Here is a 59,278-nt window from a genome sequence, read left to right as displayed (position 1 = left end):
CTTTGGGTGCAGCCAGCAGTGTGATGAAGGGACTGTCCCCAGCACACAGCATCAGTCCCCACAGCCCCTCTCACTGGGTGCTGCATCCACCCAACCCTGCCCAGCTGACCCCCAGACTGATGACTTTGCAGGAGCTCACACCAACAGTGCCACCTCCACCTCTCGGCTGGTCTGATGCCCCATTCCCTCGCAGGCAGATAATTACCATCTCTCGGATGTGGCACTGTTAATGAGGCCAGGTGCTCATTTCCCATCTAAGCAATTTGCTCAGCAGATCCTTCAGCAGAAGAGAAGTCCCAGCAAAGGGCCTCAGAGAGCTCCTGAGCCTGTGATGGATGCATGGGACATCTGAGCAGGATTATCTCCTCCAGGGAGGAAGTGGAACAACAGATAAGGGGAAGGCTGGAGAGAACAGGGATGGGGGAAGGAAGAGACAAAAGGAAGAATGGAAAAAATGCAGGCCAGATAACGAAGGAAAGAGAGCATCTAATGGATGCTGTTCCATGGCTTCCCTGTGACCAAGCCCTCTAGCACCATAGCTAACACAGACCCAAATAACACATTGCAAATACAGGCCTCGGGACTGCAGGGATACCAGCAGAGAGCCCCAAACAGAACAAAAACACAAACACAGGAACCCAAAGGAAAACAAAAACATCCTGCTTGGCATTGGAGCCACGAGGAGGGGTGAGGGAAATGGAGAGCTGAATGAAGGCAGCACCAGGACCCAGCCTGATGCTTCACTCCTTGCAGCCATGTGCTGGAGCAGCCTCCAAGGAGGAAAGCAGCATTTTGGCCAAGCAAGCAGCCCCACACACAGCTCCCAACTCTTCCCAAGGCTGCTCTGGACCTGCACTGCTTGACAGTTCAGGAACCCTATTCTGATACCAGCCTGCACGCATGCACAGCTACTTGACAACCATTTGATCTAGAGCTGGCATCATCACGTAACGTAAATAGTTTATCTCCCTCCCTGGCAATCACTCCTCTAAATTTGTTTCTTAGGAGTCATTAAACCCTCTCCCAACCTCCATGTGGCCAGGCTGAGCAAACTGCTCCCTGTCCATTTGCAGGGCAAATAAGGTCCACCATCTCCCCCCACCCTCCTGTCTGGGTACCAGGACCAACGCTCACAGCTGACATCACCACAGCCCCAGCACCACCCTCACCCTGGAGCAGATCCTGCTGGGAGCTCCCAGCCAGCTCTGCCTGCACAGGGCTTGGGATCAGCAGCTGTGCCCACAGGCACCCACCTCCAGCAGCACAGCCTGAGCAGGGCCGGGTCAGCAGCCGCTCTGAGCATCGCTCTGCCCTACTTCTTCTCTTCACACTTCCCTGATTTGCAACTGGGCAACTGAGCCAAATGCAAATGTACCCACAGCAGCCAGTTCTGCTCCCCCAGCTCCACGGAACAGGCGTTTTCTCCGTGACCACGCAGCAGAATTGGGGTCTGTGCTAGCAGAGCAGCGGTGGTAGCTGGGGACACCCAGGCAGAGATGGAGAGCTATTAGAAAAGAACAAATGATCTAAACGTTAAGGGAGGAAAAACTTAATATATTAAATGTAAATCTATTTTTGTTACATCTGTTCAGATCCTTTAAGGAGCTTTAGGACAGATGTTTCTATAGCCCATTTAATCTTGATGTTATTGTAATGAGCTGAGCCGCGGGGTCTCCGCTGCTTCTCTCCCCAGGCACACTGCTGCTCAGTGCTGAAGCCCCACCCCGGCCCTGGGAGCCACAGCAGCACCCAACACCACGGTTTTGGCCACCCCCAGCCACCCCCACTGCCCTCTGGGTTCAGCCTCCAGCTGCTCCCCCACGTCTCCCCTTCCCCCCCCCCACCCCCCCAGAAATGGCCACATCCCCCCTTGGCCATCCCCTGTTCACTGGCAGAGTTATTACTCCAGCATTAGAGGCTTTGTTTTTAATTTCCTAAATTACAGCATAATTTAGGCTAATTATTGCTTTGTCCCTCTGATCTTATTAAACCTTTAATCCCCCGGTGATTCCCCACCCAAAGCACAGAGCTTTTCTCACATCCATTCCTGCACAGGGCCGGCTCTCACCCCTCGCCCCAGGCAGCCTCACCTCCCCAGCATTACAGATGCCCTCACACCCTCCCTCCCTGCATCCCCTCCTCCTCAGTGCTGCAGGAAGGAGTGTGGGATGCCGCACAAACACGCAGGAGCCACGAGAAGGGCTCCCAGGGCACCTCACTGCCCCACCACACACACCGCCTGCATCAGCTTTCAGAAGCAGCACCCACAGAACAGTGCAGGAGAGCCTGGGAGTGCTCACACCACAGCAATTAACCAGGCTCCCTGCCTTTCACCCTGCGCTGTTTTCCCTGCCCACCTCCTGCTCCTCGGTCCTCCGGCTGCCATTCAGTTGCATGGAAGGCTCAGCACATCCCCAGCTCTGCCACCCATACCCAGCAGCATCCCACCACGATGGGCACCTCTCAGCATCCTGCAAAGGCAGGAGCCTGGAGATGAGGATGTTGGCTGCTTTTAACCCCCCTCTTTGTACCCCCAGCACTTGGCAGCAGCAGCAGAGCTCTGCCCAGCACAGCTGAGGGCACTGCGCCCATCCAAGCCCAGCAGAGCCCAGGTGCTGGGCACCGAGTGCTCCAGTTCATTTGCTAAGGCAAAACAGGTGACAGCAATGCACTCTACAGCAACAAAGTCGAAGGGTTTTCTGACCACAGGCTGCAAAAATCCTTTTAATGAAGCCCCACAGCTCTCTGGGGCTTTAGGAAGAGCTCTGGCCCCTGGCCCCCCTCCTCCACTTGAAGCATTGTTTCTGCCTTCAGTCTCCTGCCAAGAATCTCTTCAGCTCTGCAGCTGGATTAGATACAGGGTGGGGAGAGAAGTTTAATCACCGCAATAAAGAGAGTGGCAGAGGAGCTGTTCTGGGGGAGTCTTTCAAGGAGTGGGGTTTAAAACGTCCCCAAGAGCAGAGGGGGCTCCCAGATGTAATGCACAAAGCTGGAATAGAGGGAAGAAAGAAAAAGAAAGGAAAAAAAAACAAACAGAAATGCCAAACAAAACCTCTCCTGGGCCCTTTCTGTCTCTAATTTATCCCAGTCCCCGGATTAGAAGTAGGTCATTAAAGTGGCTGCAGGGAAGGGGCATGGGCAGCACTGCGAGCGCCAACGAGGCAGCAGTAAATCACAGCCCTGCGCTGGCTGTGGAGGGGACGCTGAGGGAGCCGGGGCTGCGCTGAGCTCCATGGGGAGAGCTGTGTCCCACGGGCACCTGTGGAGGAGAACAGCCAGGCCTGAAGCAATGGAGGTGGTTCCAGGACTCTGGGACCTCTGCACACCCCGCCAGCCCTACGGCTGCTTCCAATTTCCATCTCCGGAGCGGGGCACACCTGCAATTACCAGGCACAGCGCCGCCGAGCACGGGGACAGCAGAGCTCCCGGCCCTGCACAAAGGAACCCTTACATCAGCTCAGCAGCCGACGTGCGCTGGAGAGGGGAACAATTATATTTTTATTCTCTCATTTCGGCACTTATTAACATTCCTTCACACGGCAGCCGAGGGCCGGGCCAGAACAGCTGGGAGCCGTGGTGAGGACGGGCACGGAGGCAGATGGCCCCAAGGCACACTGAGTCCCAGCATCTGCTGCACCACCGTCCTCTCCGAGAGAGTGCCAGCAGCCCCTGGCAGCGTCGGGCAGAGCCGGGGGGAGCTGGGGACCGGCCACGGCTCAGTGCTATAAATAATAATAGCAAACCTGTTTGTCTCAGCCTGACGAGGAAGTACAAGTCAGAAACCATCGGCTGCGGATCGTGGAGCCCAGACACGCTTTGCAGAGCAGTGGGGAGAGGAGAAGGGGCTGAAATCCCCAATAATAGTAATTATACCAATCATGGAACGGCGTGGAGCTGGGAGCTGTTGCCGTCTGCCGTGGCCTCCCCTGGGACCCACCCTGCTTGCTGCCCCAGGTTCCTGTTGAGCATGAACATTTGCTGGGAAAGGGCCAAGATGGGCAGCTCAGCTGGGGGTCAGAATGCTGGCAGGAGGCCTGACAGCCCCACAGCACAGCTGGGGCTGCACTGTGAGCTGTGTGCCCAGAGGGATTCACTCAGCGCCCAGCACAAGGGATGTGGGCGGGAGGAGGGGCTCAGTCCTATGGCAAAGGTGGGGTGTTTGTGTGCTGGAGCACCCAACCTTGGCAGCAAACCTCCTTGGGGCACGGGCAGGAGCAAGCAGAGCAGCCTGCTCCAAGGCAGGTGGCCCCAGCAGCTCCTTGCCATGAGCTGTGAGCTGCCAGGCAAGGGGATGCTGAGAGCTGCAGGTTTTTCTGCTCCACCCAGAAGGAAGACAATGTCACAGCAGCTGTGAGCATTTGGAGGTTGGGGCAGAGGAAAACAAGGAGGGGACCCACGCACACCACCCCAGAGCCATCCTACACATCCCCCTGCCATCCCCATCCTTCAGCACCTGAGGATGTCCCGCAAGCATTGGCACGGAGATGCACTGCTGTCCCCAGTCAGCATCCAGCTGCCCACAGTTAAGCAGGCACCTGAGAGACATTCAACTGCCCAGCAGCGTCTTGCCCACTGCGCCAACCCTGTGCTCCTCTCTCAGCTCCTCCCTGCAGCGCACAGGGGGAGATTGCCTGAGGACAGCGGGCACAGACAGGGCTGGGACTGCTCTCCTGCACCTGGAATGGCTCAGGAGCACCCTCACCCCGCCACCGCAGCCCGAGGGGCTGCTCCCTGCCTCCCACACCCACCTCTGGGCCCCTCGGAACCCTCCTAGCCGCTGCCTGGGGTCGGGGGCCCGGCCGCCGGGGCTGACAATAGCGAGGAAGCGCTGGCTGGTGCCGGCGCCGCGAATCCTGGGCAGCCGGGCTCACCACCCACGGCACAAAAGCAATTAAAAGTTGCACACAGAGGCCACTGTGAAGAATGAGGGCACGTCGCCATGTCGCCGCTGCGGCTTTCACGCCTGTCACACCCGCAGAGCCGGTCCTGGGGTGCACAGCCAGGCTGGGGACGCTGCTGGGGAGAGCCTCAAAGCTGCTGCAACGGGGAGCGGGGCACGGCCACCAGCAAGGATCCTTCCAGAGCAGCCCCCTCCTACCGCAACAGCAAATAGAACACCTCCGGCTGCCGCATCCAACCTCTCCCAGGGGCCGCTGGAGCCGTGTCCCGTGCCCGTGTTGCTTGCAGAGCTCTGAGAGGTGCCCCTATGGCCATGGAGCACGGGCAGAGCTGCCACCTCCACCTCTGCACTCACCCAGCAGCACTCTCAGGGAAACCTCTGTGATACAGCCCGGCTCCGCTCTGCCTCCGTCCCACTCTGCTGCAGCATCGGCCCAGGCGTGACCCGTCCACACGGGGGGGCTTCCTCTCCCCACACCCCCCTGCCCATTGTATAACATGGCCGGGCCGTCAGGACGCATCTCATCATCCCGCACGGCCGCGGGGAAGCGGCGGCAGCAGCTGCCAATGCGCATTAGGGAGCGGTGCCTGTGTGCGCCGAGGTGGGGGCACCCAGCGTGGGGAGCTGCGGGGAGATGGGGAGGGTTGGAGCTCCAAAACGCAGCAAACTGGCCCGAAAGGAGCAGCTTGGGGGAAGCAACAACCCAAAGCGGTCCTCTGGTGAGAACCGTGGCAGGAAGGTGGGAGAAAAGCTGATGGCTGTGATAACCGTGAAAATAACTGATTTTCCATCCAAGAACCAAATAATAATAGTAATATAGGAAAGGAATCAATCTGAGTAGGCCCGGAGCAAAGGAGGAACGTTGCAGAAGGGAATGTCTTTGTCTCCAGAAGGATAAACAAACAAACACACGCGCCGTGCAGCCAAGGAAAAGTTTATTTAGGGAAGAGAGTTATCTTTAAGAAAACGTTCTGCGCAGCTTAACCTGATCTCCGCGCTTTGTCTCCAAAGGCAAAGCCAAAATATTGTATTTAAAAAATGTCAAAGCGAGACATTTCTGTAGTTTAGAAAATCCGCTCTCTTGGCCACGAATCCAGAATGTATGAATAGTTCAGCCCGGTCCAAAGCTGCATACTTCTACCGAGCGAAGCATCCATCAGAAATGCTCCCCCGGCTCTTTGGGGAACAGGAAGGCGCCCCATCAGCTGCTCAGCCACCTCCCAGCCCTCGGGGTGCTGCAGGGCATCCTGCTGGTCACACTGTCTGCCATTCACAGACCTCCATCTCCCAGCTTTTGCACCCCCTGTGCTAACGCGACGCCCCGTGCATGCAGCTATGGTGCAGAGGCACAGCAGCCTCCTCCCTGCTCTCTGCCGAGGAGCAGCGTGCATGGCTGCACTCCCTGAAAGGCCCTTTCTCTCCCATTCACACCGACCACGCTGGGATTTGCTGTGCACACAGCCGGCATTGCACGCATGCCCCCAGGTTGCTGGGGCAGGGCCGGAGCACCCCAGCAAGGCAGGGAAGGGCTCCGGGCCAGGGAGCCTGGGCTCTGCTCCCGGGGAGCCGTTCCATTGCACTGAGGTGCAGGAAGGTCCCCAGCCCTCGGCCGCATCGTGGCTCCGTGGTCCCTCCGCACCGCTCAGCATCTCTGCCAAGGGCTCCCTTTTATTAAGAGCTAATTACCCCTCTATTAGTTTGGGGAAGGATAGCGCCGATGTTTGTAAAATCAGCATTCATTAACCCTTTCACCCCGGGCTGGGATTAATTTCCTGCTGACCCCGCTGGGCGATGCGCGCCCGACGGGAGCGCGGCCGCAGCGCAGACAGAGGAGCTTTGTTCGGCGCTGCTGCCTTGTTGACGCAGGATCACCTTACGCCGAGAGCTCCAGCCCCGCGGCCGCTTCCAAGAGCAGCACAGCACAGCCCAGCAGGCAGCGGGGGCTGCTGGGGGCCGGGCAGGGCGAGGGGCGGCGGTGGGAGGCACCCGGTGCCGTGCGCGGCCGTATCCGACCGGGACAGACGTGCCGCTCCATTTACAGCACGGCTCTGCTGTCCCTCGATCGAGGGTTCCTCCCCGGGCTTGCTTGTTAAGCACATAATTAATGGCCGACACTCGGTTGCGTGGAGCGGCAGGAAGCTGAAGCTCGCCACGCGGCGCCCTGCCGGGCTGCTTTCGCACTTAGAGGCGAAACTTGGATGCTGCTGACCTGCGCGTCGCGCTGGGTGCCGCCGCCTGGAGCGAGCTGAGCGGGCACTGCCTCCGTCACATCCCTCAAATCGGGGCGCGCAGGGAACGGCACCGCTGTCCTGCAGGGACCCGCGTCGCCCCAGCCGTCCTCGCTCCCATCTCGCCACAGGCTGCGGCCGTGAGGCACCTGCCCGCAGCGCGGGGCCTCCCGGCTCCTTCCTCTCATTAATGCAAAGGAAAATAAACCCCGCAGCCAGCTGCCTTTGTGCCGCTGGCTGCGGCCGACGTGCCGCTCGCCTGTTCTTCTGGCAGACTTTTCCTGCCGTCCCGCAGCTCCCGCGTGGGGCCGATTCCCCGCGCCCTGCCCCAGCCTTCTGCCATCCTCCCGGCTGCTGTTTCCAGCATCCCCCGGCACGGGGCTTTGCCCTGCCCGGCTCCCGTTGGCTGTGGCACAGCAGAGAGCAGAGCCGTCCCGAGCCGCTTCCTCTGCAGCCGCCGTCTCTCTTTTCCTTCTGGCTCAGCCGCTTTTCAATGACCCCTGAGCCACAACCAGAGCCAATTTCCAGCCAGAACCTGGCGCTGGGCTCGCTCGGGGGGGATTACACCAGGCTGCAGGAATTGGGAGGGGGAGAGCCCGGCTGAAACCAAAGCCCCAGCCCTTCCCAACCCAAACAGACCGAGGTGACCCTGGGGACAGCGGCAGTGGCTCACAGCATCCTCACGGGGCTGGATGAAGCGCTGGGAGCGCAGTCCCTGTCACAACCCGCAGGGCACTTCCACCCCGCAGCGCTCTGTGCCCCGGGGACGTGTCCTGGTGCTCAACAAGTGGCTGCACCACACAGAGCACACCGGCAGGATCCCCCCCTGCTCACAACGCTGACATCTCCGTTTACCTCTCATTCTGAGTCAGGACCAGAAAAAGGAAAAGCTCTCAGTTTCCTTCAGGCTCTGCTCCAGCAGCCAGGAGACCCCCTCAAAGTGTTTTGTTTCAGTAACATTAAAACCTTGCACATAATTAATTTACATTTGCTGCAGAATAATACTCGCACTCGTTCCTTTCTTTGCACCAATGACGAACTACTGGATTTGCCCTCAGACGCTGCTTTGCTGGGCCTCACCCCGCTGGAAGGAATCTCTCCCCCTCCTCCACTTCCCAGCTCCTTTTCTGGGCTCTCACCCTTGTTCCAGCCTGACAGTTTCCCCTTTCCGCTGCTCTCTCCTGCACCACAGCTGGCACCTGAGCTCCTCACCCACGTGCACCACGCGCCCAGTTCCACAGCAGGACACACAGACGCAGCAGGGAGGACGGATTTGGGGACAGCAGCAGCCCTGCCATGGCACAAGCACTCCTCCTGCCTCGTGAGGAGCTTTGTGCAGAGCTCAGTGCAGAACAGTCCAACAGCAGCGCCCAGCCCTGAGACACAGACTGAGCCCAGCCCTGTGGGAACCACCCTACTGCTGTCCTGGGGGCTCTGCAGTGGGTCTGTGCCAAGCAGCCCACGGGGCCCTGCAGTTACTGCTCCCATTTCAGAGCCCGTGGGACCTGCTGCATATCACGGCCCTAATGGATCTTCCAGGACCCTCCTGGTGTGAGCATAGAAGCCAGGTGCAGGCGGGCTGGTGTGCGGCACGAGGCTGCAGTGTGGGAAAAGCCATAGCCCCTACCAGAGGAACCTGTTAGTTATTTCAGATATACTACAGGGAAAACAAGGATAAACCTCCCCGTCCTTGCTGTGGCAGCTGGCCTGGCCAAGGTTTATTAAGAGGGATTGCAGCTCCGCAGCGCTGTACAGGAGGGGTCTGCAGAGGAGATGCTCCCTGAACACACTGCTGTGCCACCCAGAACCCGGCTCACACCACAGCAGGAAGTGCTGCATGCAGCTGGCATTGCAGATGTGCCCACACTGCCCGGCCCCTGCCCACGGCTCAGGGTGTGCAGGCGCTGCTGGCTGCACAGAGCTGGCGGCCAATCGGGTGGGATCTGGCCAAGGGTGAGTTAATAAACTTGACAGAAAGCTCCTTTACGTTTTATAATTAAAATAACTTCTCCAGGCCTGATGGATGTCCAAAAGCATCAGCGGCTGTAATGGGCTCTCCAGATCTGCAGGCTCACGGCGAGATGCTGCCAATCCCTCGGCACCGGCTGGCCCTGGGGAGCACAGCCTGCACTGTGCTGCAGCTGGGAGCAGGGATGCTCTGAGCAAAGCCCTTCCCATCGCCACCGCTTGCGTTGGTCGGGGCTGTGAGCAGATGGAAGCACAGCCCTGTGCAATAGGGGATGATGCACCGTTGGGTCCGTCCTTGCTCTGTGCCCATGGCCACGCGGGGTGGGACTGCAGGGGCTGGCAGCTCTGTGCCGCTCTCTGGGTGCTGTCGGTGCGCCCCGGTCCTGCAGCAATGCCCCCCTGCTGGGTGCAGGGCTATAGGCAGGTCCCAGCAGGCTGGGTGCTCGTGGTTTTCCCCTTTGGCCATAAGGGCCCCGTGAAGCTGTTTAAAATTAAAAGCATTATTTAATTCACACCGGGATCAAAGCATGCGGAGGAGAGGGATTTCAGAGCAACAAACCACGTATGAGCCCACATGTCACACCCCAGGGCCCGCTTTCCCCCTGACCCCAGGCTCAGGCAGCCCCTGCCCACTGCTGGCACAGTGCTGCAGACCCACCTGCCGCTTTGATCTCCCCGTCCCACCTCATCCAACACCCTCTGCACATCTGCCAACGGGAAGTTCCTCCTCCATTCTCTAAAACCCTTTTTCCCCCAAGACCCCACAAACCCAACTCAATCCCTCGGCCATCACAGCAGCACCACACGGAGCAGCTCAGCACCCGCAGCCCACACGAGGTCTGCAATAGGCACAGCCTCAGCTCTGCTGTATGCTTTCAGAGCAGCCATTGGGCAAACAGGGGAGCACCAGCCCTGCTCCTGCCCTGGGCTCCCTGGGTTTGCCATGCAGGCGGCTCATGGACACCAGCACACACCTTGCCTCTTCCATACTGCATCCCCACCCGACATCCCATATCCCACAGCCACAGCAGCCACCCCTCACACGCTGCTCCACGGCACCCCAAGTTCCACCTTACAGCAGCTTGTAAAGAGCTGGAGCTACGGCCATGGTGGAGCCCGTTTTGGAGCCGGTTAAAGTACCGCCTGTTAAGGATTTACTGGCGTCCCATTTCCTGAAAGAACTTTTTAGTAACTTATTAAATGAAGCCAGGAGGGATGAGCCTCCTCAGGGAGCAGACCCTAACCCCCTCCCCATCCCTGGGTGCAGAGCTGCTCCACGGGAACGGCACACACAGCACCAAAATGGCACCAAAATGGCACCAAAACAGCACCAAAATCCCTGCTTTAGCACTCACCACGCACACAAACAGCACCTGGCTAATGCCATGCTGCACTGTCCCAGCCCTTTGGAGCCAGGCTGAGTGATAAGAGCACAACCTTGGGGCAGCAAAAAAGCACACGGGAGACAGCCAAGGTTTCCATAGGAAAAAAACCTTTTATTTAACAATATATCAGGTTCCATCACGGCTCCATGGCGCTCAGCTGCCACAGAGCGGGTTACCGATGGCGATGATATGCTAGGGAGGGCCGGGAGAGGGAGAGAAAGGAGGGACATGGCGAGAAGAAACAAAAGCCCGCATCGTGGGGGGGGGGGGGGGCACACGGGGCAGCGGCATCAGCCCCCATCCCTGCGTGCGCCTGCAGGGACCCCACGAGGGATGCTATGCAGGGGGCGCGAGGGCACAGCTCTGAAATGCAGGGGCGGCGCGGGGTGCTGCTGTGCAGGGGGCAGGGTTGGGGCTGCCTGCTGGTTTCCCTGTGTGGCTTTAAATCTTGGGCTCCCGGGGCAGCCGGGACTCGGGGTTGCCCAGGGCCGTCACCTGCGCTGGGGGCGATGGCACCCCGTCCCCTGGCTGCCCCCTGGCAGAGGGAAAAAGGGGCCCTGCAACAGCAGCAGCTCTGCGGGGCTGCAACAGCAGAGCAGGACCTCAGGATGCCGCATGGAGGTTTTGGGGTTTCTATCTGCTTTGATGGGTCTTTTTAAAATAAAAAGAGACGAATGGGACGCTCCTATCGCTGATGTTGCACTGCCCAGCCCTCAGCCCGCGCTCAGCACCCTCCTGCAGTGGGGCACGGGGAGCACCCTGCACAGCAGCACCCAGCACCCCCCCCAGGGGCACCGTGGGACCCCCGCAGGGGCTCTGGGGTGGATTGCAGTATGACAAATGTTTTTACACCCGTTCTCATGGTTAAATTTTCTTTTTTTTTTTTTTTTTCCCTTTTTTTTTTTCCTTTTTTTTTTTTTTTACTTCTCTTTTTTTTTGTTTGTTTGTTTGTTTGTTTGTTTTTCTAAGAAAAAGCAACCAGAAAATAATTCAGAGTTTATACAAAACATCTTTACATTATCTCTTCCAAAAAAGACTACTATTTACACGAACCAAACGAAACAAAAAGGAAACAACAACGGGGGGGGGGGGAGGGGGGGGGGAAAACAAAACGAAAACCAGAAACAAAAACCGAAATACCAACAACCCAAAACCAAGCGCAGCGCTCACAGCGAGCAGCAGAAAGGGACGCCGTGAGCCAGGGCACAGCACTGAGGGCTCAGCCAGACCCGAAAGCTCCACTCCCCGCTCCTGCACACCTATTTACAAGGTCTGCCCATCTCCACCCACACCACGGAGCTGCAGAGGGGACGCGGCTGCTCGGTGATCGTCGTGAGGACGCGGCCGTCGGGTTTTGGCATGGGGCTCCTCACCCAACCCTTCCCTCTATACATCGCCTCCCTCCCTGCTGCCACAGCCCCTGGGGACTTCCATACCGTTATTTTGGGGGGAATTTGAGGGCTTTGCTTTAAATTATTATTATTTTTTTCTTTTAAGACATAATTCACCGCGATGGAGAGCAGAGCCCACAGCCTGGGGCAGCGCCGGCGCAGCGCAGCATCTGCATAGACACCCGTAGGGGAAGGCAAAGGGCCGAGGGGGTCTGGAGGGCGTTCTGTGGGAGGGTGAGGAGAGAGGGATGCCCACAGAGAGGAGGGGAGCAGAGCTGGGGCCGCCCGCACTGCTCCATCCCCACCTCAAAACAACACAACCAAAGCAACACAAAGGAACGCTCCGCTCAGGACCGCACTCCTGCCCCAGCCCCTCCCCGATGGCACCTTGGGGCTGCCCCCTCCTGCCACCCCCGGCCCTCTCCTCATCAAGGCACTTTGGCAGAGCAGCTCTCTCGCTCTTTGGGCACTTTGCAGCCCGGTTTGGAGCCGCAGGCAGGTGCCCGGAGCAGGGCGAGAAGCGGGGCCGGGGGCACACGGCAGGCAGCAGCCCCCCCTCACCCCACACTCACTCCCTGAGCAAAAGCAGCTACTTCTGAAAGGAAAAAGGAATGCGAGGGCTGAGAAGGGCAGGGCACAGGGCTGTTATCGCCGGCCCCAGCGTGCATCCAGGGTGGCAGAGAGCTGGGAGCGTCCCACCAGGACAGCCCAAAGCTCAGCCCTTCCACTTCAAGGCATGAGATGGGCCAGGCAGCGGCACAGCGCGGTGTGATGGAAGGGCTGGGTGAGCAGCCAGGGGGGCTGGGCTTGGAGAAACTGCATCAGAGGCTGTGGGATGGCTGCACGTGGAGCACTGAGCGCCGCAGCACCGCAATGCCTCCCCTGCAAACATGAGCCAGGGCACGATGAGGCTGAGGTGACAAGGAGGGGGGTGAAGCTCCCCGAGGGCGAGCAGCCCTGCCTGGATGGATGAATGGAAAGATGGATGGAAGGATGGATGGATGGTGACCCAGACATCAGCTTGCTCCTGGCAATGTCCTGTATGATTGTTTTCCAGTTTTGCTTTCCAAGGAGAAGCGCTGCAGGGCTGCACCCCGGGCCAGCCATCTGCAGCCCCAGCTCTGGGACGGGAGCGGTGACAAGGGACATGCTGCCAGCCCTGCCCTCCCTCCACCCCCAGCTGCTCCACATTTTGCTTCCAGCAGTCCCAGCCTGACGGGAACCTGCACGGGGCCTTCCTCTGCCCCGCACTGCCCGGAGCCCTGGGCAGGAGGATGCCCTGGGGTTGCCCAGGATTGCTGCTGCTCCACAGGCAGAAGGAGTGCTCGCAGCCCCACGCGCTGAATGCTTGAGACATCATTTATGTGATTTTTTTTTTTTTTTTTTTCTTTCTTTCTTTTTATAAAGAGACTAAAACAAGAGTCAACAGCTACGAACACAAAAGTTTAAAACGGCAGCGGCGGATCTGCCTGCGCCAGCAGGACGGCGTGCTGGAAGGAGGCTGTGGCATGTGCCCAGGGCGGGGGGGTTCCCGCCACGATTCACAAAAATAAAAATGTTACAAAAAAATTAAAATAATTATAATAATAATAATAGTAGTAGTAGTAAATCGGGTTTGCCAGCTTCCTCCCTGCACAGTTCTCTGCATCTCGGCACCTGGGCGAAGCATCCTCCTCCTCCCAGGGCTCCTCGCTGCTCCTCTCGGCGTCCGTCGCAGCTCCCAGGCCCCCCGCACGGGCACTTGGCGTGGAGGCGACGAGGGGAAATCCCAAAGTGCAGAAGGGGAGGTGGGAGTCCGCGGGTGCCGGAGGCGCGCAGGCAGGCGGGCGCGGGAAGGCAGAGCGCGCGCTGCAGCCACAGTCCGAGCAGGAGAGGAGGATGCTGGCGGCTCACCCTCAAAGTCTTGGGATTACAAAAGCTGAGAACTACAAAACTAAATACAAAGAGGGAGAGGCAGCGCACGGGTGAGCACGGCGCTGCCAGGCGCCAGACCCCTGCGCTCCCGCGCCGTGCCGCGGCCGGGCACCACGCTGCCTCCCGCCGCCGGCCCCACCGGGCGCTCCTGCGTGGCGTGCCCAGGCTGCTCCTCACACCTTGTAGTAAATGTTGGCTGGGCTCTGAGGGGGCATCTCCTGCACGATGTAGACGGGGTGCCCGTAGTCCCCGCTCACCTTCTCGTAGTGCGGGCAGTAGTTGTTCTCTGTAGTCCGTAAGGGGATGATGATGTCGCTGGGCTCTGAGCCGGCGTTCCCGCTGCATTTGGGGCTGGCCAAGGTGCTGAGGGACAAGGCTGCGGCCCGCTGCTGCGTGTGCTTCCGGTGCCGCTTGCGGATCTTGATCAGGAGGACGACGAGGAAGATGATGATGAGGATGAAGATGACGCAGCCTGCGCCGATGGCGGCAAAAACGGCGACCTTGGAGCTCAAGAACCCGTCGCTGGGACCTTGGGTCTCCTGGCCGTTCTGGTTGACGGAGCCTGCGAGGAAGGGAGATGGGCGTCAGTGTAGCAGCTGGGCTCCCTGCCCTCCCACCCAGCCCCACATGGGACATCTCACAACCCCCCCCCCTCCAGACCCAGCACACGGCTCAGCGCTGGGCCGTGACCGGGCTGCACCCTGGAAGCTCTGCACACAGTAAGGATCTCGGGGTCTGGTGCCCAGAGCCCTGCAATATCCGATGACTGACCCCCACCTCCTGCTGACCCTGGCCCCCGAGGGGCGGTCGCTTGGCTGGCTGCGCCGCAGGAGAAGAAAAGAGCAACTTTTCCCTACTTCATCTGATTTCACTTTTCTCTCAGCAGGGTCAGGAACTCAGGAAACCACCTTCAAAGGGCTTTCACACTGGCTCGGCTCAAAAACCCAAGGACCTCAACTCCTCCAAAACCTCTCAGATGTACGTGGAGGAACAGATGGGCAGCAGAGGGAGGAGGAGGAGGAGTGTGCTGAAACAGCACTTCTCTGCTGCACTGCTGCCAGCACAGCCCGGAGCCAGGAAAACAGCCTGAGAGCTCTGCTCAGCAGCACCTCACTGGGCCACCGGTGCAGAGCTGGGCCGCGAGATGCTGGGGATGCAGGGATGCAGCAGGTGCAGGGATGCAGTGCCCAGCATCCTGCAGCACGCACGCCAAACTCAGCACGGAGCCACCCTGCCACCCCGCACAGCTCCAGCCTGCACAGCACATTCCTGCAGAAGTTACCTGGCTTGCCAGGCTCCTCCACCGTGGGGACTTTGTGGCGTGGGCTCTGTGTCACAATTTTCACGGTGTTGTCTGCCTCCTTGCTGGGCCGACTCGTCGTCAGCTGCTCTGGGATCACCGCGTTTGGATCTGAGGGGAGGAGAAGTGATGGATAAGAAATCTCAAGACAACCTTACCACAGCTGGCCACCCCAACACAGCCACTCTGCTGTGGCTTAAACACACAAGAGTGGCAAGCCCAACAGTAAGAGAACCTTGACACAAGGATGCAGCCAGGGAACATCTGTGCAGATGGGCTCCTCCTGGAAGAGGCATGGGGATGCAGAGTTTGGGAGAAGGTGCTTCCCAACCCTGTCCCACACCCGACATCTTTTCATGCTTTCCAACCCCCTGTGCGTGGGCTGCATTGCGCTCCTTGCAGGGGAGCAGGAAGACCACGAAGGAAGGGAGGCTGCCAGGGCTGCAGCACGGCTTCTTTTGTTTGCTATAAATATTGGCCCCAACGTGAAAACAAAATAATGGGAAGCAGGCAGCAGGAGCTCTGCATCCACGGTGGGGCCAACACAGGCCTGTGGCATGGATGGAACTGGAGGCGCTCGGCAGCACAGGAAGGGGGGCTCCAGGGCAGAGACCCTGAAGCCCATTGAATCAACTCTGAAAGTTGTCCATGCTCTCAACGGCAACTGGCCCGGCCTCATCGTCCCCAGAAAGCAGAAACAACCTCATGCTGGGTCCAGGGCCCTGGTTCAGCTTCCCAACCGAAAAGACAGGCTGCCATAACACAGCTGGAGGAAGCTCTATCAGGAAGCAAAGCCATTTGAGGACAACTTGAAGGCCTATGATGGCGGCTGGGCAGAAAGGGAAATGGGAAGGGTTTTCAGCTCCTCTGCGGGTGTGGAGGGATGATAAGCACCCCAGGAATGGCAGCCTGCTGCAAGCTGCAACTTATTTGCATGGAAACAGAACCAATTCAACCTGACAGCCTTAGCAAGGAACAAAGCAGCTCCTCACCCCTCAGCTCCCCCAGCTTGCCTCGCTCAGACTAAACCGAAGGAAGCCCTTCTCCTGCCCCAGGCACTTGGTGCCCACACACCAGCACTCACCCTGCCCCACTTTCATGACGATCTTCATGGAGCGCGTCTGGCAGACCCCTCCTTCCCGGTTCTCCAGGCCATCCAGTGTCCCATTAGAGGTGGCTGTAAGGGTGAAAGGCAGGGGTTACAGAGTTGTAAGGAACACACAGTGCTGACAAGCTGGCTTTATTTATCTCTCTCCTGCCTGTGCCTCGTCCCCTTGGGCCAGCTTAGAACAATGCCAAGGAGCAGAGAAAAAGACGCGTCCACCTCTCTGCACATCCCCTGCCCTACAGAACCATCTCAGGGTGGTTTCTGTAAAGCAGCATGAAAGCTGCCCACATATTCACCCATCAGGAGCCACACAGAGCACTCTCTGCAGCTCCAGGTTCCTCCGATTGCAGCACAGTGCCCACCAGGTGCAGCACAAGAACACGAAGGGTTATTCCTCACTCGTGGCTGCCAGCGGCCAGCACTGGGCAGGCCTGGCCCAGAGATGCTCGCAGCGGCGAGGATGTGAGCCCTCCAGCTTCCCCCTGCCACCACATCCACACAAGTGAGCCATTCTCAGTGCCTGCACCCTCCTCCCCCTTTAATTCCTGGATAATTTCCTTTGCTCCTCAGTGTATAATAGGAACACATGCATATGCACAGTTTAAATTATACATATATAATTACACACTGTGCCTCAGTAAAGAATGTAAACTCAGAGCCCCAATGGGCTCGAATGGCTTTAATTGCAGGGCAGAAGTCAGTTAAATTCACATTAACTTTTTTCTTTAGCCGGCACAGATTTTTTAAGCCTCCCTCCTGTGGGAACACAGTGAGCTGCATCCCCTGGTACCCACAGCAGGATGGGGCACGGGAGGGGAAACCACCAAAGCAGCCAGGTCAAGCATCCACCAGGCAGCCTTAGAATCACAGAGTCATTCAGGTTGGAAAAGACCTCTCGGGTCACCAAACTCCAACCCATCCCACCATGCCCACCGACCGTGTCCCCCCATGCTACATCTTCACCATTCTGGAGCCACGTTGGGCCACGGTGCAGCACCAGGATGAGGAATGGGTAATGCTTTGCAGCAGGGCCAGGGCAGGTCTGAGAGCCGTGGGAGCTCTGATGCTGTCTCCCTGTGGGGCTGGAGCCCTCAGGAACACAGCTGAGCTTGCAACGTGAGCTTGGACCATGCCAGAGCTGGGCCTGCAAGCCCTCTGTTTGGTCCAAAACCATCCTGCAATCCAACCTCAGCGAGCATTTTGCTCATTAGAGCTTCTTGGGCAGCCAGCAGCCCATGGACGGAGCTGGATGCCCACAGGTCAGTTTGATAGGAGCACCAGCAGCATAAATGTCAATGCAAAGGTATGAGGAAAGCAGAGAAATGTCCCCCAGTGCTTGCATGAGCTCTTCCCAACTTGAGCCGAGTTCAGGCCCAAGCTCCAACAGCCCATAAAGACATCTGAGGGAGCACATTCCTGCAGGACAGACAGCAGCTCTGCATTCCAAGGCCAGAGGCACTGCTTTTGGGCTGAAATAAACCAAGATGTTCCATGAACCCTGCCCAGCATCACACTGCACCAAAAGGGGACACGGGCTGCTCCACGCACACCTGGGGCTGCTCCATCTCCAACAGACCCCAGTCCTGCATCTTGGAACGGGGCAACACCATCCCACAGCCAGGAGCCGGGCACCTCCTGGGGACAAACTCATTTCCACCTGCTTCCAGCCCAAACTGCAGCCTGCCCACACGTCTCATTGCCTGGAGCATCACAGCACCCAGCTCCACAGAGCTCCTGCACAGCCAGCAGGGCTGTGAAACAGCACTGCAATCACTTCCGCAGACCACGAGGTCTTATTTAGGAGGTGATAACTGATGACAGCAAAATGACCAAAAGAAAGCATGGCTGCAGTGCTGGAGATCTTGCAAAGCTAGAGCACGTGGCGGCAGCGGGAGACGTCGATTTCTCCAAAATAACTCCACAGACATGGCTTTCAGACCAAAATATCAAATGTTCAAACGATATAAAAGAGTGCCAGATGGAGAATCACATGGATGGGCTGAAGAGGACACAGCTGAGCGTCCTTTCTCCCAAGCAGCATGTAAGACTTTGTTGAAGGAGCCTCTTCTTATCCCGATCACAATAATTACGAGTAGAAAAAGGAGCTTTGAAAGGGGAGCCACAAAAAAAAAAAAAAAAAAAAGCAGCAGCTACTTGAGAGAACATGAAAGGGGCAGCAAAGAGGGCAAAACGCTCCCAAAAACCATGGCTGTCGTCTGCAGTGCAGCCTCTTGAATCAGGCCTGAAATGAGGACGTGCGCCCTCAGCTCCGGCTGGACCAAAATAGGCCACAGCCAAAGCACAGCCGGCAGCACGGGCAGCACAGCCACATCCCAGTGACACGGCAGCACAGCTTCTGGCAGGCTGTATGTGAGCAGCGAAGGGAGACCGAGGGGCTGCTGCAGGGCTGTGGGCACAGGATGCAGCGCGCCGTGAGCAGCCCCCATGCAGGTGAGCTGGAGAAGTGCAAGCAAGGAAATAAGGATATTTCAGGTGAAAAAGTCCTTTTGTCCAACGCACCTAAAATCCAGCTGGAACAAAGAGAGAAGAGCAGCTCACAGGTGCACCACCAGGCGCTGTGCACGCCTTGCTTCTCACTGAGGATGTATCAGCAGCCACAGGAGTGGCTCAGGAGCAGCGTGCAACCTGGGGAGCACCTTCCTGGCAACGACAGGAAAGCTCACAGCTGATGTCCAGGTATTGCTGGTAGGAGCTGCTAAGACAGGTGTGGAGCTGTGGCAGCAATGCGCAGCACAGATTTTAAATGGCATCACCAAACACAAAGCAACGTATGGGAGAGAAAGGATAAATATATATATACTGCACAGCGGGTTCATGAGAAGATTATCTCTTGGGTGGCATGCTGGAGACAGCCAGTAACAGCAATCACAGAAGTGAGGCAGAGCCACACGCCAGCCACCAGGCAGGGTCAGACCCACTGCCCCCCTGTGCACCACATCCCTGCATCCTGCGGCACCACGAGGCTGCTGTAGGATGGAAGCAGCCCTAAGGCCTCAGGTGACTCGCAGGGCAGACCCCCAAAGCAACACATGCAGCTGGGGAGATGCAGGGATGGGAAGAGGCAGATCTCACACCCTGGCAGTGCAGGCAGAGACAGGGCCGGGTACAGCAGTGCCCAGTGCCACCTTCCCACGTCCCTGTGGATCCGAGGGGATTCACAGCTCCTGTAGGACCAGGAGAACAAAAGCAGCCTCCAGACAAATCACTTCTACTCGGGCTTAAAGACAGCACAGCTCCCAGCCCGGAGAGCTATTAGATGCCTTTGCCTTAATGAAGCATTAAGCCTCAGGCTGCTGAGCGATGAGGATTTAACATTGATACTATTAACCATGTAATTGCTTGTCAATTCAGAAGAGATGCTCAGCCTGCGTGGAGCACAGGCAGGATCTCAGCGGGCTGACACTGCTCACCCCGCTCCTCGGGCACAGGACCCACCCAGCAGCAGCCCATGGCACACCTCAATGGATGGGCAGGACCTGCCGTGGGGATGGGAGGGACCTCCAGCAGCACTCCCACTCCCATCCCACTGCACTCCCAGTGCATCCTCTCCGCCTTCCTACCACTCCACATAGAGCTGCACCAAATCGCTTTGTTTCCTCCACTAAAAATATTTCAGACAAGAGCTTGGTTTTGGCAAGTTGGAACCTCTGGAAGTAATACCTGGCAGCAGATAAAGGCAAGGGTCTCTTAAACGGTCAGCCTTGGACAGAGCGAGACGTTTGGTTTCTCTTCTGGATTCCCTCTAGCAGGACTCCGTTATGATTTGGGCCCCAAAGCACAATTAATGTGCTGAGACTGTAGCGAATCCAAGTCTCTTTCCTTTTATTATTCTTAATTACTCTTCCATCTGTGTACAACAGCCCCGCTCCAGACCCAGCCAAGTACCGCATGGATACGGCGCGGCCGCTGGCCCGCAGCCCTCCCTCACCCCCAGAAGTGTCAAAGATTCAGGTTTCCACACTCTATCTCACAGCCTGCAGCGGCGCTCACGGCGGATTTCCCTTCCTTTCGCTGAGCCCCAAGCCCTGCACTCGGATTGCACACACCTCTCGCACCCCTGGGTGCAGATCCGCAAACGCACTGCAGGAAGCTTCGCAACAAAAACAGCCCGTGCCACCCTCCCTGCTCTCTTGTCTTTCTGGTTGTTTTCTGCACCCTCACACACCACACTGCATGGAAGGCATTGGTGCGTGTGCTGCAGTGCTGCTCAGCTCCACCCTGGAGCATCTTGCTCCCTCTTCCCCACCGGGGCAGGAGCACAGGGACATTGCAGGAGCGCAGGGACACTGCCAGCTCCCCCCCAGCAGGGACACCGTGTGCTCGGTCACACGTGCCTCCTTGCAAGCCATGAGGCACCAGCACACATTCCTGTTATGACCCCCATTACTTTACCCCTCCCCACTGATGCTGGGGGGAGTTGAGCCCCGCACGCAGCCCCCCGCACCCTCCCCACACACCGGGGACGGAGCTGTCGGGCTGCCAGCAGGGCTGGGAGCCGCCTCCGATCCCAACAGCAGCTGCGCCGGGAAGGGGCCCCACAGCCCCAGCAATGCGCACGCATCCAGGCCGGCCCTGGGCTGCTGCAGGAGGCACAGGGCTTGGGTTTCACACGGCCGGCCAGCAGCCGGTGAGCCCAGCTCTGCTCACAGCAGAGCTCACGCTGACGGCAGCGCTGGGGTTTGCTCCCACCCTGCACTCCAGAGCTCAAGGACCTGCTGCAGCCCCAGCACCGTCCTGCTCGTGGAACGCAGCTTACAGTTAACGCTCCCCGTTCATTCCCTGCCTCCTCCTCTTTGCTTCTCCGGGTCCCACAAAGAGTGCTTGAAAAACGTGGATGTTTGCCACAGGACGCACCATCCCAGGAGCGCACGAGCTGGGACTGCAAGAGCAGTGGGGTGCAAACTCATCTCACTTCCCAGCACCATTTGCTGCCCCCACTGCCACAACCCACACACATCACAGCTCCTCCAGCACCAACCCCAACAGCAGCTTTGAACCACCAGTACAGTCAGCTTTTGTGGCTTTGCTCTCAAGGCACAGGCACAGCCCCGTGCAGAGCAGCGTGCTGCCAACACAGCTCCACTGGCACAGCCGTGCTGCAGGGACCTGGCTGGTGGCACGTGATGGTGACACACAGCTCCAGCTGTCCCCTGGGAGGGAGAGGATGGCACGAAGCACCACTGACTGCAGCGATGCACCAGGAGGATGTGCAGAGTGCTGCCACCCACCAGCAGCAAGCAGGCAGCCCTGGATGTACCTGGCTGCATAAATACAGGCTGGATAAATAAATAAACAAATGCACGTTGGAAATTCAATATACATACATAAATATATAGTATAAATACATAAATAAACAAACGTAGCTGTAAGTAAACAAAACATTGAACAAAGCAGACATCCTCCCTGCAGCAGGAGCACCGGGGGCTCGTGGTGCCCCAGCCCTGTGCAAGCGCAGCAGCCGGAGCCGCCGTGCAGACAGACCCTGTGCTGCACCCATTGCTGGATGCCTGCAGAGCTCACACCTTCCAGACTGCATTTTCTTTGCTCCAGCACTGCTAGCACACTGCTGGTGAATAGCACCAGACGCGCCTTGGAAAACAGTAAGTGGTTGCACTGGGTCTGTCTGGGGCGAGGGAAGCTTTCTGCTGGCCAGGGCCAAGTCAACACCAGGACCAATAAAACACTTTGTTAACCCCATCCCTTACAGAAAGGCAGCTGTACCACAGCGCACAGTTCCAGCAGGGGAGGCTGAGAATGCGTGCCAACAGGCAGAATGGAACATGGGAACAGCATCAGCCTGCAGAGCAGACACACGCTGCTGGGCTCTCACTTTCCCTCACCCTTCCACATGCAACCCACAAACCCGGAGATGTGGCACAAGGACTCATACAACAAAAGATTTGCTTTTCAGCATCCTGGCCGCATGAACACCTGCCCACCTCCCAGGAGCTCTGCTGCTGCCCCTGGGCAAGAACCGAGATGCCACACAGAGGAAGATGCTTGAACACAAGTGATGACATCGAGAAAGTAATTTCCTAGAAAAGCAGCTTTTTGATGGAAAAATTATAATCAGCTCTAATTAGCACTGTAATTAAGAGTCACAGCCACGCGGCAGGTAACCTTGTCAGGGCCAGAAAGTACTGCTCAGTGCAGCAGCACCGCTCGGCTGCACGCTCTCCTGCATCCAACACACTGAGAGTCCACGTGGGATCAGGTCACAGAATGAAGCCTTTGTCCTACATCTATCCACCCCCTTCCAAAAAAAGGCAGCGTCAGGAGGAGAGAGACTATTGCAGAGGCTCAGGGGCAGCTCTGAGCAGCGATCTGCACGTCACAGGAAAAAAAGTGCCATGTAATTCTCCACCTGATGCTCTGCCAGAGTCATTTGTGGGCCCCGCTGGGACCCGGGCAGGAGGAAAGCACTTATTGAGTTTTAACAGGGTGTAAATCTCCTTGGTTAGGTAGCAAAACATCTGTGACTCCGACCAAGCAATCTGTGGCGGGGCCCCGAAGGACAGACGGACGGAGATGCACGGCTGCAGCGGGCTCAGCAGGGCTGCGTCAGCACTGCCCAGATGCAGAGCTGGAGGTGGCTCAGAGCAAAGCCAAAGTTACCAGGAGCAGAGCGGCTGATTTACATGTGTTGGAGGCAGGATCTGCTGGGCTTGCCTGCGGCTGAGAGATGCAGAAGGTGGGAAGCAGCAGGGATGGAGAGGGTTTGGGGCGCGCTGCGGGACAGCCAAGAGAAAAGCACGCTGCGCATGCACACCAGGAATCTGCTGGCAGCAGAGAGGGTTACACGGGTACAAACAGCCCCGCAGCTGGGAGGGGGCGCAGGTCCAACCACCCTCCTGCTCCCAGCCCCGCTCCGGGACGTGGGGCTGCTGCTTCTCTGAGCTGTGGGAGATGGGTGCTTCCAGAAGGTGCCCAACACAAGGCTGTTCCCCAGCACACACCTGCTCGGTGGTCACAGCACTATGGAGGATGGGCCCCACAGCCCTGTGCAACGCGGCAAACCGGGATCAAAGCACGGCGTCATCACACAGCAGCAAAACCATCACTCCTAGGGCAAAGCGACTTCAAACAGCAACACAAGCTCGTCCTCCCCAGCAAGGCAAGCTCCAGGAGGTGAGCATGCAGCCGGGCAGCCCTCTGCCAGCACAGACAGGCCGGCCGAGAGGATTTCAAAACGCAGACCATTAGAAATTAAAAGAAGATGGAAAGGAGCTACGGATCGCAATTCATTCATGCCAGAGCCCAGCTCGCTTGCAGGGCTGCACGTCCCATGGAGCAGGTGGTGCAGCGCTTCCCAGAGCCCACAGCACAGGCTCGGCTTACAGAAGCACAGCAGAAGTGACACACGACACATTCCACGTGAGGACAGGTCAGAGCTAAGGGACGCTGGCAAGCCCACAGCAATGCAAAAAGCGCAGACAGCTCCTGCGGGAGCTGAGCTCCCCAAGGACAAGAAAGCATTGCTGGGAGGTCCTCTGTGCAGCCAGGAGTTGGATTCGATGGTCCTCACAGCCCCTTCCATCTCTGGGTACTCTGTGATTCCATGAAAGCACTGTGGGTGCGCAGGCAGCAAAAGGAAAAGCAGCACGAGGGGCTCGGGGAGCAGCAGGGATTTAAAACAAAGCGTGGCACATCGGCTGCCTGCGCTTATCTGCCGCGCACCGCCAGGCCTGCCCACATGCTGGGAGCTTGTTACAAACCATCCTCAAGCTGAAGGCTCCTGCAGCCTTTCAAGTGCCTTGGTAAAAACTCACTCCCAAAGCAGCCGCGCCTCGGTTTTCCCCGTGCTATGGAGGAATCGCTGCTGAGGACAGGGTCCCTCCTGGCAATGCTGCGCTTCACCCCAAAGACCCCCCCGTGCTGCTGGCAGGGAGCTGGGCTCTCCAACAGGGCACAGCGGGCAGCAGGAGATCAAAGTGCTGGGCACTGCCCTCCCGGCCGGGCGCGGGGACGCGGGCCCTTTCTGATGGGGCTTTTCATCCCTATTAGCGCCGTGAAAGGCTGAGCCATGAGATCAGCTGCCAGGGGCTGCGCGGGGACAGCGCTGAGCCGAAAAGGTCAGGAGGGAGGAGGAGAAGAGAAAAGAGGCAGAGGCTTAAGGGACAGGGCTCAACAAAATCGCATTTACCGTGGTCACGGTCTTCAGACAAGCCTCCGAGACAAGGAACCGCGTGTTGTCTAAGGGCCATTATTTGGGTTTGACATGTCCAGAGCAGGGGCTTTGAAGTTCTGAGTCAGGCACGGCGAGAGCCTGCTCGTCCCCCACACCACTGCCACCTCCCGCAGGGATCCCAAAAGCGGGGCATCCCCCATTACCCCATCGCCCACAGACCTCCAGGACCCCTACGCCTAACCTCAGCTCCAGGACCTCCAGATTCAAGTTGGACCAGCTCCGGGACCCCCAAACTGGGGGCCAGCTCCGGGCCCCCTTGACCCACCAGCCAGGGAGGAGGAGCCCATGCGCACAGCTCAGTTCCCACAGCGCGTCCCTGCAGCCATGTCGCAAGGGCAAGGAGGTTGCGCAGCTGCAGCCCATTTGGGTGAAGCATGAGGAAGTTGGTTAATTGGGGTTTTATCAGCTGAAGTTCACAGCTCTCATCACAGCATCAAACGGCACTTTTGCTTTCAACTTGATTTCACCCATCGAGTTGTGGGACAGGAGATGAGGAGCATATGAAAGCAGCCGCATTCAAATGGGACCAGCAGGAACGCAGCGGAGCGCGTGGCTGGCGGGCACCCGGCACGGCCCCCCAGCAGCACTGCAGCTGTGCACATAGGGGACAAGGAGGTACAGCAGTGTGTCCCAAAAAAGTTAAAAAAAAAAAAAAAAAGAATAAGAAAAGGAGGATTCTGGCATTTGGCAGTACACAGGTGACCCTCGTCTCCACATTAAAATTCAATCTAGAATAGAAATAGAAAAGTGCTGAGGAAGAAAGGCCCAGGGATGAGACCCACATCGCAGAGGCAGCAATGGCTGACAACAATAGCTCTTGCCAGGTTGGGTCTAATTGCATCTAAAAACAGAAATGCAAGACAAGGGGTTTAAGGGAACAGCCGGTGTAATGTATCTGGTTTTGCTGAATTCTGCTGCCAAAAAATGTTAGATTGGATTACAAACATTATTACATCAAAAATGGATTGAAGGGCTTAAAGACCAACAATCAACAGCAAACGCGTTTGGTTTGTGAAGCACACATCTTCTGCAGCCTCCCTTTACTTCAGCACTTCCAGCTAATGACCCTGCAGAGGACGGGCATCCAGCAGCTGCCTTCCCACTGCTCGCCCTGGGGGGGGGACAGGTGAGACGTGAGTCTGCCCAGGGTGCTCACAGGGGGACACGAAGAAGGCGCACCCAAAAACCAGAGATGCTTCTGGGCAGGGGATGAGGACACGCACAGAAGCGGAACAAATCACAGGAAACTGGAGCAGATAAGGCTGAAACGAGGTACGGCCAGGTCTGAGACCCTGCAACAGACATCTCCGGGACCCACCAACACCTCTGCGACAGCACAACTCTGCAGTTATCACCTCCTACAGCGTTTTGCTCCTGTAAGCCCACAGAGCATCTGCTGGTTTGTTTGTAAGCACTGGGAGCCATCCTTCCCTCACAGTACAGCTATGTACAAGTGACTGCTTCCTCACCTGCACGACCTAAATCCCCCCCTACACACAGTGCAGCCTCACTGCTGACCCTGGGAAAGGCAGCAGCACCCACATCCATATGTGGGTCTGAAGGGAAAACCCAGCCCAACCCCTCCACTGACTGCCCAGCAGCCTGCCCAGGCTGGGCTTTGTGCATGGGAAAGGAAGCGAAAATCTGCTTTTGCTGGACTCACCTCCCCATAGAGCAAAGCAGGGATTGCACCGCACAGAACCTCTCCCCTTCCCATCACCAGGTGCCGACCGGACCCCAAAAGCAGGGCACCAAGCACACAAGAACCCCCGGGCTGCCCCGAGCCCACATCTGCCAAGGAGCAATAATGGAGGCAAAGCACCAAATACGCAAACAGTGCCCCATCCTGCAGCCCTGCCGAGCCTTTGTGCACGGCCCCGCCGCACAGCCAGGAGCTCCTGCATCTTTTTCTTTATGAAAAGGCTTAGGGAGAGGAATCACCTTCCCCTGTCCAGCCGCGGGAGAAAAGATGCTTTTAATGAAAGCCTCCGGCTGGCATTGAGGGGCTCGGCGCGAGGACTCAGAGAGGATGGGGAGAGGTTACATTTGCTTTCAAAAGCCTTTTTCATCGCTAAAGCAGCCTAAGCCGAGGGCTGAGTGTCCGTCGGTGATAAAAGTGGCCCTAAACGAGGCTTGGCATATCCAACGTGACGCGGGGGAAAGGGGGGGCGGCCCTGAATGGCGGGGATGGGGCGGCGGGCGCTCGCAGCAGGGCTGGGACGGCACAGTCCTGCAGCCGCCCGTGTGCTGCATCCCCGGCTTAGGGAGGGCAGGAGAAAAGGAAGAAAAATCCTTTTGTGTATCCGGGCAGGCTGGGGGAAAGGAGAATACAAAAAAAAAAAAAAAAGACAACACGTGGGTGGTCTGCTCGGGAGACTTTTGACTTTGTTTTTTTGGCTATTTTGTTTCTTGGCAGAAGGAGTTCCTGGGGCTGCTGGGCAGAGGCTATGGGCAGATCACAGGAGCATCCCCAGCCCACCCAGAGGCCAAAGAGCAGCGCACAGCGGCCGCCCGGCCCCCGCGCAGCCGGGGCTCGCATCAAAGCACGGAGCAGTCAGGAGAAATTAAAGTCAGAAATGGTCGGAGCCGCGCGGGCAGGGGGCACCGGGGGGGGGGGCACCACAGCACCAGCCCCGCTCCTGGGGCGGGCAGTGGGAGTGTGACAGCCTCCAGTGCTCAGATGGAAACCAGATTTCAGTGCAAACACAGCGAAAACCGCCGCATGTGGGACAAGGTTCGGTGTTCTGGTAGCGGATTAAAGATGCAGCTGCAGCCTTCTAACTCTACAATGAGAGAGGAAAACCACGGCGAGAAGTAATGATTAAAAAAAAGAGGGACTGCTTTCACACCAGCAGCCAGACAACACAAACACAAGCAGCTGAGGAGGTGGCACGGTGGGGACAGGTGTGCTGGCAGCCCAGGTGCACAGGGTTTGCAATCCATGCACTTATTCTCCCTGGGGCTTCTATAGGCTCCGAGTTTGTTCTGGTGAATGCGTATGTCCTGGAAAGGTATTTCCAGCTGCAGAGGGTGGTGGGCTCACTGCTGCTGCAAGAGAGCTGCCTGCCAGGGGTGCAGCTCGAGGTGCAATGCAGGACTCAGAGCAGCCCCACACGCAGAGCAGAAGCTGCCCAAGCACTTCCTGGTGTTTGCCCCAAACAAAAGGAAAACCCGCGGCTGTGCTTTCAGCCCCTTCTCCCCCCTTTCTGCCTGCTGCACAGAAAGTTCACAGCTGAATTCAGACCTGCTTCAGCCACAGACCTGCAGGGGAGGCCGACCTGCCCTATCTCACAGCCACCATGCTGCAGCCAGCCCTGGGTACACACAGTGAGCAGGGGTGCATGCAGTAGGAGGAGCTCATTGCTGCACCAGGTCCTCACCCAGCTGCAGCTCCTCGGGACTGGGAGCAGGTGAGCAGAAGGGCCATTTTGGTGAGAAACTGCTGCAATCCCTTTTGCAGCATCCTGTGCTCATGCCAAGCATTATAGAGCTGAGCAAATGTATGTTAAGGATCCAAGGGTGGGCTGAAATCTGACCTGCAGGAGCCCATTTGGCTGTTTCCTCAGTCCCAGGCTTAGTGCAATTACGCTGCAGTGAAAATAAAGCAATTTCCAACACCAGATAGGGCAGCAGGGAGCTCTGAGGCTGGCAGTATCACCGCAGCACCTCCTGCCCCACAGCCTCAAGCTGGAGGATGCCTGTAGGATCCTGGCCAACCACTCTGACAGCAGAGAGCTCAGGCTAAAAATACATCTCTGACCGACTCCAGTGCCCCAGCCTGCAGTCTCGGCTGACCCCTGTGCCAGGCTGCTTGTCGTGGAGCCCGCAGCACGTGACAGTGAGCGCAGGGGGCAGCAGGGCTGCCGTGCCCTTTCCTGCTGCGCTGTGGGCTCGCATGCGATGTGAGCAGCCAAGCAGAAATCCCAGGGCAAGGGGCAGAGGGTGAGTGAAGAGGCAGGCATCGCCCAGCACAGGGAGGGAGGGGAGAATGCAGCCCCAGCAACGAGCTCACAGCCACCATGGATGCTGGAGATGCGCTGTTGGTACCCACAGGTGCACCCTGTGCACATCATCTGTGTGCTCAGACGAAACTCAGCCTCCTTCCTTCTACAAAGCCATGTTACAGATGGAAACAACAACTACAGGCCAACGTGTAGATTTTACAGCCACTTAGATCATGACAAGCTCCAGGAGCAACTCCCCAGGCTGCTTCCTATGGCAGGCAGCAAGGATGGCCGAGACACTTTGCACATCGTCAGCATCCCAGCGCCCTACAGGACGACCCTGCAGCACTCCAGCCTCACAGCCCGGCTCCACAAACAAGCTCCAGTCACGAAACCTCTCCAGACACAGAAACCACTCCGGCTGCAGGCAGGTCTCACCCTGCTGGAGGGGCCGTCCCGGCTCCTGGCGCTGCCAGATAAAGGCCCAGGACCCCTCTGCCGGCACATTCCTCCCTTCTCCCATGCAGTGGGAAATATTTTCCGTGCGTGTCAGCACTGAGCAGCAGCCAAGTCCCAAACAGCGCCTGGTGACACTCCGCAGGCGCCCGCAGCCCCAGCGAGGAAGAGGAGGGCGACTCACATGTGATGAAGTAATCCTGCTGCCGCTTGAACTCCAGGCCCATGTAGTTGGGGCTGAACTCCTGAAACTTGATGGTGAAGCGGATCTCCTGCTCGGGCCGGTTGCACGTCACCAGCACGTTGGGGTCCATGACAGTGCTGCAGGCATCTGCCTGATCCTTTTTCACCAGGTACAGCTTGTAGTACTCGTAAGGCTTGGACGGCTCCGCCTTGGGGCAGATAATGTCCAGTTTGTCCCCAATCTCCGGGTAGATGACCAACCCTTTCCCACTCATGAATCTGAAAGAAGAGGAGAAGGCGAGATGTTAGCAACGCTCACACCCAGGTGTTCCACCCCCGCGCACAGCCCACAATTTATTTTGGACATAAATTCCTCCGCTCTCCCTCCACAAAGTGCTTTTTTTGTTGTTTGACACCAACATGAAGCTCTCCCGTTCCCAGCAGCAAGGCCAGAACCTTCCCACCGCTGCTGCCATCCCACAGAGCCGGGCTGGGCTCTGCCCATGCGGCGTGCCCCAAGGCAAGGCAGCCAGCTTCCTGCAGGGCCGGCTGCAATTAGGGAGCAGTGGGGAGGGATCCCTCCCCACCCCGCTCGTGGAGGAATTCCTGTCCTTACATGGCAGGGAGGGAAGCATCTCGCAGGGCAGCTCCTACCCACCCGGCCGCTGCCGCGGCTCAGCAGCATGCCCAGGAGCGTGGGAGGACCGGATGGAGAGGAGCGAGGAGGGAGGAAAGCTATTTGGGGCTGGAAGGCAGGGCATTGCGGAGGGAAGGAAGGCAATGTGCTGATAATTAACATTCAGATTTCATTATTGCAGAGCCATACTCTGAAGTAGAGGATTAGGGCAACGAGGAGGGAAGCAGCAGAGCATCTACTTTGATGTAGGCAACGTAATGCGTTCTGATGGAAGATAACATGGGAATGGATGTTCCTGCAAAGCTCTCTGCTGCAACTCCCTCACGTAATCTGTGCAAACCGGAGCTGTGCTCCGCCGGGCTGCACACATCCACAGCTCCCCTCCTCCCTGCAGCCCCTGCCCCGTGGCACGGCAACGGGGCTGCTGCCTCCTCCCAGCCTCAGCGGCGCGGGCTGAAGTTCCACGCACCAAGGAAACAGCATCAAACATACAGGACCAACCTGCTCTGTGGCTCCTGTGCAAGTCTTAGCAAGAAGCCGCGGAGCTGAAACCAGAGCTGCAGCAGCCCAGGCTGTGGGCCTCTCGCTACACGAGATTTACACGCCAGGGAAGGCAGGCGGAGCCCAAGCCCACACACACCCCATGCCCTCGGCAAGGGCTCCTGAGTCGGGTTTCGGCTGCGGGATTGGGAGGGAAAGAAGCAGCAGGCATTGCCTGCACCACACCATCAGCCCATGGGGCAACACCACGAGGCCAACCGGAGATAGCAGCTATGACTGCCCTCCATCCGTGTTGCCTCAGCCGTGGAGCTGGATTTGGGTATGCTGGCCACACCATGCCATCTGCCCCTCACATCCCTCCAAGGACAGCAGAACACAGTAACCCAAGCAGTGCAAGCAGGTCGCGAGGAACGGGGGCAATCTTGACCATCCCCACTTGACCAGCTGCGTAGAAGCAGCTCTGACTCCTAGAAGCCACAACCTCCGGGACAAAGCTCTCCAGTAGCCCCAGAACAGAGCAGGAAGTTTCACCCCTCCGCAGCCAGGCTGCCGCAGGAAGGTGGAAGGAAGGCAGCCGGCGCTCCAGGTGAGCCACCAAGTAGGTCAGCTGGACCCCAGCCAGAGCATTACACGCGATAAAGGCTTCCCCCACCCATCGCCTGTGCCCTGATGCAATCCCAGGAGATGTTCAGTCAAAGATGCAAAGAAGCCCCTGCCCCTCCCTCCCCTTGCTCACCAACCCCACCCCATTCGAGGCCACAGACATGCAACACAAGTAAACACTTGCATGCTCACTCACAGGTTCCCACCCTGCGAGGCAGCTGGATCCCACATTCATTTCTCCGCAGTTGGGCTGAGTCAGACGCTTTCTGGCAAAGGGCTCCCGAGTGACTCAAATTCCCTCCTTCAGCCTCTGCCAGCTCCCTTCTGCCCAAAAGATGCCAAACAGGAAGCCGCAAACAAGTCGAGCAGATGTCTCGCAACTCCGGAGCCAGGGCAGAGGGCTCCCATCCACCTCCCAGCAGTGCCAGCACAGCCCGCATGCCATCCCCGCGGCTCCGGGTCGGGTCACGCCAATTTCTGAGCGCAGCAGGACGGGAAAACGTGGGGAGGGAGGGAGACGATAAAGGAACGCCGCTGAGAACATCCAAGCGCAGCTCCCTGTTGGCGCACCCTAATCTCACAAAGCTCAGAAACGTCTGTTGTATTTGTTTTTAAGGACAAAATCACAACCAATTTTCTTAACACGAACGCTCCATCTCAACTTCAGAAGCACACAGCTTCTGCCTGGGCATCAGCCCAGGAATATTTTCCAGGCTTTCTACACCAGCACCAAGAACCATTCACCGTCGCCGCACGCAGCACTCTGTCACTGTCATCCCACGGCCCCACAGATGTTTTCTCCTCCGTTTCCCCCTTGGCGTGCTCCTCTTCTCTAAAAGCAGGGCTGCCTCCAAGTGAAAAGGCTCTTCAGCCTTAGCAGCGATAGGAAACCCCTGAAAGTACCTTCAAAACAGCTCCTCGTTTCTCTGAACCCTTAATGGCACATCAAGGCTTTCCCCCTCACATTTGGAGGTGTTTTGCAAGCACTGGCTTGTGGCACCTATCCTCCCATTGGGCGAAAAAGGTGAAGAGCACCATTCCTCACAAGAACAGCCAAGAGAAAAGCACCAAGCATTTGGAGAAGTCACCCTCGGACATTATTAGAGCAAGTTCTACACATCAGAAATTTTACTTTAAAAGGGTCTCTGAAGGCAAAAAAAAGGCTCAAACTCCTGGCACGAGGTGACTCATCCTTACAAGGACACATCTCCAAATTGATGTTAACTGGAAAGAATGAACAAATTACTTTTAAATTAAAAGGGAAACTCAGTGAGCCCTGAGAGCACATACTGTAGTTTTGGGGAGGATCTGCTGTATTCCTCATCCATACAGAGAATGATTTCCCTGCTTTATGGGGGGGAGTGGAATGAAATTCAATTCAACCTTAAGGATGAAACTGTGACTGACATCTGCATAATAAAGCACTCGGGGATGCGGCTCGAGACATGCAGTGTATTAGACAACTTAAATTAGGATACGGCAGACTGGTGAAGCACTGAGAAGGAGGATGGCTGTTGCTCAAAGCAATAACCTACTTATGTCCCAGCCTCAGACAGCTACAGCCAGCACTGGGGATGAGCGGACCCCGCGGCGGGGATGGGATGGGAATGGAGTGGGAATGGAGAGGGCAGCACACAGCCTGCAGCACCTTCCTCAGCACCTTTGCCACCCAAAACCTCCAGCCAGCCCTGCTCTTCTGTGCAAATCACAGCATGATGGTTTCAAGGGCAGCAGAACCAGGCAGCCTTGTCACCCTCTGCCCCCCTCTGCTCTCCCAGCACCCCACAGGATCTCTCTCACATCTTGCACTGGCTCCAGCACAAGCATGCGAGGTGCCCATCCTGCACACGCTGCATTTGCTGGGGTCAAACACGCAAGAAAGAAAGCAAAGCCGCTGCTGGGCTGGAGAAGCACGGGCTGCTGCACGCGCTGGGATGCTTCTTCCCCAAGGACCTCCCAAGTCTAAAGGCTGGAGCCGTTCAAGTCGCTACGAAACCAGCGGCAGGCACTTAAAGCCGATGCAAATCGGGAAGCGTGCTCTGCTCAGCTCAGCTGGGCCTCCTTTTTATCTGGAAATCTCAAGTGCTTCATGAGATCGAGCCTCGCAGCCGCAGGAGACAGCTGAAGGGCTTTGTCACCCCCGAGCGCAGCGCTGCTGCAGGCAGGCTGACGGCCACACGGTTGGCTCGAGCTCAGCTCCATCCGTCCCTGCAACCCAGCGCCTCTCACGGAGCGCACAGCCTCCCCACGTGCCCCCCTTTGGGACAAGGAGGACATTTCTGCTTCGATTCATGGAGTATTTGTAACCACCGCGAGTTAACAGCTCATGGAAAACATCTCCACATCCTTTCTTCCGGCGTCAGACGCGGTGGGAAAGATTAACTGCAGCTACTTGAGTCACTTTCATTCCCAGCGGGCTCACCACATCAGGGTGATGCTGGTGGCACTGGCATTGCCACCCACAGACCCAGTCGGGCTCCCAGTGCTGCATCCCGGGTGTGCAGCCCCGCGCACCGGCCGGCCCCGCAGCCCCACAAATTCCTGGCCCTGCAGGTTCCTAGGGAGCTATCAGGTGGCAGCGTCCAATTTCCTCATTGTTTCGGGAGGTGTTTTCTGATGGGAAAGGTGAAAAGGGTATTTGTGAGCCTTGTAAACCGATTCCTCCGAGTTGGGTAAACAAGGGGAGCTCTGTTGGCAGCCAGCCCCTGCAAGCCGGAGATGCCTGAGCTGAGAAACCCAAGCGAGGGGCAGTCCCCCACCCAGCCAGGGACTCAGGGTCGCTGGGGGAGCCCCATGCCCCAGTGTGGATGGAACCAAAGGGACAAACCCTGAGCCCCCAGCCAGCGGGAGCCCACAAAGCGACAAGGGTGCAACAAGTGGGACCAGTGCAGTGACACAGGTTCCGTGCTCCCCAGCTTGCACAGCGTCTGGTGTCAGGCACGGCTGCACTGGCATCGCAAAGGGGATTTAATTGGAGAGGAAAAGGACCAGAGTGATAAGGGATAATCCCTCAAAATATGCCGCTGGGTTACTCGGGGGGGATTTCTGCGGCCTTTGTTGCGCCAGGCTGCACTCAAGTCAGTTTACAGGACTCTAGCCCAGAATGTTCCTCAAGCAAAGGAAGACACATCCCGCAGTGCCTGCTGCTGCTCACCCTGGTTCCACACTGAAGCACCACAGCTCCGCCAGTCTGTGTCAGCACACGGGAAACTGGTAAATATGCACATAATTTAAAGAACGGGTTAACATGCTTTCAAACAACCTATCTCCCAGCCCAGGTACTTATTGTGCCATGAGAACTGCAAAACCTCTGGGGCAGGCATCACATTTCCCTGTGTCTGAAGAACAAAACGTAGCTCTTACTGTATTTCAGGCTTTGCAGAAAACAGAACAACACAGAACAGCCACCCCCCTCCTTGGATAAGATACTCCGAAGCATGAATTCTGACATACATACAAGGTGACATATGCTGAATGCTGTTTTCTTCAAAGAAACCCAGAAATAACCATCTTGCAAGGAGGACATGTACTCTTAGCAGCCAGGGCTGCAGGGGGGCCTGGCACAGTGACATGCTGCGAGCAGAGAGCAGCAAACAGCCATTTAGATGTGGCATTTACTGCTGTGCAAGAGCTCGGGTCCTGCTAGACCTTCAGGAGCTGAGGACCACGTCAGGAGAACCCACCCTCCTAACAGAGCATATGGGCTTGCTCTGGAGGTTATTTGGGGGCTACACCATCCCCAGGGCTCCTGTAGGTCCCCGGGGCTCAGAAATGTGCTCCAGGAAGCAGCCAGCAGTTCTGTAAGATGAAGTGGTTGAGGAAAAGAGCTGGAGACTCCATGGAAAAACTCCCGAAAAGCATTCATGCAGCGTACAAAACACATGAGGGCTTCACTGGTGTCCAACCACAGCCAGAAGCAGAAGTCCTCTGCTGCCTGCTTTGTTCCCACTTGCTTTTCAGGAGCCCACCAGCACCACCACGTCACAGCCGAGGAGCTCTCTGCCCAAGAAGAGCCCTCCTGCCCATACAGGCAGCCTCCAGCAGTCCACATCCATCCCAGAGAGGTGCAGGAGCAGCAGCACGGTGCTGGAACACCAATACATCCAGGTTCCTATCCAGCTACCAGGCCATGGTAGAAGCAGGAGGATCCAGGTCCATACAACCTCATTTTTTCAATCTATAGTGCTAATGCAATCCAATTTCTTCTTTTTGACTCTCGCTAACTTCTTGGAACAGAGATATCCCACGGAAGGACATTCATTACAACTTGAGCAAAGCGGTTCCCTGCCCTCCTCCACCTCCCATCCATGTCTGTCACCTTCCCATTTGTCGAGTTCTTCGTCACTGCAAGGAAGGGTAAATAGGAGCACGTGATTCCCCATCCTCACGCTTTCCCACTTCTTTCATGTGCTCTTCTATTCTTAGTCTCCGCTAAGTGCTGCCTTCGATCTCTTTTTTCCTGCTAATCTCTGTATAATTATTTCCACTGCCCTTCTGCAGACCTCTTCTATTTCTGCAGTATCCGCTCTGCGCTGGGGCGATGAGAACACAGCACAGCGACTCAGGTAAGCCTCAAAGCAGCCTCGTGGGGCGGTCGCTCCTTTGGCCTTGGCTCCAAGCACGACCACAGAAAGTCAGTGCTTCTCGTTGGTCCTTCACGCCATCCCACCTCTGTGCTTCCTTCCACCACCTGCTCTCCATCCATCCTTCAGCCACGGAGCCCCAGGAGCAGCCTCCCATCCTTAACCCTCACACCAGCAAGTTCTTGGGCAACACTCCCCGCAGCCCGAGTCTTAGCAAAGAAGCTAGAAGCCACCTCAGCCCACCGGCTCACATCTTCCACCAACGCCAACCGCAGGTGGTTCCCACCATGGCACGAGGCTAATCAGCCCGGCCCGTTTCCTCCAGGCATTGAACCAGCTCCATCGCAATGCACCCCCGGTCTGTAATTCTCTGGGATCATTCCTAATACCTTTAATGATAAACACTACGCTGGCTCCCTGCCCGCCCCCTGACGCAGCAGCCGAATTAACGACGGATCTGCCTCGTTAGCGGTGCTGGGAATGACCCCTCCCGGTGCCCCCCCTTCCTCCACCCCACTCGCGGCCCCTCAGCCTCGTTTAGCGGGGGGGCAGGCATGGAGCATTTTAGTACTGCTGTCAGCACCCACGAGCCCCCCAAAAAAGGGGCCGTGCAAACAGATCCCCGTTCTTCACTCCAGCACACAGCGGCTGCCCGCACAGCCTGCAGCTCTGCCTTCTCTGCAAATCACCCCACAGAGCCCCCCGCTCCCCACTCGACCCCGTTCCTCCCCCGGACACACTTTAAGGCCCTTTTTTTTTTTTTTTTTTTTTTTTTTTTTCCACATTTCAGGTTTAATGAGGCCCATTCAACCCTCCCAAAGACAAAAGGCCCTTCTCGTTTCTAAACGGATTTACACGACGCATCAGTGAGGCAGAAACGGGTCGCCATGGCAACGAGGCCCAGCCGCCCCCCTTTTCCCCCCCCAAACATGGCTGCCATTTTGTCCCCACGCCGCGCCCCAAACCCCCACCGCTTCCACAGGGGGAGCACGGGAAGAATGGGGGGAAATGAAATAAGCCATAAAGGCGATGCGCGCTGAATGCACTGGAGAATGAAGATGTGCAGCCCCTGGGGACCCCCCTCCCCCCCCACCTCTGGGGTCCCTGCTCTGAGGGACCCCCCAGAACACGATGTGGGAACCCCAGAACAGGATCCCACTGTTCCACAGCCGCCCCGGCCACCTGCCAGGGCCACAACAGCCACAGCCCACAGCCATGGAGACCTCCAGGCCCCCCGAGGAGGAGGCCCCTTCGTAGATGAACTGAAATCTGCTTAAGTAAATGTTTCTCCAGCATATGTAATCCCTTGCAAGTTTTGCACTGATGACTGATTGGGGTTTATTATCAAACCGTAGTTAAAATGTAAGCAGAAGGCAAGTAAACACCGGCTGTGGGGGGAAAAATAAACCGGGAACACCTCAACTCCCAGCAGGAGGCTGCAATGGCGGAGCTGGGGAAGCTCTGCCCTCAGCTCCCCCACGTGTCCCTGCAGGGCGACGATGGCTGCGGTGCTGCTGGAGGACCATCCCACACCTCCCTTAGGGCTCCAGCACTGCAAGCTCCTGCTCCACACCTCACACCCGAGCTCCCTCCTATGAGCAGCGCAGATCCCATCGCGCAGTGCCAATCCCTATCAGCTGTAATCCGGAGCCACCACATCCCAAGGAACCAGCAGCCCATCCCTAAGCGAGGCTTTGCTCAGCCACTGCCATTGGGAAACGTTGACTGCAAGTGTCAAGCACAAGCTGGCCAAATAAGCTGCCGGTCCGCCTGGAGCACAGCAGGCATTGCTCACACCTCAGCAAGTGGATGAGGGAGCAGCCTCACAACAAACACTGATGGGAGCTTTGCTCAGGAGGTGCACGGGGGCCGCTCTGCACACACAAACTCTCTCTCCCAGAAGACAAGGAATCCAACACAACAGGCCAGAGGTGGACCAAACCTTCCCCGCCTCCATCACCAGGCATGCTTCCATCGCAGGAGGTGCTCCTCCTCCAGAGCAGCCAACAAGGGACAGCACAGTCCCTCCGCCATCAGAGCACATCCTCTTTCATTATCACTGCACCAAACGACGTGGCAGGGGAAGTCTGGCTCAGGACCAACTATCAGAGCACACTGGGAAAAAAGGGCAATTCCCACAGCCCCCAAGCAGGTTTTTCTGCCCATGCTCAGCTACCTGCTTCCACTCTCTCAGTCTGCAAGCACTCCAGGTTCCAGATCACATTGCCACCAGCAGCACCAACTGAGGACTCCAGCGGTCCTCTCGCCAGGGATGCCACAGGTGCCAGGCCAGCAGGAAAACAGTTTCTGATTGCCAAAGCGGAAACCATTGCAGCTGCATTCCCCGTGCTTATTCTCAGCTTTCTGTCTTGCTGGAGCTAGGGGTCTCTGGGGTAACTTTGGGCTTTAATCATCAGGACACACTTGCTCCTTCAATGCAAGACTGGTGTTCATTTGGTGAACCTGCTGGATTTCCAGTGAAGGAACAGGTTGGATACAGCCAGAGAAGCGCTGACCGTGTGCGCACTGCACCGAGGCATCGCAAAGCTGCCATCATGCATTACAGCCACTTCCCAGCTCTGGCCTGCACAAAGGCATTTGTCTGAAACAGCTTATTTATAGCTGCACGCCGCTATGCCGTGCTGCCAGTGACATCCCCAGCCAGGGGACAGCCAGCAAGCTGCATGTGGCCCCTGAGCTGCAGGAGAGCCGGAGGTGGGCATGCTGAGTCCATGCATGGGCACGGGGGGGTTCCCAAGCTGAGTGACAGAATAAAAGCACCCACAAGAAGGCATATGATTCCATAATGAGATAAGCTCTGTTTCCAAACGAGTACACGACCAGAAGAGCCTGGCCAAAGCTAATGCAGCACACACAGTGCATGTCTCCTGCCAGGTGAAAGCTCTTCTGCATGGCAAGAGCACAAGAGCAGAGTGCTCCCATGCCTCCCCACCCCGCTGGGATGGGTGCATCCTCCCTGCCCAAGGAGGAAGAGAAGGAAGGCAAGGGGCTCTTACAGGAGCCAGGCACTGATGTGAGCACCCCCCATACATGCAGGCGCTGCACCCAAACCGTACAAACAAATACTATTTATCCCAACCCTGCGAGGAAAATTAAAAACAAGCCGGTAATTGAGGCCATTTGGAGGAGATTTAATTGGGGCCAGACCACTGGCGCAGGCTGCTGCTGCCACCTGCAGCGCTTTCTGCAAGCAGTGACAGCAGCTCCGGGGGGACCAGGGCCCCGGTCCCTGCTCTCCGAGGGCAGATGCTGTTGGGGCAGGACAAGGGATGCATCCTGGGTGCCACGTCTGCCCGTAGGCACTCCGCACACTCGTTGCTGTCCCGGCACGATACGCTGTTCCACCAGCGACAGAACCGAGCAGCTGGCCAAAATAACAGCCAACAATAAATAAAAAAAAAATGAGAAAGCCTCAATTTCCTCCCCCAGACCCTATCAGCCCGCACCTCCCCTCGCAGAAATAAAGACAAGCCGTGCTATCTAATTAATGCTGTCAGGCTGCGGCGCAGGGCGGCGGCGGCGGCCACAAAGGCGGCGTGGGGAGCGCTGAGCCCGCAGCCACGGCCGGCAGCCCCGCGCCGCGCCATCAATGGGGCCCCACGCTGCGCATGAGGTAAGATGCGATTCAAAGCGGGGTTTGTAAGAGGTTTTGTTTTTTAAAATGGGGGAGGGGAAGGGAACAGGGACTTGACAAGAGCTGACAGACAACTGAACAAAACCATAAGGGCCATGAATGGCAACACGGCTCTTTAATTGGCGTAGGAATGGGGAGAAAAGTGAGACAATGAGGCGCAGCCCTGGTCGCGGGGCCCCAGCCTGCCGAGGTGCAGGGGAGCGAGTGTTCCCCTTCTGCTGAGCTCGCAGCCCCCCTGGACAAGTTGTAATATAGTATTAAGTTTGCTGATGATATCCCTGCCCTGCCACTTGTTTAGACAACAGAAAGCGACGCGTCTCTGAACCAAGGAGATAAGGAAGTTCTGCCCAGTTTTTGCACCAAGGAAATAGAAGGTCCAGCTTGGAATCGGTCCCTGAGCATGTAAAACACCTCCTGGAAAACTTCTGCATAAGTAACACAGGTGATATACATAAACTGAATATCATCCCTGTAAGTCATGCTCGAGAGCAGGATTACCCCCATGCATCCAGCTATCTACTAAAAAATGCCTGCTTTCTAACACTCCAACTTGAGTCCTAGTTTCCTTACTGACCATCCTACAGTATCTCACCAGCCCACCATGCCCAGAGCTGCACACCCCGGGCCCTACCAAGCACGAAACCTAAAGGTGCCAAGGGAAGAGGAATGCACAGAGGGGCAGCACAGGGAACCAAGTGGGACCACCAGGCCAGCCAGCGCCTTCCAGCCCCCCAAGGAGCCCAAGCTCCTCTTGCAGGAGGCCAGCCAGGAACAACGTCCCGCAGCCAAGCCCTGCTCACCACCAGGAATTTCAAAAGCTAGAATTGCTCCGAAGCGGCACAGACCCAAAACCCAAAGCCTGGACGCTGCAGACACAAAATGATCCGACGGAAGAGGATCGGGTTCCCCGCTCAGCTCCGTTTGTTTTTCTATTTTGCTTTGGTTTGGGGGAGGCCCAGGAACGCCCGTGCCCGTGCTCTGGCTGCAGCCCCGCTCCTTCTCCATTCATTTGGAGGCTAAGGGGAGAGGGAGAGACGGGTTAAAAGGGAACAAGGTCTGACCAGCGGGGTTCCCACTTCTTCCCTGACCCCTCAGCAATAAGATGGAGGAGATTTCGCCTCCCAGTTCCAAAGCAAAGAATTACTTTGGCATGGCACACAACGGCGGCTGCGCGCCCACTTGGAAGGGAAGGCAGCGGCACTCACGTGCCCGAGGAACCCGAGAGCAGAGCGAGACCTCCCCGCCAGGCCCCGCTTTGTGATGCAGATGCAGCCCCAGAGCAGAGCATTGCAGCCCCCTGCCCTGTGCAGGGGCTCAGCCAGGGGTCAGCGCTCCAGCCCTGGCACCTTCTGGAGGATCCTTCCCTCCACAAGCCTGGCCTCAAAAATCAAGAAATGAAAGCAAACAGGGGAAAGGATGAAGTTACAGGCTGCAGTTAGCAGCACAGCACGGGGAAGCAATCGCCTCTGTTTGCAGCACGCTGTGCCCCAGCACCTGAGCAAATGCTGTGCGCAAAACCCAACCAGTCCCAGACATGGGAATCCAAAAGAAAACCGGATCACAACGGCACCAGGGTCCCACGGGGGCCTGTAGAGAGCGGGGACAGGCCACCACCAAGGGCTGCTGCATTCTCAGGGGCAAGGAGGGAGCTCCCCAAGTGACTGAGCTCTTTGCACCCCACGTGCCAACCCTGGGCCCTGCGGCTCAGCGTGCTTCGGCTCAGCGCTGCTGCAGCTCGAAGGACTCATCCTGACATCAGAAACCGGGCACGAAGAGGAGAGAAGCCCAGGAGTAGTGAGCACAGTGCGACGGGATGCTCAGCCCAGCACCGACGGGTCGTGCCGGCTCCAGCAGCCCCGCGGGCAGGACAGGGCCGGGGCTCCATCCCCGTGACTAACACCGCTGCTTTTGATCTGCTGACTCCCAGGGTGGCGAAACGGGTTTTGTAATTTGGGCTAAGTCTGGAAGCGCCATCTTCCCAGGCAGCTGCACATCTCTCCGAGCCCTCGTGTCATTACTGGGAACTGGCTGGACTACAGCCTGCGTTAGAACTTATTCAGGCTTTCTTAACCACTCCATTATAACGAAATGCATGCATACAATAACCATAACGACTGTCCGCTCCAGCCGTGTAATAACTGCCCCAGTAACCAGGTCACACGATATTCCTGCCCTCTGAGTCAGCCCTGTAATCTTCACGCTATACTTGGCCATACAGGACTTTCAACCCAACACCACAGGCTGTTTTGGATGGGTCTACGGCAAAAAAGCTAAAGATGAGTCACCAGAGCTCAAAAGACGTTTTCTTTTCACCCCTCCTCCCCCCTTGTCCTCATGCACACAAAAAGTAAGAGATTCACTGAGGACTGGTGAGCCTGTTCCACAAGAAAGCATACACCCAGCCTCCACCTCAGGCTGCGTTCCTGAAAGTCACTTGGCAGGGCAGAAAATGGCCCCTTTCTCCTTAAAGCCCCTCCTCAGACCATGGGAGGTCCCGTCGAGATGCAGAAGCCGCCGTTTCCACAACAGCTACAGGATAAAGCCCCAGCCCCGGGGGTTTAGCAAGGAAGGGGCCGGGAGCCCCCGCGCCCCCCCAGGTCCCAGCAAAGGGACGGCGGCACAGCCAGCACAACGCAGCCGTGTCGGGTTGAAGCCTCGCCCCTCGCTGAAAGAGATCTGGCTCGTACTCGCTTTTATTTTTAGGCTAGATACACGTACGGCTGAACTTTAATAAAATGTACAACCTCCTTTGGGGAATATGAGAAGCCAGAGAGGAACAAGAAAGGCCATTACTTTCTCCGGTGTCAGAGCAGCTGCCAGAGCTGAAGGTCTGCCCTTCTCCGGGGACATCGCGCAGACCCAGCGGGTGGCACAGAGCTCTCTGCACCCAAGGCACACGCAGTGTGCAAGCTGGCAGGAAGCAATGCACCAACAGCTCCAAGTTCTGCAGTTTAAACAGAGACGAGCCCAGCTCTCTAGCACACAGAGGAGAGCAGCGGCAAGCCTAGAGATCTGGAGATGTGTTGGACTACATGATCTTTAAGGTCCTTGCCAACCCAAACCATTCCGTGAGTCTTTAAGCTGCTCCCTTTGCAGCAGCAGGGGTACCTGGACCTGCACTGCTGCAAGAACTCCTCCCCCACCAGCACAGCAGCGTCCCATCAAAAGAGACTTTTAACAACACGCCAAAGAAAGCTCGCCCCAGCCCAGCAGCAACCCTTTCTTTAGGGAGGCCACCACCACAAAAATCAGCTCTCCAGACATGTCATTAGGAGCTCTGTGGACTTCCTCCTACGCCAACAATCCGTCACACTGCAGACCGGCCTGTCTGTCTTTAAGGCAGGATCTGTGATTGCAAAAGGGAAATGAGCTCGCTGGTCTCAGCCTTAGTCCCGAGCGCTGATTTCTATGAAACCCCAGCAGTCGGTGTGGCTGGCACCCACTGGGGCCGGCCTGAATCACCCCACACCCAAACCCAGCCTATGGAGGGCTTTAATCTTCCGCTGCCCTTTTGCAGCAGGGAACTGCAGGCACCCTGGGAGGGCCCATAAATCTCGCCCCGCTGGCTGGCCTTTCCTCTGCATCGCTAGGCAAATAGCAAAGGAGCTAAAAGACAGCAGCTCTCTCTGGCCGAGCCTTCTGCTATTTGCTTTAAGGTGATAGGGCAGGAAGAGAGAAATTGCCTTTCTCCTGGACAGCTTTTCTCAAGGCCCCAGCCCGCCTGCGTTCCCCACCACTTCCCTGGGAACCGCCGGCCAGCACTGAAGTTACCCCGGAGATATCCCCAAACCCAGGACCCCAGACAGCCTGGGGAAGGGATGTGCTGGCACCTGGCAAGAACACAGATGGCAGCGGGGCAAGCAAAGCCAAGCAGAGCCCTCGGGAAAGCCCCACCGGGGTCCCAGCAGGCACAGGGACAATGGGACCACATGCCACCAGCCTTCACAATTAGCCCACGTGAGGATCGCGGGGATGGCGAGCAGGAGCAGCCTCCGAGGCTGGCATGTTCACTCCGCTTTAAAGCCTGGAAATAAACCAGCACAGAGGAGGAGGAAGAGGAGCAGGGTAGAAGCACCCCGTCCATCCCCACTCCCAGGGCCACCCTCGTGCTGCTCCCACAGCAGCCGTTTCCAATTGCCGGCAGAACCCACGGATGGGGACCATTCACAATCCCCACCCCAGAGACAAAAAACCTCCAGCTTGCCACCCACACGCATGGAAGAAAGCTGACGAGATGCCGCAGGAGACCAAAGTTCCCCCAACCACTTCCTCCCCGCGCAGTTCTGCTGCCAGATGCCATTCCCAGGGCCGTACCCCAGCATCCCACTAGCTGGCCACAGTGCTCTCCCCACCAGGACGGGGACGTGTCCCCACGGTGCTGCTGCTGCTGCCATTCCCCGTACACAGCGCTCCCTGCCAGCTGAATGCAGAGCAAGGCTGCTCTGTCCTGCTGTCCTGCAGGGTGTTACTGCAATGCACTTGGCTGCCTGCACAAGGGCAGCATTCTGGACCCCCAGCAGGAAAGGGGCTGTAGTTACCACGCTTTAAGCCACAAAGTCAGTGTGGATGTTACCAGAACTCTGCCCTGCCAGACCCCACAAAAGTCCCCCCATAGATCCCTCAATTTCCACCAAGAAGCCACCACAAGCATCCCCAATCAGAGCAGACCCGGCCCTGAGGAGCCCACCCACCCCACACCAAGGCTTCAGCCGCCGCCAGCCCAGCCCTGCTGGGCACACAGCGCTGCTCCCTGCTGCAGCATCCCACCGCCGCCTCATTTCATCCTGCTACCCAACTGCATTTTCATTTTGTTTTGCACTTGAGGTCCTTTTTTATTTTTTCCACACTTATTAAGGAGAAAGTTCAAAACGTCTGCAAGGACTGCGATGCACTAATTTAGAACTTACTGCGGTGTCGACATTGCATTAAGCATTGCTGTCAACCGTGAGGACAGCCTATGTCTATGTAAGAAATTACACCAGCAATTATAGCTAAAGAGGCATGTAAGATTTAAAAAAAAAAATTAATGTATTCAGAAATGATAACTGACATTCTTATTAGGATTAATCTAATTTTAGTAGAGTCATTTATATCCTGCCTTCGGATAAAAAAAAAAAAAAAAAGAATTTCAATTTTAAAACCTGGGTAAAAATTGGCATTTAGGAAACTACTCTCAGAAGTCGCCCCACATGATGAAGGGCGACGATAATAAGAGAAAGTTAAAAAGAAAAGAAAGCTCTTCCATTACAGGAGACATTTGTTACATGGGCACGGAGCCCCCGGCCCCACTGTGCCGAATCCCAGCTGCAGGGCAGAGCCAGGGGACGGCCGTCAGAATCCTCAGCTCCCACTGCAAGCATTACATGGGACACGTTTATAAGCACGCTTCAGTCTCGACTAAACCTGTTAACATAGGTTTGTACGCGCGCCAATTAGTGGCAGCCCACACCTCTTCACAAAGAATAGCTCTGTTTGACAAACCTGACATCATCCTGAGAGGAAATTACATGTTTTGCTGATAGAGGCAACTGCGTGGAAGCACCGACTGCGACGCAGCACCAACCCAACCCAACGGGTCCCGAGCAGAGCGTGGGCATGGGGCACCGATGGGGCACCAATGGGGCACCGATGGGGCACAGCACCGCGGCCAATCCTGACTGCACCATGGTTTGTATGGCCTGGAGGTGAGCAGAGCATCACTCCTCCCCAGTGCAGGAGCGGAGGAAGGCTGGCACGGCTCAGAGGGAGAGAAGGAGCCAGCAGGTGCTCAGAGCAACGCCTCTGGATGCCAGAGCGTGGGACAGATCCTGCACCCAGCATGCATGCATGAGCAAGGGCAGCACCGGGCACTGTGCAGAGCAACACTGCCCTCGAGGAACAGCACTGACCGAGGGTGACAAAATACATGGGCCAGCTTGGCTTACCCCCCAAATTCTGAAATCCCCCAGCACCAAATTCCTCCCCGTGAAGAACCATCGGGGCACTGCAGTCCCCCCTCACAGCACAGCAGTGCACCAGCAGCAGGCACTCGTGCCATTAGCAGCCCACATCAGCAGGGAGCACGGCGAAGCACAGCAGTGCTCTCCCACCCCAGAGCTCTGACACAAATCACTTGTCTTTTAGAAAGAACGCACCGCTGGCCTCAGGCACCATCCCTGTGCTGCTGAAACCAGCTGCCCTGGGTGGCACAGATCCTGCCTGGCCCTGCAGTACAGCCCAAGCAGCCCCAGCCCGCAGCACCGAGCACAGCAGAGCACGGCCACGCAGCAAAGGGAGAGGGGAAGAAACCTCCCGGGCTGATTATTTTATTTTCTACTGACAGTTTCAGCCACGAAGGCCAATAAATCCTGATTACAGATTTTAAAAACGCTTCCTGCAGACACTTGGACCATCAAGGCAATTCTGGGCTCCCATAACTCCCGTTTTATGATGGTCATACATGTCAACTTTTCACAGAGCCTGGCATTTCAATAAAAATGACCGTAAACCTAGATTAGAGATTAAAGGACTGCCTCCGAAGCTTGTCAGAAGAAGAAACAAGTTCGCCTGCAGTTGGCCTGCTGTTCTGTTACCAACAGGTAGGTCATTTCTGATGGTTTTACACCAGCAGTGCGTCTCCAGGCTGCCGACAGCTCCGTGCACAACGACGACGTGTGCAGGGACACAGCAGGCACAGGAAGGAGCCCAGCTCCAAGCCCTTCTATGACACAGAATCGTGCAATCACTGGGGTTGGAAGAGCCCACTCAGATCCCCAACCCAACCCCAGCCCACCCCACCATGCCCACCACCCCAGTGCCACATGCCCACAGTTCAGGAACACCTCCAGGGATGGTGACCCCACCGCTCCCTGGGCAGCTGTGCTGTGCACCACTGCTCTTTTGCAGAAAAGACTGTTCCTAATACTCAAAGTGACCCTTCCCTGCCACAGCTTGAGGCAATCACACCTCATCCTACCACTGGCCCTTGTCCTCTGAACAGCCTTCCAGCCACTCTGCCCCAAGCCTGCAGCAATGCACGGGTTTTCTGTGACCAATGTGCAGAACCCGGCACTCGGTCTTGTTGAAGCCATGGGGTGGCAAAGCATCACAACAAGGGACAGCACCACACGTGGCCAAAATCCACGGTGCTCAGCTCCACCAGCACAGCAGAGATGTGATGCACATTCCCCTCCCTTCGAGCTCGCTTTCACAGCACAAATGCAGCCACCAGAGCTGCCAGACCTTCCTGTGTCTCTCCCTGCCTGCCCCCTCCCTCCTCCCCAGGAGCAGCCCTGTCCTCGTTTCTCCTCATCTCGCCTTCACAAGGTCGGCTGTGCCACACAGGTGCACATGGAGAGGTGACAGGAGGGGACAGCCCATCACCAGCAGCTGCAGTGAGTCAGGAGAAATGGAGGTGCTTCTCATGCAGCTGACACCATAGGCTTCTATGGTGTGAGGCTCATTGATGAACTGATGCTCCCATTTAATAAATAGGGAAGGAAAAGAACGACAAGAAAAAAAGCAACAGAAAGGATGTCAGATGACTCACGACAGACAACGCTGCATCTCCACCAGCACCGAGAGGTGCTGAGATGGTGCCAAGGACAAGGGCTGGGACGAGGCAGGATCAAAAGGACAGAGCTGGAGACAGCCCTGGGAGCAGGGAAGGGCTGGAGGACCGCTCAGAGCACCCAGGACTCAGCCATGCGCCCCACTGCATGCAGCCTTCTCCAGGGCAGCAGCAGCTGGTTTCCTCTGAAACGAGACTCGCCAGCTCTCTGCTCCCTCTGAAAAGCAGTGGGGGAGGATGCTGCCCAGCACCCAGCCCCTCTCTTACAAAACTCTTCCTCAAACCAAGTCTTAAATCCTGCTCTGTTCCCAGAGGCAGAGGAGGATGAAGACGGCCACGGTTTGTCCCTGTGAAACGTGACCATCCCCATCACATTGCTGCCCACCCGCCGGGCACGTGGTGCTGCCCCTCACAGGGACACGGGCAGCGATGGGGTCAGTGGGAACACTGGCTGATTGTAGGTGCTCCAGCTAATTGTAGGTGCACCCAACAAAGCGTCGCAGTGATCAAAAAGTGCCCTTTCCTGATCGCATAAAGAGCCCGGAGCTCTGCGCGCTGAAGGAGGCCGGTGCCCTTTCTGCTGGTGTCTCTCAAAGTCCATCAAAAAGTCCCATTTACATCAAAATGCACTTCCAGACATGCTTCGATTTTACTTTTCCCCTTTCATCTCCTTCCACCCTCCCACCCCACCTCGCGGACCCATTGTCGGCGAGGCATTTGCGGCACCTCGCGCTGCAAGAAAGCTGCCAAAGTTAAAGAAACAGGACAGGAAGAATGGAGCTTTCAACTAAGCAAGAAGCCGGAATCGCTGCTGGTCGCGCTCCAGCATCCGCGCGGGGCAGGCAGGAGGCAGCCCGCTGCTTGGCGGCCGCCCCGGGGCACGGCGCTGGCCACGGCCCCAGCCACGGGTCCCGGCTCTCTCTGGCTTTCTGGTCAGGCTCCGGTAACCACAGATGGTTTTAATGAGTTTTAACAAAAGCCCCGGAGCGATGGGTTTGGGATGAGTGGTCCCACACCCTGCAGGGGGCCGCCGTGACCTGGTGCCACCAAACCCAACGAAGCGCCCAGGGTGACGGATTCAGGTCCTCCCTCTCCTCCCCAGGAGTGCGGTGGAGGAGACGGGCCGCTTCCTCCCGGCGCTGGGTTCCTCTGTGCTGTTTGGTAGGAGAAGCCATTTCCAATGGGGTTTAACAAATTACCTCCTTCCAGCCCAGGTCCCTGCAGGCTGCACGTCCCAAGGCGCTGCCTCCAAGCAGTGGGAAAAGAAACTTTTGGGAGACCTGCATTAAAAGAGGCACTATTCCCAGGCTGACTGACACCCAAACCTGAGTACAACCCGCTCCAGGTTATGATGAGCACAAATGAGCTTTAATTCCGGTCTGCAGCCATTAAAGCCCAGCTCCAGCAGCGCAGTGTAATCCAGCAGCCTCTCGCCCAGCTCCTGTCCACTTCCCTTAGCACGGAGCTGTTTCAGTCCTTCCTTCCTATTGTCAAGTGCCTATTTTTAACCCCGAGCATTATTCCTCCCTGCACGGCTTCAGAAGCTCTCTGGGGATGTTCTGGAATTGCTGAGCTTGTACAAGGCAAAGTGACTCCACTCTCACCTTCACAAGCACTACAGAAAGCACAGGAGTAGTAAATTTCTCTCCGCTCACACTTTCCTTTCTCCTTCCTACTGAGCTTTGTCCGGGGCTGAAAGCAGGGGAAATTGTCCATCAGCCTGCAACATGAGCCGAGCCATTCTGCTCCCCTTCCTCCCCCAGCACCCTTACCAACAGGCTGCATTTATCCCCGCTGCACTGAAAAAAAAATCAAAATGTAAATAAATAAAAAAAAAAAAACACCCCACATCAACAGGCAGCAAAGCAGGGCCAGAGTCACAGCCCTGAAGCCGAGCGTGGGGAGCAGCAGCGCAGCAGAGCTCCATCACACACAAGCAGGAGTTCTCCCAGCAGCCAGCTGAGCGCAGTGGGGAACGGCGGCGTTCCTGCCCCTGTGATCCTGCTGGAGCTGCAAAGCAGTAATTAACGAGGAGGGCAGCGGCGGAGGAGTCTGGGAATCTCTACCTTGAGGAAAGTTTATCCAAACAACCCCATTTGTTCGGCAGTTCTCCCTTCCCGGCCTAATTCATGAAGTGCTTCCAGCCCAGCTGAGCGCTGGAGATAAGCCCGCGTCCCACCGCACCGCACATTTGCGCTGCATTAGCCAGATGTTTACATTACTTGGCATTAAGAACCAATAAATAATCATTAATACCGTTGCTGGCGATGCTGCTCTCTGCACGAAGGCGCGGAGGCCAAGAAACACAGCGCAGACGGCGCAGGAGCAGATGGGGGGTGGGCAGAACGCAGCCCCCGGCGCCCCGCAGCTCCCCCAGCCCCACACAGGGCTCCTAGACCCAGCAGTGCCCAAAGACGCAGAGATACCCTGAGTCCAGCACTGGGAACACCCACAGCATCGCAGGGAGAGCTCCTGGAAGCAATCAGCCCACCGCCTCGCCGCCTGTCACCCCTTCTCCATCCTGGTGCAAGGAAACCATTCGTTCTACCCACAAAGCTCCTTATCTGTAATAAAGCAGGAAGGAGGAGATGCTCCTGCTGCTCCCTGCAGAATGGCTGCTTTGCAAATGCAGGGTGCAGAGACACAGGGGGAGCTGGGAGGACGCATCCTCAGATGGGAAAGCAGCAGTTCCTCTGTGCTATGAAGCCGGAGTATATTCACGTTCCACATGCCAGCCTGACATCCCATGAACCAGCAGCTGCTGCGCGCACAGCTATGGACTCTGCAGCAGAGCCCATGCACCTCCAACCCAAACTGTGCCCGAAAAGAGAGCTGAAAAAGAGGCCAAGTGCTTCTCCTGCACTGGCACCAAACAAACCCGGTGCACAGCAGCACCCTGAGCACCAGCACCATCCGAGCGCTGGAGGAACAGAGCAAGGAGCACGGCACAGCGGGAGCAGCGCTCAGATGGACGCCCAGCTCCCAGCTCTGCTCACACACCACAAAGGGAGGAGGTTCTGGAAAACTTTCGTGCCTCTCCTGGATGTTATGATGTTATGAAACTGGGGAAGGAGCATGAAACTGCCTGCCGTGGGTGGGAGCACCCAGGGCTATATGAACAGTGCTCCAGGATTTCGGCGCTGTATGGGAAAGCACGCTGCGCTCCCCACCCTGCACACGCCCTGGCAGGAGGGCTTTTATTAATTTTATTTTTTTTTTCCTGAGAGAGATGGTATAAGCACAAACAGCCCCAGCAGCCCTGCGTAAGGGGATAATTAGAGAAGCAGCTCCATCGCTCACCAAGTCAGGGCAGAGATCAAAAAGCACCATCCTACATTAAAGCCCCCGGTACCCGGAGCTGCTCCTCTGCAAGGGACGCGCATGGCACTGCCGTGCCCCACAGCCCCTATGGGGAGCAGCACGGCGCTGTCCCCACTGCCTGGGCCTGGCCCTGAGCAAGCTGTGAGGGGCACCTCCTGCCCACACCACCAGGCGTCCTCCCCAACCCTTGTGGGACCAAAGTCTCACGACACAAAGGAGCAGCGCTGAGGCTGCTCCCCTGCTTCATCCAGGGGGGAAAAGTCCCTGAGACCCAACGCAGCCACCGCAGCCTGCGCCGTCAGCGGGGCGGGCGCACCAAGGACGCATCCCTGCCGAGTTTACACCAAGTAAGAATAACATGGATTGAAAAACAAACACAGCTGAAGGGGAAATTCCAGCCGCCTTCGGCTCTTCGCACCTCCGCACGGCTTCCTGAAACCCTAACCTGAGTGGCCCAGCTCTGCCCAGCCAGTGCAGCAACGGGGCACCGAGCTCCACATCTCCATTTCTCATTCTGCTGCAAAGGGCTTGGACTCAGTGATCCGCAGGGATCCCTACTGACTGGGGAGATCCTATACTGTGTGAATCTGAGAACAACGGAGTGCAGTGCTGCCAGCTGCAGAGCAGACAGCGAGTGCCACCGTGATGCACAGGGATGCTGGGGACAGCCACCAGTGCCCCTCACTGATTGCTCAGGGCTGCAGTGTGGGCAGCCCCTGCTCCTACTCGGTGCAGCAGAAGGCAATGCACATCCCTGCCACCTGGAGATGGCTTTTTTTTCATAAGGTTTTTCTCTTAAAGAAAAAAAAAAAAAAAAAAGATCCTAAAAATAATTGGCTAATTGGCCCAGTCCCAGTTCCGTGCTCGCAGTGAATTCCTGGCTCACTCTTGCATGAAGCGTTTATTAAATACATCAGAGCAGGAGATTAGGATAAATCACAACACCAGGCAAGCCAGAGAAACCGGGCGGTGCCAGGTGGAAATTTCCCATCGCACCCAGAGGGAGGAAGCCCAGCATTCATCCCGGCCCCCAGCACTGCCCTGCCTCGAGGCACAACTCAGCCAGGGGTGCCCAAAGCGCAGCCCCACGTACGGCTGGCCCCACGAGGGACCATTCCCCCTCCCCACGCCGGGGGCTGCCCCCTCCCCTCAATCCCCAGCACCAAAGCAGAGCCCTTTTAGGGGAAAGTGTAACGCAATACCTGGAAAATTTCTCCCACCCGCTCTCCGCTGCCGGCTGCCAAATTTAAAACATATTTGCTGCTCCGCGCTGAAGAAATGTAACCTGCTGCTCAATTCCAGCACATCGATTCTTTGGGGGCAAGGGAAAAAATCCGTGCTCCTCTCCTTACATGCTGCAGTACCGAAACTCAGCTGGGTCCTCCTGCATCCCCAATGGGAGCATCCACACAGAACCAGGGAGCACCCCAGGCACAAAGCACCCCCCGAGCACAGCAGGGACCCAAAGCCACTCGAAGGAGGGGCAGGGGACACTGCCAGCCCTGCAGGAAGGGGACCCCTCACCCCCACTCCCTCCACCCTGCAGGGCAGCCCCCAGCCCTGCCCCACACTCCAGAGCTGCAGGAATTTTCCATAGGGGCTCCGTTTGTAAGCAACGCAGCGCGAGTGGAAAAAGGCAGCGCAGCGCGGGGCGGTGGGGGCCGGGGGAGGGCATGCAATGCGTTTCACAGACTGAGCGATCCGACAGGGCCCATTAAAGGAAACAATTTGTAATACAATAATTATTATGTCGTTTCTCTGGACTCTTTCCTAAGCCTCTCTTTAAACAGTTTGAGGCTTGACGTGCCTGTATAAAACAGACATGATCTGTGGGGCTAAGGATGCTCGAGGACCACGCGCCGCGGGACGATGCTCTCCTGCACCCCACAGCTGGGATCCGAGGATGTTCTGCATCCCAGGATGGGGGCAGGACCTGCGCTCCCCCCCTCTCTACTTCTGCGCTCCCGCGCCCTCGGCCGCACATCTGAGGAGCGCAGCGGGAGCGAACAGCACAAATCCCCAGGATAATGAGCCCGGAGGAGGGAGACGGTGGGCTCTGTCTGAGGAGGGAGAGCTGCTTTTATTGGAGAGGCCTAAAAGGGCCATAAATCCTCCGATTCAAAGGCGAGCTCGAGCTCTTTCAAGTCGGAGGAAGGCCTGGGATGTGTCAGCCGGAGGACTAACCGCGCCGCGTCCCCTGCTGAAGTGGCCTCTTCAGCAAAGCTGTTCTGCAGCCCGGGATATTACACCCAGATCCTTTCCATATGCTGCCCATGCGCTGCAGCCTTCCCCCCCCCCCCCCCCTACACACACACAGCCCCCTGGCACCTGGTCCAGCCCCGCACAGCACAGCGCTCCGCACGCGCCGCCCCTTCCCAGCCTATAACGCTCTGGGCTGCCCCTCGGAGCCAGGTGGGGAAGGGGCCCGGATCTGGGGGGGCCCTCAGGCCTCCCCCTCGTGTTGGGCTGCATTACTACACGAGGACAGACAAAGGAGTGCCGGCCCCGTGCTCCAACACGCACCGCTCCGTCTGTCCAAAACCAGCATGGCAGCAGCAGGAGGAAAGCACCGAGCCCTCGGCTGGGGAGCATGCAACCATTGCTCAGCCTTAATGAGAGGGAATGCACGCAAATATTCCACGACTGATGTGAGCACGGTGAGCATATTCATAGCCAACAAGCAGCAGAAGAACAGTGTGGGCTTCTTGCAGCAGCCACCCAATGCTGGTGCATGCTGAGAGCCAGAGATGGGACACACAGAGCTGGCACAGCATCCCCCAGGCAGCATTGCCCTGGATGGCACATCACACAGCACCCTGCCCACTCCCCAGCACCAGCACACCTGAGGAGAAGCACACCCAACTTCTGACCCCCTCCTTAGGACCGCTGCTTACACCCAAAGGTCACAATGACAACGAGATCATCGAGGCCGGATCTCAGAACCGAGCAAAACAAGGAGGACCAGCTTAAACTTGGGAAACAAGCGCCCAGATGGCACAGCCGGAGCAGCTCCACCACAGCAGCACTGAGCAATGCCAGATTCCACGTGAGGCACCGGTGGGGAGAGCTCACACAGCAGCTGCTGCAGGCTCAAACAAGGGGAAACAACCCCAAAGCGCTCCTTGGGGGCGGCCGCAGTGCCTGCAGTGCCCCTGACCTGCACCACACACAGAGCCGGCCCAGCACAGCAGCGTCAGCCCGGACTTATCCTGCACAGTACGGCCCATCAGCGGGGTGCTGGAACCGGGCACCTGCAGCTGCTGGCACCACGCTGCCCTGGTACCACGCACAGCACTGCCCTGAGCCCAGCACCACTGTCCTGGCACCGGTGCCAACCTGTAGGCAGCGCACACACGGCACGAGGAGCCTCCCCGAGGGATGCTCGGGTGCTGCCCAGGTTTGGCAGAACAGAGCGCTTTCCGGGATGCTGGATGGAAGTCGTTCCCTCCTCCGGCAAAGCAGGGAATGGGAAGGGAAATGGAAAAGAAAACCTCAGCAGAAGGCAGCAGCACGGACCCTGCTCTCCGCAGCCGAGAACACAACAAAGCCCCACGCCAGCACCGCATTCCTGCCCAGATGTGACGCCGCGATAGCGCCGGGCCCGCGGTCCTCCTGCGCTCCCGATACAAGCCATCATTAATTAGACACAGAATGGATTTCAGCTTTGTTTCTCCCCACCCTGTTTCGGCTGCCAGACTCCAAGTAGCATGTGCTACTGATCGCTACAAGATGTTTTCCCACCGGGCTCAGCGTTCTTTGGCTGCCGAGCGCAGGGGACAGGCAGGGTGCGTGGCAGGAACCTGCATGGGGAAGGGAATGGCAGCGCAGGGACACCTCGCCGTGTGCCACACAGAGGGCTGTGCAGCTCCAGCACAACCTGCACGCCCTGGGAGGAGCCCTGCCACGACGCACAGCGCACCGCTGCGCACACACACACTGGGTGCTCACACGCAGGACAGCCCACCGCCAGCAAAGCCCCACAAACCATCCCACAAACGGTGCTGTCCCAACACAGCCCCAAGGAACCCGGCAGCCGTTTTGCTCTGGAGAAAGCTCCAGCACTTTTACAACCAATCAGTCACCCCATCACAGCGCTTTTTGTGTTGGTTTTTTTTTTTTTCCCCCCTCTTTCCCCCTCTTTTAAAGGAAGCAGTTAAATCCATTTTATAGAATCCATGGTATTTACCCAGCTACTGCAAGAGCCGCAGCTCGGCGCTCACTGGCTGTTGTTTTTCTTTATGGAAGTTAATGAAGTCATTCCCAGGAGACACGCACAGAGCCCCAGGTCCCCCCAGCACAGTGCAGGCAGGGAGCAGACCTGCTCCCAAAGCACTCAGCCATCCCAACACCCCAACCACTGCGAGAGGCTCTGAGGGGAAACTTAGGGCTGGGCTCGGACTGCTGGGTCTCACCTCACCCAAAGCAGCCTCAGGAGGCCAGGCAAAGCCCCCAGGCACGGCCATGAGCTCAGAATGTGGCTACGTGGATGAAGACCTGATGGCACGGCATCCTGAGCGCCCTCAGTAAGCAGAAACAAAGGCACAACGCCGGGCCCCCAGCACCACGCTCACAGAACTCCACAGGGCACCGCCGAGCCTTTAAAGCCAGAACAAAAATACCACCAAGGATCAGACGCCGAGCTGCGTCTGGTTGTTCTGCCTGTCCTTCCCTCCCCACCCCACTTCTTTCTCTCAGTTTTGTTTTTAGCAAGTCGCTCACGGCCCTGCAGAGCCACAGCAAGAGCAAAATCGGGGAGGATTTATAGGAGGGAAGAGAGAAAAGCTGCACGGGAACGAGAGATCCCTAAAAGCTGTGCGGATGATGTGTCCCATTTCCCCCACCTCCTTATTAAAATGCTTTCTGGAGAGCCGAATTCCAGGCCGAAATGAATTTTCCAACCCATATTTTATTAGGAACGCTTCCTTTTAACGCTTGGCGCAGGAGCCCACCAGGGTCAATATTTCTCCTGAATTACAGCCGAGGGATCGCAGAGCACATTTCGCCAGAATTCCTCGTGCCATTCCGGGCTGCTTAACAATAGCAGCAAACCCCAAGCACCGACTGCTAAGTAGCGAAAGGGCCGATTCCATCCCTGGAACCACACTCCAGCTCCCCCTCCCATAAACGCAGGGAACGTTTTGCACAGAGCCCCGTCAGACACGACGGGATAAAATTAAAACCAGATCGGTTCGCCAAGACCCCTTAAAGGGGCTCTGCTCACATCCACGAGAGGCACCACGTGGAGCCCAAACTCGCCCCAAGCACAGCGTGGCCAAACGGCAGCCCTTCAACCCAGCACAGCCACTGCACGCCTGCCTTTTTCCTTCCTTTAAGGACTCAGAATTCTTCACGGTGCAATTATAGCAACAAGTTTGGAGCTCAGCGCTCGCACCGGGAGCTTCCCCAGCTGAGGACTGAGCTGGTCCCAACCCGTGTAGGAAGGTGAGGAAATCATCCTGGTATCAGCCATGTTATCGACGCCCCTCTGATGACAATGTTTCTCAGATGAGAGCCACCCGTGCACCGTGCCCATGCACACCGTGGGCTGCCCAGCAATAACAGAGGGCAGGAGATATTTCCATCAGTCACAGAGCCACACCAAAGCCAAGGGTCCAACGCACGGCACGCTTTGCTCCTATCTGCTGGAAAGTTCCGCTTCATTATGTTATTTCTTTAAGGTTTCTGCTTTCTTTCCTCTAGAAATAAACACTGTGCTGCATTCAGAGCCAAAGGAGCCCTGGGATCGGAAACGGGAGCCCAGCACCCACGTGGTTCGGTGACCCCAGGGATGGCAGCGGACCCAAGGCATGCAGGATTGGGGCACTTTGGGGCTTTTCACTGCAGAGGCCTTCCTTGGAAACGCGCCGCTCACCAGGCTGGCAGGAGCGGCCGTGAGGGGCTGTGCCCAACTCCACACCAGCTGAGGTGGAGCACAAAGGCATTAAAAAAAAGGGAAGAAGAAGAAAAGAAGCGAAAGAGAAGTTGGAGGGGTGGGAAGCCACGCAGTGTGAGCCCACACCACTCCGGGCTCGGAGCTGCCTTTCCAGCACCTCCTCCTGCAGCATCACCGCACGGCACGGCTGTGACAGCAGTGAGCCGTGCCCCCAAACCCACACGCACAGGGAAGGGATGCGGCCGGCGCCGAGAACAGCGGGATGGATCCCCGCCCGCAGGGCTGGGGACGCGCACAGCGATGGACACAAACCCACAGACGGCAGCGTGCAGCCGCGGCACGGCGGCCCTTCGCGTGTGCTGCACCGCCCGGCGCTCAGCCCTGCAGCTGCGGGACCCGCACCGCTCCCTCTGGGTTCCCTCCATCCCGCAGCTCAGCTGCGCGGCCCCGAGCTCCACCGCACGGCTCGGCGCGGCCCGGGCTCGGCCACGGCTGCGGGCATCGCCAAAAGCCCCGCACGGAGCGCTGAACCCCCCCGGCCCACCCGCACCGCCCCGCCCTGCCCGGCAACCCCCCCAACTCCAACGAAGCCCCTTTTTCGTATCAGGTGGTGGCGGTTTCTGGAACCAATTTGCTTTTTCCTCACCCTCCCACCCTTCCATGCTGACTGAGCAGACTTAGAAACACCAAAGATCAGTTCCTAAGGGGAAAAGTTCCCCTTTCTGCTCCGAGCTAACAGACGGATCTTCAAAAGGAAGGGGAGGAAAAAAAACAAAACAAATAAGAGAATTAACTTATTGGAGTTCCTACAGCCTCCAGAGACCTCCTCCAGCTTTTCCAACACGCTGAATTAGAATTCAAGACTTTGCACGGCGCTCCCCGCAGCCCCTTCGGGACACAACACAAACGTTCGGGTAGAAGCGAATGTCCGACCGGGAAGGGCTCCAGGTGGGCTCAGATCCTTGCAAACCTCGAGAACGCGACGGATTTTCTCCTTTGAGAAATATGGAAGGCGGGGAGGGGGGGGAACCGAGATAAAAACCAGATTATTTCTTCCCTCAAAGCGGAGAAGGGGGAAGATAAACAAACAGTCCGCGATTTACAAGATAAAGCCCAGCGAGAGGGCTACCAAAAACATCCCGATACAATCAGTCCCAAAACATCGACGGCTCATTAGTGACCGCGCCGAGCGCTGGAAGATCTTTTCAGGCTCCTTCGCCGCTCTCCATTGAGGGAGCGAAGCCACGCGCATTGTTCGCGTCCCGAAACCACGGGCGCAGCCGGGGGGGGGGGGGTTGGGACTCGGTTTCCCCGCGGTGCCCACGTTACAGGGCGGACAGATTCCCCCCCCAACCCCCCCACGCCGCACCCCAGGCAACGCCCGGGGGGAACACAGGAGGGGGCACGGCACCGCCCGAGCGCCGCACACCTGCTTTGGGGCAAAAAAAATCGCCGTTTTCGAGGCTTTGGAAGGCCGGAGCCGCCGCCCCCCTCCCCCCGTCACACACACACACACACCGGCCCCCGGCTCAGCGCTGGGCAGCCCGGTGCCCCCCCCCCCCCCCCCCCACCAAACCCCCCAAATTCCTGCACACCGCTCCGGGGGGGGGGGGGGGGGGGGGAGGGGGGGGATTCAGCCCCGCTCCTCATCCCCAGATTCCTCAACAGCCTATTTATAAAAGAAAAAACAAAAACAAAAAAAAACCACAAGGAAAAGGCAGCCTAATGCTGCTCTCGCCACACCGAATCCAATCCCGGAGCGGAGCCCACCTCCCCCCACTCCCCGCCTTTCCCCCCCCCCCCCCCCCCCCCCCAACCCCCACCCCCCCGGCAGTCCGAGCGCTGCAGGGCGCTCCCGGTGCCTCCAGGCGGGACGCGACGCGCTCCCAACATTCCGGACGAGAAAAAAAAGAAAAAAAAAAAAAAAAAAAGAAAAAAAAAAAAAAAAAAGAAAAAAAAAAGGAAAAAAATCGAAGAAAAAAAGAAGCACCACCCGCCCGGGCGGCAGCGAAGCGAGCAGAACGCCGCCGGTGCAGCGCTGCAGGGGTCAGTATTCCAAAGGGGGGTTCCGTCCGTCCGTAGAACGCAGCCTCGAGCTCCGGGCGGCTCCGGCGTCCGGCGGCAGCTCCGCACGGCGCGGGCGCTCTTCGCGGCACCACCGACCGCTCCGCTTCCGAGACCACGGAGGTTATTTTAAATAGATTTTTTTTTTCCTCGCTCTGAGTTTTTATATATATAGATATATATATATATAATTTTTTTTTTTTTTATCCTGCCACCGGGGGAGGGCGAGGCGGGCCCCCCCGCACCCCCCGCGCCCCCGTATTGCCTCACGTACTTGGGGTTGCCGGCGCTCCAAGAGACGGGCTCCAGGCTCTTGGCGAGCGGCGCGGCCAGGCGGCACAGGGCGAGCAGCACCCCCAGCAGCCACCGCCCGCCGCGGGGCCGCGCCATCGTCCCTCGGCGGCGGGACGGCACCGGGCGTCAGGCGCCCATGCCGCGGGGCTCTCCGCTCCTCAGCCCCGCATCGGCGCCGCGCAGCCCGCGGGCAGCGCCCCGCTGCCGCCGCCGCCCTCCTCCTTCTCTTCCTCCCGCTCCTCCTCTCGCCTCGACGGCGGCTCCCGCTCGTCCCCTCCGCCGTCCCGGCTCGCACAGCGCCGCCGCCCGCCGTGCCGCCCCCTCTACTCCCCTTCGCAGGCAACCGCACGGACGACTCAAAGAGGAACGGCCAATCGCCGTTCGCCCCGACGGGGCCTTCGAGCCTCGGGCACGCCTCTCTCCGCCCCCACTGTCTGTTCTTAAAGGGCACGCACCGCCTCGCGGCTGCCCCCCACCGCACGAGCGGGCGGGGCCGGGGGCCGGCAGGGGCCGGGCCGTCGGGGCGGTGCGTGCCCTTTAAGAGCCGCCGGCGGCGCCCAGACGGCCCGGCCCCATCCCGCCCCCCCGGCCCCGCCCCCAGGCCCAGCCGCGATCCAATGGCGCCCCCTGGCGGTACCGCGGCGGCCGCTGATTGGCCGAGTGCCGCGCCGAGGTTTGCCGCGCGCTTCCCACGCCCCTCGGGACGGGCACGGCGCTGGGCAGAGCCGGGGGGGCGCGGGGCGTCGTTGTGCTGGGAATTGAAAGGGCTGAGCCTTATCGCCCCTTCAGTGCGGGTAAATGGGCCACGCTAAAAGGGATTTGTCCCCTTCTGTGGGGACGGAGGGGGGGGGATTTGCAAGCCGGAGCATCCCCGGCCGATTGCTCTTTTCTTTTTTTTTTTTTTTTTCTTTTTTTTTTCCCCCTCTCTGAAACTTTCTAAGGTTTGAGGCGGCTGATTTTTAGCCGCGTCACGAGGAGCGAGGTCACTGCGTTCAACAGTGAGAAATCTGAAATGAATTTTCATTCAAAGCATCGGCCAAGCGCTTGGAGCCGGCTGGGTGCCTCCCTCAGGGGCAGCTCGCGTTCTACTACGACTTTTGTAAAACATACTCCCAAGTTAGATCGTTTTCCACGAAGGAAATCCGACCCCCCCTCGTTTTGAGACAGCCTTAAATGCCCTCAGCGCCCTCGC

General features: G+C 57.5%; 1 protein-coding gene and 1 long non-coding RNA gene across 3 annotated transcripts in view; both read right to left on the bottom strand.

Moving 5' to 3' along the window:
• Nucleotides 1–2,528, bottom strand: part of LOC128076086 (uncharacterized) — a 5,148-nt gene extending 2,620 nt beyond the window's left edge. Inside the window, exons 1-3 of the long non-coding RNA XR_008204243.1 lie at nt 2,358–2,528; nt 1,254–1,504; nt 206–326 (exon numbers count right to left, since the gene is read on the bottom strand). This is a non-coding gene — a long non-coding RNA (uncharacterized LOC128076086). The remainder of the gene's footprint in view (nt 1–205; nt 327–1,253; nt 1,505–2,357) is intronic.
• An 8,912-nt stretch (nt 2,529–11,440) lies between these two features.
• EFNB1 (ephrin B1) lies at nt 11,441–58,384 on the bottom strand. Of its 2 annotated transcripts, none has more exons than XM_052673407.1 (5): nt 58,067–58,384; nt 28,988–29,265; nt 16,171–16,263; nt 15,069–15,197; nt 11,441–14,348 (listed from the first exon to the last, which is right to left on the bottom strand). In XM_052673407.1, exons 1-5 carry the CDS (start codon nt 58,180–58,182, stop codon nt 13,960–13,962), a joined length of 1,005 nt encoding a protein of 334 aa, XP_052529367.1. In that variant the 5' UTR covers nt 58,183–58,384; the 3' UTR covers nt 11,441–13,959. The 2 variants fall into 2 exon arrangements, with proteins under 2 accessions (XP_052529367.1, XP_052529368.1); XM_052673408.1 differs by lacking the exon at nt 58,067–58,384 and adding an exon at nt 30,924–35,735.
• Nucleotides 58,385–59,278: the final 894 nt, after the last annotated feature.

The sequence above is a fragment of the Tympanuchus pallidicinctus genome, unplaced genomic scaffold, assembly GCF_026119805.1.
Source record: "Tympanuchus pallidicinctus isolate F22 unplaced genomic scaffold, pur_lepc_1.0 scaffold13, whole genome shotgun sequence".
Taxonomy (NCBI): Eukaryota; Metazoa; Chordata; class Aves; order Galliformes; family Phasianidae; genus Tympanuchus; species Tympanuchus pallidicinctus.
The sequence above is the reverse complement of the archived record's forward strand: the minus strand, read 5'-3'. Positions and strand labels throughout refer to the sequence as shown.

Bases quoted from the DNA above. Each gene is read 5' to 3' on its own strand.
- EFNB1 (XM_052673407.1), bottom strand. From the start codon at position 58,182: ATGGCGCGGCCCCGCGGCGGGCGGTGGCTGCTGGGGGTGCTGCTCGCC. The intron at 29,266-58,066 runs GTACGTGAGGCA...CTCTTCTTTCAG, and splicing joins TGGAGCGCCGGCAACCCCAA to ATTCATGAGTGGGAAAGGGT. The intron at 15,198-16,170 runs GTGAGTGCTGGT...TCCTCCCCTCAG, and splicing joins CGTCATGAAAGTGGGGCAGG to ATCCAAACGCGGTGATCCCA.